Genomic DNA, 72,089 nt, shown 5'->3' with positions numbered 1-72,089 from the left:
ACGTGCCCTTAGTGGGCTACTGGAACCTTATGTATAACGTGCCCTTAGTGGGCTACTGGAACAGTATGAATAACATGCCCTTAGTGGGCTACTGGAACAGTATGAATAACGTGCCCTTAGTGGGCTACTGGAACAGTATGTATAACGTGCCCTTAGTGGGCTACTGGAACAGTATGTATAACGTGCCCTTAGTGGGCTACTGGAACAGTATGTATAACGTGCCCTTAGTGGGCTACTGGAACAGTATGTATAACGTGCCCTTAGTGGGCTACTGGAACAGTATGTATAATGTGCCCTTAGTGGGCTACTGGAACAATATGTATAACGTGCCCTTAGTGGGCTACTGGAACAATATGTATAACGTGCCCTTAGTGGGCTACTGGAACAGTATGTATAACGTGCCCTTAGTGGGCTACTGGAACCTTATGTATAACGTGCCCTTAGTGGGCTACTGGAACAGTATGTATAATGTGCCCTTAGTGGGCTACTGGAACAGTATGTATAACGTGCCCTTAGTGGGCTACTGGAACAGTATGTATAACGTGCCCTTAGTGGGCTACTGGAACAGTATGTATAACGTGCCCTTAGTGGGCTACTGGAACAATATGTATAACGTGCCCTTAGTGGGCTACTGGAACAGTATGAATAACATGCCCTTAGTGGGCTACTGGAACAGTATGAATAACGTGCCCTTAGTGGGCTACTGGAACAGTATGTATAACGTGCCCTTAGTGGGCTACTGGAACAGTATGTATAACGTGCCCTTAGTGGGCTACTGGAACAGTATGTATAACGTGCCCTTAGTGGGCTACTGGAACAATATGTATAACGTGCCCTTAGTGGGCTACTGGAACAATATGTATAACGTGCCCTTAGTGGGCTACTGGAACAATATGTATAACGTGCCCTTAGTGGTGTTAAACAGGGACAGTATAAGTCACTTGTACACACAGGGTACTGGAATGAATACACCTGCTGATGCTGCTGCTGTTATATCATCTATGTCTTAGCACTGAGAAGTGCTTTGGATTCAGAGATTACTTTTTCGCTCGATATTAGCCCTGAAAAGGACTTTTGGGTTTAGTAGTAATCCTGCCTAACCAAACACTACTAAAACCTATCTCTCCCTGCTCCAAGATCTTTCCCTGGCTAGGTTGAAAGCGCATCTGCGGTCGAGCGTCAAGAGCCAAGTATTTAAGATTCGAGGTCATGTGGTTCAGCCATCCAATGAGGGTAGACGCCGTTTCGCGCTGCGTGCGTACTCCCGGGGTCCCTCACGGCCTTCCTGCATGGTGATTGGATTAAAAAAAGCACCAACTGCGATGGGAGGGCTTTCGAATGTTTCCTGTGTATTCGTCACACTACTCGATTGAATTCGAATCTTTTGAATACTGCAATAAACGATCGAATATCATCTCGATCGAATCGTATTCGCTCATCTCTACTTACTATCCATCCTCACTCCTGGCTCTTGTTCATCTTGGAGGTTTGATGAGGAGGGTAAGTGCGCTTATGGGAGTGCCCATCAAGATGAGCACTTGTTTATGGAGCCTATTATATGGATTGGGTATCTCACAGGTAGGGCCAAATGAATATTCATTGGATCATTTGTGCAGCCTTTTACTTCTATCATTTGGGTGATGTGTGGCTGATGAACAATGATTTATTTGAAATACCCTGTGATTAGCCGATGAAAGCTTGCACGTGGCATCATTACCCATAATTCTACAGTACACATAATGCTAGCCTATAGCCCCATTGCCCATAATTCTACAGTACACATAATGCTGGCCTATAGCCCCATTACCCATAATTCTGCTATACTCATAATACAGGCCTATAGCCCCATTGCCCATAATTCTACAGTACACATAATGCTAGCCTATAGCCCCATTACCCATAATTCTACAGTACACATAATGCTGGCCTATAGCCCCATTACCCATAATTCTACAGTACACATAATGCTGGCCTATAGCCCCATTGCCCATAATTCTACAGTACACATAATGCTTGCCTATAGCCCCATTACCCATAATTCTGCTATACTCATAATACAGGCCTATAGCCCCATTACCCATAATTCTACAGTGCAAATAATGCTGGCCTATAGCCCCATTACCCATAATTCTGCAATACACATAATGCTGGCCTATAGATCCATTACCCATAATTCTACAGTACACATAGTGCTGGCCTATAGCCCCATTACCCATAATTATACAGTGCACACAATGCTGGCCTATAGCCCCATTACCCATAATTATACAGTACACATAATGCTGGCCTATAGCCCCATTACCCATAATTATACAGCACACATAATGCTGGCCTATAGTCCCATTACTCATAATTCTACAGTGCACACAATGCTGGCCTATAGCTCCATTACCCATAATTCTACAGTACACATAATGCTAGCCTATAGCTCCATTACCCATAATTCTACAGTACACATAATGCTGGCCTATAGCTCCATTACCCATAATTCTACAGTACACATAATGCTAGCCTATAGCCCCATTGCCCATAATTCTACAGTACACATAATGCTGGCCTATAGCCCCATTACCCATAATTCTACAGTGCAAATAATGCTGGCCTATAGCCCCATTACCCATAATTCTGCAATACACATAATGCTGGCCTATAGCCCCATTACCCATAATTATACAGTGCACACAATGCTGGCCTATAGCCCCATTACCCATAATTCTACAGTGCACACAATGCTGGCCTATAGCTCCATTACCCATAATTCTACAGTACACATAATGCTAGCCTATAGCCCCATTGCCCATAATTCTACAGTACACATAATGCTGGCCTATAGCCCCATTACCCATAATTCTACAGTACACATAATGCTAGCCTATAGCCCCATTGCCCATAATTCTACAGTACACATAATGCTGGCCTATAGCCCCATTACCCATAATTCTGCTATACTCATAATACAGGCCTATAGCCCCATTACCCATAATTCTACAGTGCAAATAATGCTGGCCTATAGCCCCATTACCCATAATTCTGCAATACACATAATGCTGGCCTATAGCCCCATTACCCATAATTATACAGTGCACACAATGCTGGCCTATAGCCCCATTACCCATAATTCTACAGTGCACACAATGCTGGCCTATAGCTCCATTACCCATAATTCTACAGTACACATAATGCTAGCCTATAGCCCCATTGCCCATAATTCTACAGTACACATAATGCTGGCCTATAGCCCCATTACCCATAATTCTACAGTACACATAATGCTTGCCTATAGCCCTATTACCCATAATTCTACAGTACACATAATGCTTGCCTATAGCCCCATTGCCCATAATTCTACAGTGCAAATAATGCTGGCCTATAGCCCCATTACCCATAATTCTGCAATACACATAACGCTGGCCTATAGCCCCATTACCCATAATTATACAGTGCACACAATGCTGGCCTATAGCCCCATTATTCATAATTATACAGTACACATAATGCTGGCCTATAGCCCCATTATCCATAATTCTACAGTGCACACAATGCTGGCCTATAGCTCCATTACCCATAATTCTACAGTACACATAATGCTGAGCAAAAGCCCTATTACCCATAATTCTACAGTACACACAGTGCTGGCCTATAGATCCATTGCCCAGAATTGTACTACACCCATAATGCTGGCCTATAGCCCCATTACCCATAATTCAACAGTACACATAATGTTGACCTATAGCCCTATTACCCATAATTCTACAGTACACATAATGCTGGCCTATAGCTCCATTACCTATAATTCTACAGTACACATAATGCTGAGCAAAAGCCCCATTACCCATAATTCTACAGTGCAAATAATGCTGGCCTATAGCCTCATTACCCATAATTCTACAGTACACATAATGCTGAGCAAAAGCCCCATTACCCATAATTCTACAGTACACATAATGCTAGCCAATAGCCCCATTACCCATAATTCTACAGTGCACACAATGCTGGCCTACAGCCCTATTACCTATAATTCTACAGTACACATAATGCTAGCCAATAGCCCCATTAACCATAATTCTACAGTACACATAATGCTGGCCAATAGCTCCATTACCCAGAATTCTATAGTAGACATAATGCTGGCCTATAGCCTCACAACTGTTCATGACATGTGCGTCTTGGTCTCCGCCAGCCATACTTACGTTGCAGATACATCTTCTTTGGCTCACTTAGGATCTTGAAATAAGCCTCACATGTGAACTCCATCTTGTCCATCTCCTTGGTGACTCCCACTTTACACATCTTGCTGGTATAATGGACGTTGTTGGAACAATTTGCTGCCGTCTCCTGACAATCTGTTAATGTTTTGTTGCCTCTTATCTCCAAGTTGACTTGTAGACAGTCTGGGGTTTCTAATGTACATGTGATTTCTGTTTCTTCATCCTCATAGATCGCATCCTGAAAATGTAATTTAGGGACAGGTAGAAGAGCTGGAATGAGAGGAAGAGATAAAGGTCAGATGATAAAGTGTGAGAATGATCAGATCTGGTTTATTCGTTTTTGTTCCCATACTAAGTTGCAGAATGTGGTACACCCCAAATGTTTAGGTGTGAAAAAACCTTGGCACCAATAAGGCTGATGAGAATACTGTAGAGGCAGACTAGTATCAAATAATCACTGTTGTCTCAGTACATAAATAGTACAATCGACTTACTGAGGGATCAAGTTAACTGCTGCCCATAAAAGTCTATGGAAAGTGAAAAGAAGAAGAGGGAGAAGAGGGGAGAGCAGATGGACTGCAGATAGACTAGAGGAGTTTATAGTATCAGATCTCAGCACTGTGCTAACAGCTTACACTGCCCAATACTGCTCTATATTCTCCTCCAAGCTACTTCTGCTTCTAAAGCATGCTATAGAGATATAGGGGAGCAGGATCTCCTCTTCTGTATGCATGCAGTACATGGAACTAGTCAGGGAGGTTAGTCTCAGTACACTAACCCATGGACAATGAAAAATTAGAGACGATCTGGTAAAAATCTGCTAAAAAGATGTGATCTACAAGACATATATATAATGGCCATAGATAGTTATGTACGCACAACAGCTTATCCAGAAAAGTGCAGGTATGCTTAAATGATATACTAAGTTATAGCACTGATTGCTATTATGCTGCACACAAGGCTATCGGGATATTGTCTTGTATTTAGAAATACAATACAAGTAGGGAGGAGGGGAAAGGGGACAAAGCCCCCATAACACTATCATCAACAGCCTATGACATATGTTATAGGCTGTTGATGATAGTGTTATGGGGGCTTTGTCCCCTTTTCCCTCCTCCCTACTTGTAATGTATTTCTGAATACAAGATAATATCCTGATAGCCTTGTGTGCAGCATAATAGCAATTAGAGAGTTATCATACAGGCATGCACATTCAGCATATCCCTGACAGATGAAGTGCCTCAATTACTATGCCCCCACGATAGTGTAAATGACCTGCAACCCAATACAGGCAGTACCTTTATAACACAGTACACCTCATATTACAGTCAGCCAGAGCAGTTTCAGATGCCCATAGCAAAGACAGCCCCTCTATGGCAACTATGGAAATGTGACTCCCTCTGTCATCCCATCACCAGTGTCCCACAAAGAACGAGCCTCCATAACAGTAGAAAGAACAAAAATCACAGCTCTCGGAGTCAACGCTTTAACAGAGATTTCTACCCGCACTTAGACTTAGTCCTTAAAATGTTAATTCTATCTGTCTTTCATTTCCTGAATAATATTACAGATTGGTTGTTCCTTCATGACAGGAAGCTGATAACATTCACACTCAGCAACTAGTTTCTTATAAATTATTTTAGCCAGGATTACATAGCTTTTCTATTATTCTACTATCTATATTTCGACCCTTTTAATTTTTTTTTATTTTTTCATGTGTTTGGCTGTTTTAGGCCTCGTTTTTTGTACTGTTAGGATGGGTTTACACTACATTTTTGCAATCTGTTTTTTTCAACCATTTAAAAAAAAAAACGGATAAAAAATTTGTGTGCATCCGTTTTGATCTGTTTTTCCATTGTAAAAAAAAAACAAAAACAAAAAAAACAGATCAAAACAGATCCGTTTTTTCACCCCTTAAACTCCGGACAAATTTCCATTTTTGCGCTTTCGTTTTTTCCTCCTTATGCTTAAAAGGCCATAGCACTTGCATTTTTTCACCTAGAAACCCACATGAGCCCTTATATTTTGCACCACTAATTGTACTTTGCAATGACAGGCTGAATTTTTGCATAAAGTACACTGTGAAATCAGAAAAAAATTAAATGTGTGGTGAAATTGAAAAAAACAAAACAACACATTTTATTAATTTGGGGAGGTTTCGTGTTTACGCGTTTGACCTGGGGTAGAACTGACTTGTTATGCATGTTCCTCAAGTCGTTACAATTACAACGATATGTAACATGTATAACTTTTCTTTTATCTGATGGCTTTTAAAAAATGAAAACCTTTTTTAAAAAATATGTTCCTTAAAATCGCTAAATTCCCAGGCGCTTTTATCCTTTGGCCTATGGGGCTGTGTGACATGTCATTTTTTGCGCCATGATGTGTTCTTTCTATCGGTACCTTGATTGCGCATATGCGACTTTTTGATCACTTTTTATTAGAATTTTTCTGGATTTGATGCGACCAAAAATGCGCAACTTTGCACTGTAAAATTTTTTCGTGCTTACGCCGTTTAAGTTGCAAGATCAGGAATGTGATGTAATTAAATAGTTCAGGCGATTACGCACACAGCAATGCAAAACATGTTTATTTATTTTTATTTATTAAAAGGGAAAAGGGGGGTGATTCAAACTTTTATTAGGGGAGGGGATTATTTATTAATAAAACATTTTCTTCTTTTTTTTTTTACACACATACTAGAAACCCCCCTGGGGTTAGGGTTATTCCCCCTGGGGTTAGGGTTATTCCCCCTGGGGTTAGGGTTATTCACCCCTGGGGTTAGGGTTATTCCCCTTGGGTTATGTTTATTCCCCCTGGGGTTAGGGTTATTCCCCCCCCCCCCCGGGGTTAGGGTTATTCCCCCCTGGGGTTAGTGTTATTCCCCCCTGGGGTTAGGGTTGTTCCCCCTGGGGTTAGGGTTATTCCCCCCCTGGGGTGAGGGTTATTCCCCCTGGGGTTAGGGTTATTCCCCCCCTGGGGTTAGGGTTATTCCCCCCCTGGGGTTAGGGTTATTCCCCCTGGGGTTAGTGTTATTCCCCCTTGGGGTTAGGGTTATTCCCCCTGGGGTTAGGGTTATTCCCCCTGGGGGACTTCTAGTATGACTACTCTGATCTCTCATTGAGATCTATGCAGTATAGATATACTGCATAGATCAATGAGATAGGCACTCTATTGCTTTTGGCTGCTGCAGCCGAAAGCAATAGAATGCCGACCCGGGATCAGCACCATTACGGCGCACACCCCGGCCCCGCTTAGATGCAGGGATCACTCCTCCGCGACCTTGCGATCCCCCCCACTAGACCACCAGGTGCTGGAGAAACAGATTTTTAAATGCAGCTGTCAAATTTGACAGCTGAATTTAAAAAGCTAATTAGCGGGTAGGGCGATCGAACCATGCCCGTTAATAGCTGTGGTCCGGGGATGCAAAAAGCACCCGGGATCGGGGCGGTTCAGAGCGGGGCATCCTTCTGAACTCCCTTAACGAACTCAAGGCATATATTTACTCCTGTAGTCGTTAAGGGGTTAATTGATACAAAAATGATGTAGACTACGTTTTTGTGTCCGTTAAAAGAACAAGATTCAGCATTTGAATACCTGTGGTTGAAGAAGTTGGATGCAGCATTAGGGAGTCCAAGAAAACATGGATACAGCTTATGGCCCATGACTATTTTCCAGGACTCCCTATGGCTGCATCCAACTTCTTCAGCCTCCAGTAATCAAATGCTAATCGATGGGACTCGCGCATGCTCCAGTTGCTCTTATCTCTAGATATGTTTGAAAATCAGCTCTCTAAATGTGCACCATGTAGGTTAAGAGTTTGTAGAATTTCAAATATTTATGTTTTGTTTATTAACCCATAGCTGCACCAGGACGTTATTGAACGTCCTCGTGCCGCTATGGGAGTTCAGAGGGGGGTCGCGCGGCGACCCCCCTCTGAACTGCCGCAATCCCGGGTGCCGCATGTAGCCCGGGATCGCGGCTATTAGCGGGCACGGTCCGATCGCCGTGCCCGCTAATTAAGTACTTAGAAGCAGCTGTCAAAGTTGACAGCTGCTTCTAAATACTTGCTCAAATGCATACCTGGTGGTCTAGTGGGGGGATCGCCCCCCTGCGGCGCGATTGCGGGGGGGGGGGGGGGGGGGCGATCCCCGCATCCATCCCGGGCCGGGGTCTGCTCCGTAATGGCGCTGATCCCGGCTCGGCATTCTATTGCTTTTGGCTGCAGCAGCCAAAAGTAATAGAACACCGATCTCATGGATTCATGCAGTATAACTATACTGCATGGATCTCTATGAGAGATCAGTGTGCATATACTAGAAGTCCCCCAGGGGGAATAACCCTAACCCCAGGAGGAATAACCCTAACCCCAGGGGGGCTTCTACTATATGTGTAAAGTAAAAGAAAAAAGTATTTTTAATAACACAAAATCCCCTCCCCTAATAAAAGTCTGAATCACCCCCCTTTCCCCATTTTATAAATAAAAATAAATAAATAAATTAATAAACAAACATGTTTGCTATCGCCGCGTGCGTAATCGCCCGAACTATTAATTAATCACATTCCTGATCTCACACGGTAAACGGCGGCAGCGCAAAAAAATCCCAAAGTGCAAAATTGCGCATTTTTGGTCGCATCAAATCCAGAATAATTGTAATAAAAAGCGATCAAAAAGTCATATATGCGCAATCAAGGTACCGATAGAAAGATCACATCATGGCGCAAAAAATGACACCTCACACAGACCCATAGACCAAAGGATAAAAGCGCTATAAGCCTGGGAATGGAGCGATTTTAAGGAACATATATTTTCTTTAAAAGGTTTTAATTTTTTACAAGCCATCAAATCAAATAAAAGTTATACATGTTACATATCGTTGTAATCGTAACAACTTAAGGAACATATATAACGAGTCAGTTTTACCCCAGGGCGAACATAGTAAAAACAACCCCCCCCCCCCCAAATAAAAAAAAAACATTTTTTTTTTCAATTTCACCACACATATAATTTTTTTCTGGTTTCCCGGCACATTTTAGGCAAAAATTACATCTGCCATAGCAAAGTACAATTAGTTGCGCAAAAAATAAGGGCTCATTTGGGTCTCTAGGTGGAAAAATGCAGGCGCTATGGCCTTATATACACGAGGAGGGGAAAACGAAAACGCAAAAATGAAAACTGGCTGTGTCCCTAATTGGAAAAATAGGTAAAATCTTTTAATTACTATATTTTTTAAGCCCTCGAGGGGACTATATATAAGCAGTTATCTGATTACTTTCATACTGACCAATGCTATGTTACTGCACTAAGATCACTTTCTGGCAGCTTCCCATAACAGCCAGTGTGGAGCATGACATCATCAGAAGCTGTGAGGCAGCAAGGGGGGTAAGTTTTGGTTCTTTTATTGTTTTCTGGCACGGGGAGGCAGTAAGGAAATTTTGTTTTTTTTTTCCTGGAAAACCCCTTAAAGCCCCGTACTGACACAAACAGAAACTAGGAATAGATGCAGTTTCATTTTCTCATAGACTGACGATTATCTGAAATTGCTGTAACACAATACTCTGTAAACCGTGCATGAAAGTTCAACTTTACCAACAGTGTTAAAATCTCAATCCACTACTTAAAGATATCTATATTAGACAAACAGTGGTACCTTGGTTTAAGAGTAACTTGGATTAAGAGCGTTTTGGTTTAAGAGCTCACAGTTTTTCAAAATTGTGACTTGGTTTAAGAGCATTGCTTTGGTATAAGAGCTCCCTATACTGGGTGGAAGCGCGAGTGGAGAAGGAGCATGGTCTGCATAGCGGGGTCTACAGCACTGTACTCTGACCCAGGAAGTCTCCCTCACCTTCCAAACCATAGCAGATCCACTTCAGGCTGGGGCTTACATCAGGGGACAGGACTGTGGGGGTAATCTCTCCATAGCTGTAACCCCTCTCTCCCCGGACAGAGAGTGCTGCATGTATGTTCCCACATCTGTCCTGCTCATTCCTTCATGCTCCCTGCAGTCTCTGAAACCCTTGTGTTTCCCATCCTCTCCATTACTGTACAGTAACTTATAATATCACAGATTCTGCTGTTTCTCATTGTTTGTTTCATCTGTTTTACCTGTTATTCAGAATAATAAATCATTATTTTTGGGGTGTGGAACCAATTTTCTGTGATTTCTTATGGGAAAATTTGCTTTGGTGTAAGAGTGGATTTGGATTACAAACGCAGTCCCGGAACGTATTATACTCGTAATCCAAGGCACCAGTGTACAGGTGTTCTGGAAGCTGAGATATGGGGTGTTGTTTGACATTGATTTTACATAGTACAGCTAATGGGAGTCACAATCTACAGGGAATTGAAGATCAGCATCTGCCAGGAAAATAAAAAGGGGTAGCCGCCAACTCATCAGCATCTTGTCAAACAGCACCTCGTATCTCAGCTTCATAGACTCCCACATGACTCATTTGCATTCATTGCTGCTATAGTGAGAATAAAGTTGTAGAGTGAAGGATAAACCTACCTTTACACTTATCGAAGAGCAGTATAAGGAGGGGGCAGAGTAGATAGAGATTCATTGGAGAGCGGTGTGGATCTCAGCGCAGGTGACAACGTTTCTGCAGCTTTCTCTCTTCTTTGATGGAGACAGTAGATGGAAGGAAGTCGTCTGGTGTCAGGGATGGCTTCTGTCTCTGAGAAAGTTTTATTGCAAAACACAATGTGATAAACATCTAACAGTCAGAAGTTGGGTGTACAAGAGGGCGGTATTATAGGAGGCGGAGCAAGGAAGAAAGATGATCTTATTGTTAGCAGGGAAGCAGAGTCCACTTAAAGGGTGTGTCCACTTCTGCATCCAGTATTTTTATTACTCCAGTGTTGTCTGCAATGCAAAATAAGAAACTTTACAAATAGTCTATAACTAGATCTAATGTCAAATATTTCTATTAGAATTTTTTTTTCCATTGGCTCTGCTCTTGGTTTTGTTTTCCAAAAAGTTTTGTTAGTTTTTTTTTTTTTTTTCAAATAACTAGCTAATGCAGTAAAAGGATCCATTGTTTCAAAAAGCCGGGCCGGCAACATTAGCCCAAACACAAATGTGCAAACATAACACGGATAAAACTTGTTGATACCTTATACAATCCGAGTCACTCATTACTGATATTAAACCTAGTTGCCCTCCTAACAGCTGCCCATATTAAAGGGGTACTCCACTAAAAACCATTTACCCACATTTCTATTCCTTTCCCCAACATATACATTACTTACAAAGGGATGCTTAAAGTGACTCTGTACCCACAATCTGTCCCCCCCCCCACTTGTACTGTCAGATAGCTGCTTTTAATCCAAGATCTGTCCTGCGGTCCGTTTGGCAAGTGATGTAGTTATTGTCCTAAAAAACTACTTTTAAATTTGCAGCCCTGTGTCAAACTGGCGTGGCCTAGAGTGTATATGCATTAGGCTGGCACAAACTCTCTGTCCCTCCTCCTCGCCCGTTAGGAATGCCCCACGCAGATTTTCTCCTATTCATCAGCTGTGAGAACACGGCACATGGGCTGGATCATTAAGGCACCTGTGCAGTTTTCACTGCAGAAGAATAGGAAAAATCCTGCCAGTGGCATTCCTAATGATGAAGACGGCGGGGAGGAGAGACGGAGGGGTGGTGCAAGGTTAGGGCACAGACACTCTAGGCCACGGCAGTTTGACACAGGGCTACAAGTTTAAAAGTAGTTTTTTAGGACAATAACTGCATCACCTGCTGAGCAGACCCCAGGACACATCTTGGATTAAAAGCAGCAATCCGAAGGTACAAGCGGTTTGGGGGGGGGGGGGGGGGTCAGATTGTGGGTACGGAGTCGCTTTAATCTGTTTTGCTTTTCAGCCACTTCTGTTCTGCTCTCGGCTGCTGCCCAGGAAGTTCTGTAGTTGCTATTTTTTCTATTACTGTTCACCCCTCTTATCTCTAGCTGCCGCCATTTTGTGTCAGCCTGTCAGTGTGCCGCCATTTTGTGTCAGCCTGTCAGTGTGCCGCCATTTTGTGTCAGCCTGTAAGTGTGCCGCCATTTTGTGTCAGCCTGTCAGTGTGCCGCCATTTTGTGTCAGCCTGTCAGTGTGCAGCCATTTTGTGTCAGCCTGTCAGTGGGCTGGGGATTCTCTGTCCTGGCTTGTAAACCATCCCCCTTCCTCATGGCTAATTTGCATCAGTTGTGTCCTGTCACTTCCAATTGGCCTGTTAGTCACATGGTGCTTGCTGGCCAATAACCAGGCAGGCTGGGATACTAATCACACCTCATGCTGAGGTAATCTCTCTGTCCCACTCGTTGCGAGTATTGGAACATAGACAGGGAAAGGGGCCACCCTGTTGTTTCCCTGTCTATGTTCCAATACTCGCAACCGAGTGGGACTTAAGGGGTTATTTATCAAGGTGGTGTGGTGCTCTCCCCATCATGGAGGCACCCCGTTGGCAACAGGCTAGAGATATCTGGCTATCCCGTGTTTTGAGACTCGTAGCTGAGGCTCCACGGACTCTTGTTTTGCATATTTAAATTTTTGGGGGCATCAGTGGAGACTCTTGATTGAGTACTTCATTGGAATTTTTTTCGCTGTTCTCCTTGAGTTCAGTGATTACTGTGTTTTGTTGGTTGATTTTTTATTGCCCCAACTAGCCAGAATCCTACCCCACACTGACGAGGGGCAAAAACCCCGAAACGGCTGTCTGTGGGTGGAAGCCTGCCTTTGCAAGCCCTTGTCATGATCGCAATACTCGCACCTTGAGTTAGACATTGACAAAAGGGGCCACCCTGTTGTTTCCCTGTCTATGTTCCAATACTCGCAACCGAGTGGGACTTAAGGGGTTATTTATCAGGGTGGTGTGGTGCTCTCCCCATCATGGAGGCACCCCGTTGGCAACAGGCTAGAGATATCTGGCTATCCCGTGTTTTGAGACTCGTAACTGAGGCTCCACGGACTCTTGTTTTGCATATTTAAATTTTTGGGGGCATCAGTGGAGACTCTTGATTGAGTACTTCATTGGAATTTTTTTCGCTGTTCTCCTTGAGTTCAGTGATTACTGTGTTTTGTTGGTTTACTTTCTAAGCTTGGTTTATCAGCATCTGGGAAGGTTGGGTGGTTGTTATCAAGAAGTGCATTATTATCTCTCTCTTTATATTTGCATCCCTCTCTCTGTCTATTCTCTACCTTTACCTTTTCACCTCACTCTCTCTCACACTTCACCCTCCTCCTTCTCTGTCTCTCCATTTCCTGCTATCTCTGTATCTTTCTTTCTCCATGCTGTTATAAGATCACAATTATCCAGCTGTGATGAAAGCCTGTGCAGAAATAACATATACACTTATGACCTTAGTTTGATTCACACAGGCAGGCACCCAGCTTTCCCAGATGCTGATAAGTCACTGTGTGATGGTTACATTTGTGGTGTCCCAATAGGGGTGTTACTATTATTCACACCCTTCGTAAAAGTCTGTACTTTTTGTGGTCTTATTGCAGCTGAAGTATTACTAAAGATGACCACTATATGTTGCTGTATTGTATAACTGAAGTATGGAAGCTGCACAGCTGAAGTGTCTCAAAGGGTTATTGTATTGGTGTGTACCAGATTCTGTGAGCCAGTAGGATCTTTCCTTTCTTCTGTCCTATCACCTCTTCCCTTTCTACTCTTCTGTTACACTCTTTCCACCCAACCACAGCGCACCTTAGACGCTAGGCAGGAAGAGGAGGGGTTTTTAGTTCTAGTCGCAGTCTTAGTCAGTACCCCGCATGGGTAGGACGCAGGACAGTCTCCTCTTACAAACTCCTTTCCTGAAGCACCCTCACGCTGAGTGATGCAGTGCTAAACCCTTCAGGAGAGGACTAGCCAAGAGATCATCTCAACCCAGGCCGAGGACTAGGAGTAACCCCATTGCAGGACAGTATCCAATAAAGAGCCAAAGAGCTAGGAACTGATCCGGGTGGAGCAAAGTTACTGGAAAGTCTATGAACTCCATCTCACAATGCGAGTGTCAGCAGGAAACCCTCAGCACTCTGCTCATCCCAGGTAATAAGGTCTGGGGCCTGTAAACGTGTATCCAACATTAACATGGACTCAAAGCCACCCATTTCTTTTTAGAGTTGAATAACTGGACCCATGATTGAATTTTTTATATTTAATTATTTCACCTAAAGACAAGAGCTATGACAATGAGGGCAACATGTGCTTCCTTATATGCCAAGGCTTCTAAAAGCTTGAGGTCATCTTGTGGTATCCCACCACTGGTGTTCATTATATGGCACCTGTCGCAAAGTTATCCCTTTAGTGGTGATGATGGTAGCACTCTTTAGTTTCACCACTAGATGTCATTGTTCCTTTTAAACCTTGATATATGTGTTGCACAGTTGCAGTAAGTAAAGGGTTACTGTTTACCACATGATCTGTGCTGTCCAATGGGATATACTCTCTCTTCTCTTTCCTATCCCTGTTCTTCATACACACATAGCCCCTGGGGAAGTAGTTAGTTAGCCCCCTTGTGAAGAGGAAGAAGTGTAGTGTGATATAGTGGAAGGAGAGTAAAGACACACATGTATGGAGAACCCAGAGACCTCCACATCCTCAGCTCTAACTATATGCAGCATGTAGTGCTAGACCCCAACATAAGGATAATTTGGAGATCATCACAGCCCACGCCGTGAAACTCTCTAAACAGTGCAGGGCAGTCTCCTAGCTACAGAGGAACTGACCCGGATAGAGCAAAGCAACTGTATCAAAGGTCTACGTAATCTATCTCACAGTGCAGGTGACACTGGATAATTTTGGACATTTAGCTACTCTCAGGTTACCAAGACTGGGGCTTGGGTCACCCTGATAGGACGGGTACCCCGACACTGCAGGGCAGAAGGTCGTTAAATGAAACACGGACACAAGTATTCTTCTCTTAAGTATCTCTCTCTCTCAATGTGCTTCTTAACCAAAGGAAAGCGGTGATGTCATCTCTGGGATGAGAATTTTTGATGACATCATTGTTTGTATTCTCCCTTATGAAATCCCCAGCAGAGCAGGCTAGGAATACATGGGAAGTTCCAGCATATTCCTGCTCTCCCCTTAAGAACCTCTTATTTACTGTGACATCTTTCTTCACATCAGAGGAGGCCTGGACTGAGACTTCGCACGTCTTATTAAAACCTCCAGGTTTCTTCTTATTAAACTGCTTATTAGCGGAAAATGCAAAAACAGGAAATCATTCATGTTGTGTGTACAGCTTCCTCTATGAACCTGGTTATAATAATGATGTTATTACGTTATAGACCATAATGCCGCTAACTGAATGCAGCTGTGTGTTCTGAAGGTGGAAAGGTTCAGGAAAACCTGGGCATGTGTCAGGTTGGTCAAGCAAACTGTGTGGCCGACATAAGCTCAGGGGCTGACCCATAAAATTAACGGGGGACGGGGGTAAAGTTGATCTGGACACTTCATAGGAAAATCTCATGAAAGACACTAGGTCAAAAACTCTCACCAATAAATAAAAAATCTGTGTGTATACGCTCCGGCCAGGATCCCATAGACAGCAAGGTAACATATATTTTCGTAATAATTACGGCTGTTGTAGAACACCCATGGTTTTACAAAAATATACGTTTTGTGAACATAGCCTAAAGGGGTATTCAAAGCTTAGTTAAAGATTATTACATGGGATTGGGCACTTATGGTTCTTTTCTTTAGCTCTAAGATAGCTGGCCAAATAATAATGGCGGCCACAACCAGGCTAGGAGGAGGAGTGCAGCAATATGGTGGACTTCAGAGCTGACTCTGGGTAGTGCTACTGGACCAACAACTGATTTGGAAGAAGGGATAGAAAATGGGAGGGAGGAAGGAAGCCGATAGAGGGGGAACCGCGTGGTGAGTATATGACCCCTGCCTTGTGGGGAGTCTATGACCCCTGCCTCATGGACAGTCTGCGACCCCTGCCGCGTGATGAGTGTACGACCCCTGCCGCACAGTGAGTGTAGGACCCCTGCCGCACAGTGAGTGTAGGACCCCTGCTGTGTGGGGAGTGTAGGACCCCTGCTGCACAGTGAGTGTAGGACCCCTGCTGTGTGGGGAGTGTGGGACCCCTGCTGTGTGGGGAGTGTAGGACCCCTGCCGCACGGTGAGTGTAGGACCCCTGCTGTGTGGTGAGTGTAGGACCCCTGCCGCGTGGTGAGTGTACGACCCCTGCCGCGCGGTGAGTGTACGACCCCTGCTGCAGTTTGGATCTCTTTAGATTCTCTTTATCATTGTAGCCCCCTCAGCCTGGACACTTGCTTTGGGGACTGTGATTTAATTCCCCTGTAACTCTGTAATGATGCATAATGCAGAAAGCTTGAAGTGAGCAACTTCCACTGCTCACATTACATTGTGCATCTGGATCTGGTTTTGAAGAAGTGTTTTTGTAGAAAATAGTTTTTGCCTGTTAACCTGTTCCTGACCCTGCACCCCAAGTGACCTTTAAGAACATAGTATAAAAGAGACATCAATATGTGGACTGTGTTGTTCTCTATAGTAGCTGCACCAGAGTGGGGAGTGCTGCCCAGTGTAGCACCTAAAATCTTTTCCTTTTGGGTTCTCAGTTCTGTACTTCCTGGTTAAGCAGTTGCTCAGTACTACAATTCCCAGAATGCATTGCTTTCCTTCAGCTCCTTCACAGCCCTCTCAACCTACCTAATCCTATCACACAGCCCTCCTGCCAGACCTCCACTCAGACATCACAGGATGATAGAGAGAGGAAGGAGCTGGAGACAACACACATTATGTAGTTCTTCTATTTTTAACTTCCTGCGAGAGGTGAGTCATACAGATTCATGTTGAAGCCAGTACTATAAGTGATAACACATTAGTAGTATCTTATATGCCTTGGGGAGATAGTCTTATTGAAATACAATTTTTCGATACCGGAAAACGTTTAACCCCTTAAGGACGGGGCCTGAAATGGCCTTAAGGACCGGAGCAAATTTTATGAATTTGACCAGTGTCACTTTATTCATTAATAACTTCGGGATGCTTTTACCTATCCGGCTGATTCTGAGATTGTTTTCTCGTGACATATTGTACTTCACATTTCTGGTAAATTGGAGTCGATACTTATAACGAATCTTTATGAAAAAAACCAAAATAGCGTGAAAAATTGTGAAAAAATGCATTTTTCCAACTTTAAAACTTTTCTGCTTATACAGAAAATGGTTATACCACATAAATTATATATTAAATAGCATTAGCAACATGTCTACTTTATGTTGGCGGCATTTATTAAACTATCTTTCATTTTTTTTAGACAATAGGAAGCTTAAAACATTAGCAGCAAATTTCCAAATTTTCAGTAAAATTTCAAAATCAGATATTTTTAGGGAACTGTTCAGGTTTAAAGTGTATTTGAGGGGACTGTGTGTTAGAAAGCCTCACGAAGCACCCCATTTCAGAAACTGCACCCCCTAAACTCTGCAAAAGCACATCCAGAAAGTTTTTTTAACCCTTTAGGGGAGTCACAGAAATAAAAGCTAAGTGTGTAAGAAATTTGAAAATTTTAATTTTCTGTGCAGAGATTTTATTGTAATCCAATATTTTTCATAATTATAAGCTTATTACCAGAGAAATGCACCCCAATATTGATTGCCCCGTTTCTGCAGTTTATAGAAATACCCCATATGTGGCCCTATTGCGCTATTTGACGCAACCACAAGCCTCAGATATAAGGGAGCGCCTAGTGAATTTCAATGGCTCCGTTATTTTTGGTCATTTTTGACTGTACCACTTCAGGTTGGCAGAGGCTCTGGGGTGCCAAAACCTAAAAAACACCCCTAAAGGGACACCATTCAGAAAACTACACCCCTCAAGGAATGTAACAAGGGGTGCGGTGAGCATCTGGACCCCACAGGTGCTTCACAGATTTTCCAAACAATATGGCTTGAAAAAAGACTAAAGTATTTTTTACACTAAAATGTTGTTCTAGCCTTCAATTTTTCATTTTCACAAAGGGATAAAAGGAAAAAAAAAACACAAAACATGTAGCGCAGTTTCTCCCGAGTACGGAAATACCCCACATGTGGACATAAAGTGCCAAGTGGGCGCAGGACGAGCCTCCAAAGGGAAGGAGCGCCAATTGGCTTTTGGAAGCTGGATTTCACTGGAATGGATTTCAAGGGCCATGTCGCATTTACAGAGCTCTCGTGCTGCCAAGACACTGGAAACCCCCCACAAGTGACCCCATTCTGGAAACTACACCCCTCAAGGAATCTAACAAGGGGTGCAGTGAGCATATGGACCCCACTGGTGACGGGCACAAATGTGGAAAAATGTGACGTGAAAGTGAAAATTTTCATTTTTTCACTTTCATGGCACAAATGTGCCCGTCATCCAGGGGTCCATATCCTCACTGCACCCCTTGTTAGATTCCTTGAGGGGTGTAGTTTCCAGAATGGGGTCACTTGTGGGGGGTTTACAGTGTTTTGGCAGCACAAGGGCTCTGTAAATGCGACATGGCGTTCATCATCCATTCTAGCCAAATCCAACCTCTAAAATCCAAATGGCGCTCCTTCCCTTCGGAGGCTTGCCCTGCGCCCACATGGCGCTTTATGTCCAGATGTGGGGTATTTACGGACTCGGGGGAAATTGCTCTACACATTTTGTGTTTTTTTTTCTCTTTTAACCCCTTGTGAAAATGATAAATTCAAGGCTAGACCAACATTATAGTGTAAAAAATTGAATATTTCATTTTCACGCCACATTGTTCCACATTTGTGCCCGTCACCAGTGGGGTCCATATGCTGACTACACCCCTTGTTACATTCCTTGAGGGGTGTAGTTTCCATAATAGGGTCACTTGTGGGGGGTTTAACTGTCTTGGCAACAGAGGGGCCTTTTGAATGCAACATGGCCCCTCGAAATCCATTCCATCCAAATCCAGCCTTCAAAAACCAAATGGCGCACCTTCCCTTTGGAGGCTTACCCTGCACCCGCATGGCGCTTTATGTCCACATGTGGGGTATTTCCGTACTCAGGGGAAATTGCTCTACACATTGTGTTTTTTTTTATCTTTTAACCCCTTGTGAAAATGAAAAAATCAAGACAAGATCAATGATTTAGAGTAAAAATTTTAAAAAAATTACACTAAATGTTGGTCTAGCCTTGATTTTTTTCCATTTCCACAAGGGGTTAAAAAAGAAAATGAACACAAAACGTGTAGGGTAGTTTCCCCTGAGTACGAAAATACCCCACATGTGGGCATAATTTGCCATATGGGCACAGGGCAAGTCACCAAAAGGACAGAGCGCCATTTAGAGGCTGGAATGGGGGATGGAGGCCATGTCGCAATTACAAAGCTCCTGTGCTGCCAGAACAGTAGAAACCCCCGACAAGTGACCCCATTCTGGAAATTACACCCCATAAGGAATCTAACAAGGGGTGCAGTGAGCATATGGACCCCACTAGTGATGGGCACATGTGTAGAACATGTGCCGTGAAAATAAAAAATACCATTTTTTTCATTTTCACGTCCCAAATGTGTCCCAAATGTGGATTCGGGTGTCCCTTCCTTCATACACTCTAAGGGTACGTGCACACTGCGGAATCGCGAAGGATAACCCTTTGTGCATTCCGCAGCTGGCACCCGCCGGCGGACTGATGCAGGTGCACGTCTCCGTCCGTGTCGTAGACTCCATTCTATGCACGGGCGGATTCCGCTCTGCGTCCAACGTGTTGATGGAATGACGGATGATGGAATCCGCCCATGCATAGGATAGAGTCTATGACACGGGCGGAGACGCGCCCCTGCATCAGTCCGCCGGCGGGTGCCAGCTGCGGAATGCACGAAGGGTTATCCTTTGCCATTCCGCAGTGTGCACGTACCCTAAATCTGTAAGTGTACCCTGAGGTACTCTCACAGAGTTTGTAGAATTTCACGCCATACTGTCATCTCTTATTGGGACGGTACTGGCGGAAAAGACGTGTCTGGGGGGCAGCGTACGCTAAGCTACCCCCAGACACGTCACTGGATGATGAGGAGGATGAGGATGAATGGAGGAAAGAAGGATCCCCCATTCATCCTCACTGGCTGTTTCGGTGTCGGAGGCAATAATAATGTATGCGTCCGATACCGAAAACACCCTGGGGGCCATCTTTATATGGGGATTGGTATATGGGGTATGTAGTGGTGTAGTGTAAAACTTTATTCAATGTAGTGTGGTGTAATGTAGTGTTTTTTACGTGTTTTTTACAGTAAGTATACAAAAAAAACCTACGCCAAAAATGGTGTTGCTGATAAATGCCGCACTTATGTTCGGCACTTATCAGCAGACCGTGGCAGTAGGATATAAAAAAAAACACCCTACGCCAAAAAGGAGGAGTTTCTGATTAGCAGCGCACTTTTGTGCGATGCTGATCAACACTCAGCGGCGATAGGGTGCGGAAAATAGAAAAAAAAAATTGGGAAAAATTTTTTTTTTTTTACTACATTCTGAACATCCCTGTAGTGGCTGATACGTGTATTACACTTATCAGCCGCTAGGGGGCAGCAGAGCGCAAGATCCGAAAATAGACGACGCTGGAGCCAGAAAAATACGAAAAAAGACGACGCTGGAGCCGGAAAAAGCCGATCGGGACTCACGGAAGAAGCCGAAGATGAAGAGGACGCCGGGAACCCGGAAGACGCCGATCAGGACCCCGGGACAGGTGAGTAATGTACAAATACCTGCTCCGGACCCCTCAGCTACCTAGCTGAGGGGTCCGGAGCAGGTATTTATTACTTGTGGGGACTTTGATCGCCGTGAACGGCCGGCTGGCTGGCCGGCCGTTCACGGCGATCGGGACGGTGGTACCGTGACCACCATTACTTTTTACAGTAATGGCGGTCGGTGCCGTCCTCGGACAGCACCGACCGCCATTTTTTTCCGGGTCATTGGGCCACCGATGGCCCGGAAAGGTTCTGATCGCCGCTATGGGCTTATCAGCCAATAGCGGCGATCGTTGGCATGGGGGGGGGTTAACAACCCTCCATGCCGACAGGGAGAGATGGCCTGCTATGTATTATAGCAGGCTATCTCCCCCGATCGGGACCCGGCCGGCCGCGGCGCCCGTTTAAAGGGATGACGTACCGGTACGTCATGGGTCCTTAAGTGACAGTGATCCATGACGTGCCGGTACGTCATGGGTCCTTAAGAGGTTAAAGGACAATTCCGGCCAAAACTATTTTTTAATATGTTATTACTTACGGAAAGTTAGACAAATTTCTAATGTACATTAATTATGGGAAATGCACATATAGGGCTATTTCCCTTAATTTAGTAGATCAGGGAAACTTCAGATTCTCTAAAAAGAGATGACGTCATGAATCGGGGGTGTAATTACAATGGAGTGTCCAGCAGGGGCGCACCATATATAGAAGTCAATGAGTACCATTGACTTCTATATATAGTGTGCCCCTGCTGGACACTCCATTGTAATTACAATGGATGTGTATGTAAATGTAATACAGTATACAGTGTTTTTTATTGAATACATTTATGGAATACTTTGGGGAGCAAGTGTCCTTGCTCCCCAAAGTATTCCATAAATGTAATCAATCAGTACATCACAGTAATCCCGCTGAAGCATCCGCCTGCCGCTACTGAACACCCGCCGCTACCGAACGCCGGCCGCTCTTGACTAGACTCAACTACTACTCTCATGGTGATGGGAGAGTAGTAGTTGGGTTATATCGCCGCCGCCGCTGATGCTGCTGCTGATGGGCGCAGGGGAAGCCGCTCATCACTGTGCAGCTATCATCTCCTCCTCCGTTCAAACTTTACACTGACTATGTGATGGCTGACTCCCCGTCCGGCCACCGCTCTCCGATAACACATGCCGGCTCCCGATGCTTCCTGGTGTCCCCGGCTGGCATGTGTGATCGTAGAGCGGCGCCGGACGGGGAGTCAGCCATCACATAGTGTAAAGTTTGCCCGGAGGAGGAGGGGGGAGCGGAGGGGGATGATAGCTGCTGCACAGTGATGAGCGGCTCCCCCTGCGCCCATCAGCAGCAGCATCAGCGGCGGCGATATAACCCAGCTACTACTCTCCCATCACCATGAGAGTAGTAGTTGAGTCTAGTCCAGAGCGGTGGGCGTTCGGCAGCGGCCGGCGTTTGGTGGCGGGCAGCGGTTCGGCGGGTTACTGTACTGATTGTACTGATTAATTATATTTATGGAATACTTTGGGGAGCAAGGACACTTGCTCCCCAAAGTATTCCATGAATGTATTCAATCAAAAACATTGTATACTGTATTACATTTACATGCACATCCATTGTAATTACAATGGAGTGTCCAGCAGGGGGCACACTATATATAGAAGTCAATGGTACTTATTGACTTCTATATATAGTGCGCCCCTGCTGGCGATCCATTGTAATTACACCCCCGGTTTGTGACGTCATCTTTTATTTAGAGAATCTGAAGTCTCCATGATCTACTAAATTAAGGGAAATAGCCCTATATGTGCATTTCCCATAATTAATGTACATTAGAAATTTGTCTAACTTTCCGTAAGTAATAACATTAAAAAATAGTTTTGGCCGGACTTCTCCTTTAAAGAGTTAAAAATTTTGTATTTAAAGACTTTTCAATCATGTAGTGCTACCAAGTGTGTACTGCAACCACTACACATACTGTGCCTTATGAAAGAGACTGTAAACTCCAAGAGCTGTTGTGCCGCTCGTGATGGAAAAAGGGAAGTACGTTTTTCTAGTCACCAGATGTGGACTGTGATGGTTTCTTTAAAGGGAAACCCATCCTCCTTCATCCTCCTCTTACAGATATATTCCCACATTGACTTTCATGATTTCTCAGAAATGGTTGGTTTCACTTCATGGAAGAGTTTTGTTTATTGAACGTAGAAACCACAACACCGAGGAATCTCAATGTCACAAGATTCTACCAAGGTTTTATGGTGTTGAATTTAAACACAAGATTTAAAGGGGCATTTCAGAGAAAAAAAAAATCAACTGGCACCAGAAGCTTTTATACAGATTTGCATATTTTTGAATAAAAAAAAAATAATTCAAGCCTTTCAGTACTTATCAGCTGCTGCATGACTGAAAGGAAGTGGTGTATTCTTTCTAATCCAACATGGCCCTCCCTGCTGCCACCAATCAGTAACTGCCCAGAGCAGGAGAGGATTGCTCTGGGGGTTTGTGCCTTCTCTGGATAGTTCCTAACACGGACAGAGGTGGCAGTAGGGAGCACCGTGTCAGATTGCAATGAACTACATTACTTCCTCGGGCATATACTGCAGCTGTACTAGAAGCTTGAACTGTTAAATAAAGGCGATTTACACATCTTAATACTTTGATTTAATTAAAAAATGTTTGTTGGAAGGTGGTTTCCTTGACTGGAGACCCCTCTTGGCTTGGTTTTTCCCTCCTGGTCTGGCTAGATCACTGGTGTTAAGAAACACGTGATCTGCAGTATTTTTGGATCACTTTCATAATCTGACATGAGATGTTTAGCATCCCCATCTTCTATGATGATTCTCCTCTTCTTCCCCATGTGAGTCCTCCCTACCTACCATCCTCTGGTTGCATTCTGTATATGGTGAAGCCCCCTACTGGTAACTGATGTTATTTCAGTCACACTAGCTGATATTCTGGCATTAGGACTATTTTAGACTACAGTCATGGCCAAAAGTTTTGAGAATGATACAAATATTAATATTTACAAAGTCTACTGCTTCAGTTTTTAAAATGGCAATTTGCATATACTCCAGAATGTTATAAAGAGTGATCAGCTTAACAGCAATTACTTGCAAAGTCAATATTTGCCTAGAAAATGAACTTTATCCCCCAAAACACATTTCAACATCATTGCAGCCCTGCCTTAAAAGGACCAGCTAACAACGTTTCAGTGATTGCTCCATTAAAACAGGTGTGGGTGTTGATAAGGACAGGGCTGGAGATCAATCTGTCATGATTAAGTAAGAATGACACCACTGGACACTTTAAAAGGAGACTGGTGCATGGCATCATTGTTTCTCTTCTGTTAACCATGGTTATCTCTAAAGAAACACGTGCAGTAATCATTGCACTGCACAAAAATGGCCTAACAGGGAAGAGTATCGCATCTAGAAACATTGCACCTCAGTCAACAATCTATCGCATCATCAAGAACTTCAAGGAGAGAGGTTCCATTGTTGCCAAAAAGGCTCCATGGCGCCTAAGAAAGACCAGCAAGCGCCAGGACCGTCTCTTAAAAGTGTTTCAGCTGCGGGATGGGGCTACCAGCAGTGCAGAGCTTGCTCAGGAATGGCAGCAGGCAGGTGTGAGGGCATCTGCACTGTGCACTGTGAGGGAGACTTTTGGAGCAAGGCCTGGTCTCAAGGAGGGCAGCAAAGAAGCCACTTCTCTCCAGAAAAAACATCAGGAACAGACTGATATTCTGCAAAAGGTACAGGGAGTGGACTGCTGAGGACTGGGGTAAAGTCACTTTCTCTGATGAATCCCCTTTCCGATTGTTTGGGACATCTGGAAAACAGCTTATTCGGAGAAGACGAGGTGAGCGCTACCACCAGTCTTGTCTCATGCCAACTGTAAAGCATCCTGAAACCATTCATGTGTGGGGTTGCTTCCCAGCCAAGGGAATCGTCTCTCTTACAGTCTTGCCTAAAAACACAGCCATGAATAAAGAATGGTACCAGAATGTCCTCCAAGAGCAACTTCTCCCAAACGTCCAAGAGCAGTTTGGCGATCAACAATGCCTTTTCCAGCATGATGGAGCACCTTGCCATAAAGCAAATGTGATAACTAAATGGCTCAGGGAACAAAACAGAGAGATTTTGGGTCCATGGCCTGGAAACTCCCCAGATCTTAATCCCATTGAGAACTTGTGGTCAATCCTCAAGAGACGGGTGGACAAACAAAAACCAACAAATTCTGACAAAATGCAAGCATTGATTGTGCAAGAATGGATTGCTATCAGTCAGGATTGTGTCCAGAAGTTGATTGAGAGCAGCCAGGGAGAACTGCAGAGGTCCTGAAGAAGAAGGGTCAACACTGCAAATACTGACTTGCTGCATTAACTTATTCTAACTGTCAATATAAGCTTTTATTACTCATAATATGATTGCAATTATATTTCTGTATGTGATAAAAACATCTGACAAACACACATAAAAACCAGAGGGTAGCAGATCATGTGAAAATATAATATTTGTGTCATTCTCAAAACTTTTGGCCATGACTGTATAATCCAATTACAGATAATCAATAATTTAGTCTCTAGATTGAACAACATAAGCTAGACAGATGGATGGGTGCGCCGATCGGAATAGGTACTTTTGATTGGACCTCCACAATTCAACATGGATAGGATGTTAAAGGGAACCTGTCACCCCCCGTGCTGGGGTGACAGGCTCCCGACCCCCCCCCCCCCCGCTACAGCCCCCTATACTCACCTGATCCCGCCGGGTCCCGCTTCTGGATCCGGTCGGGTCACGGAGATATCAGCCACTGCAGCCCGGCGCGCGCTGAGAGATGAGTCCAGCGCTCCGTCATTCTCTATGAGCGTTGGACTCATCTCTCAGCGCGCGTGCCGGGCTGCAGCGGCTGATATCTCCGTGACTCGACCGGATCCAGAAGCGGGACCCGGCTGGATCAGGTGAGTATAGGGGGCTGTAGCGGGGGGTCGGGAGCCTGTCACCCCGGCACGGGGGGTGACAGGTTCCCTTTAAAGTCCTGGAGCCCCTTTAAATACATATGACTGGATAGATATGAGATAGGGAGTTAAAGTCTTACTGTCATTTAGCCAAACTTGTCACAGAGACGTGAAAAGTTTGATTGGTTGGGGTGTGGGTCTTCAGACCATCTGATCACAACGCACCATTGTCCATGAAGCTGCTGAAAACAGTAGAGTACAGTGCTCATGTACCTTCGGCCTCTCACATAGAGAATGAATGGAGTGGTGCGTGTGCCGATTCAGCACTCCATTTAAAACAAAGGAATTGGACTCTGTTCTAGAGATTGCAGAGGTGGGCCCAGCAGCGAGTCCCCATGTGATCCCCTTCCCATAACCTGTGGATAGGGGTAAGTTAATTTAAGTCAAAATACCAAATATTAAAAAATAAGGTTCATAATGGCGCAAAAATGATGGCAGATGGACACAGTGAGTAAGATACAGGAATGGAAAACCTTTATTGAACACTCCAAAAGACATAGATGTGCGTGTTTGCAAAGTCTCTCCATAGGAGGGCACTAATCACTTAAATATTTGTAAGCATGCTCTGTGACCTGTGCAGATTATCCTTCAGAGGAAGGGGAGGCTAAGCTCTGATTGTCTTCCCTATATACCATTGTCACCTGTCGCTGTAATCCTGTAAAGATCACTTTACAGCAGTCTCCTCCTTATCATCACACACAGAACAGGAAGTCTCACCCTAATTTCAGATTTGGGGCTGGGTTCACACTACGTATATTTCAGTCAGTATTGTGGTCCTCATATTGCAACCAAAACCAGGAGTGAAAAATCAGCACAGTATAGTCTCAGTAGCCAAACCGACCAGAAAAAGAACAATAGACCAAGTAATAATCAAACTGAGCACAGATAGGTCTCTACTAATAAATAAAACGTAACTTTTAATAGATATACTAAAACAAATCAAAACAGAAAGCCTTAGTGTACCAACACACCTCCACCATCTAAAATCAGGCCTATAGACCCAAACAATATTGCATGCCAATAGAACAGGATACACACCGCTATGTAAACAATGTCGTCAAATGTGCAGTGTGTATCGTCTCATCGAGCAGGTATACAATACCAATAATGTCCTTGGGAGCACCTGACCCTATAGGTCCCTATTGGGTGCACCACAACTACCCCTGCTCGCTCAGGGACTGTCGGAGTTATCGCCCTAGAAAGGGCGGCCCCTGCCCCGTACTAATCTATACCAATAACCCTACAAAACCCCTACCTACGCTCCCGACACCGTGTTTCATTCCGATAATCATCAGGGGAGGATCACATTAAGTTAGGGTAAACGAATACACAATACCACTAACACATACGATACAGCGGCGGTATTGTCACAAAAGCGTCCTGAGAGTGCTCAGAGACGCTAACTCACGTGGACCTCAGGTCGTCCATTGCATGCGGGCTTGAGCGTATGGCTTCCAGCCTACAGTAGTTATGATGGAGATTTAAAAAGCCGCCGTCACTCGTGCCCTTGCGTGGCTCCTCCCCATTTCCGTCCCGTGGAACGCATCAAAACCAGGAGTGGATTAAAAACACAGAAAGGATCTGTTCACACAATGTTGAAATTGAGTGGATGGCCGCCATTTAATGGCAAATATTTGCTGTTATTTTAAAACAAAGGCTGTTATATTGAAATAATGGCCGTTATTTACTGTTATATGGCGGCCATCCACTCAATTTCAACATTGTATGCACAGAGCCTTTCTGTGTTTTTAATCCACTCCTGGTTTTGGTTGCAATATGAGGACCACAATACTGACTGAAACATACGTAGTGTGAACCCAGCTATCAAAATGGATTTCAGGATTTCAAAAAAATATATCAAAATAGTAAACTTTTTTTTTAAAATTATTTTAAAATATGTTTTTTTGTTAAAAAATGATATAAACAGTTGTACAGTACTACATAGACGAAGGGGGGGGGGGGGTAATGACACATCACAGACAGATCAAAGACGATGCAGGATACAGAAGTTTATAACATGGTCTGTTTTTATAAATGACGTCTCTAAAAAGTCTACATTTATTACAGGGGAATGATCAGCAGATTAGACGAATATAACCTGCTGATAGCCCCTTATATCATCAGGGACGCTGAGGAGGAAGGTATGTGTATTACCTTCCTGCCCCGTGCTGGTCCTGGGCTCTTAGTCGGGGTAAACTGCGGTCCGGAGCATTGTTAAGAGCACTGCTACATCATTCAGCCCACCCCTTCTAATGATAATCATAGCGGTGATAATGATAATAATGATAACGGTGCTCCGGAGCAGAGTTCACCCCTACTAACAGCATGGGACTGGCGCAGAGGAAGAAGGTAAGACACATATCTTCATCCTCAGCGTCCCCAGCGCTATAGGGGGCTATTAGCAGGTTAGATTCGTCTAACCTGCTAGTAGTTCCCCTTTACAGTCTCCAATGTAAGATGGGTAACAATTTGATGGTGCGCCCCCTTGTGGCTGTGTGACCTTTACACACAGAAATATCCAGCCGGTGTATGAGATTTGGTGTTGGATAAGATCTCGGAATATTTCCAGACAGAACTCTCCCGGACACTACACTGACTGTAATTTGTAAATCCCCGGAATTCCATGTATTACTAGGAAGCCATCCTCTTCTTGCCTCTCTTACACTGATATGGTTGTGTAAGCTGTGATGTCTGAAAAAAATGGAAGATTGGCCGATTTCCCTGGGGACATACGAGGGGTCTTAGAAGTTCCTGGCTTTGCAGAGAAGGAATGGGATCAGAGTTTATTCCCCATATTCCCCCCTCGGGCTGATGTACCTGTTACATCGCTGTTGCAGCTTTTCTAGTCCATTCAAAAAGAAACCAACATGTCTGACGTCAGCAATGTTATTAAAATGGCGACACTTTAGGTGTTTCTTGAAGTTAGGAAACAGATATTAGTCAGAAGGGGCCAGGTCAGGTGAATACAGGGGATGGTGGACCAATGGGAAACCCAGTGTCTTCACTTTGGAGGTGTGTGAAGGCGCATTGTTCACTGTTCAAAAATGTTGGCACGCACCTCGCTGGAGATGTCTAATATCTAGGCAACCTTTTTGGCGGACATTCGCCGATCCTCAAGAATCAGTTTATGGTCACAGCCTGAGATGTCAGATTCCATCAGGAGTTTCACTCAGTCTCAATATTAAACACTGGTTGTGTTGTTCAGCAGTCTCTGTGTTGCCGTGTCACCATCCGGTCCTGTCACGTCGTAAGATCCCGTTTTTTTTTCCCAGTGACACCAGTATGCAACTACAATGGCTAGTATGACCAGCATGACTACACCGGCCACTATACCAATAATCCAACACATATTCCCAGCTGTAAATGAAAGTGAAAATACAAGTCAATTATCAACAATACTAATATGATCTTCTATGTGACTGAGAAGTCTAGATATGTTCATCCAGGGCTTCCTTGTTCATGAATAAAATGGAAACTGACATCTAATCAAGCGACACAGTAGAAGCAATGAAATAACAGGAACATGTGACTCTGCTGAACAATTCCTTTAAAAGGGTGCGCCAAGAAAAGTTTACCCTGTTGAATCCCCACCCATAATCTAAGCTTGTGTGTAATAGGTTTCTAGTACATGAACTGGACCGTTTGTCTGCAGCACATCTTTGATCGCAGAGCAGAGACGGACAGGAAATCCCATTGAAGCAACAGAACAGGCAGAATCTCAAGCGGAATCCGCTGCGCGGACACCACTTTTCAATTCCGCCTCTTTCACTTAGTGTGCACAGGCCCTAAAGCCGAATCAGATTGGGCCAGTGATGGGCAAGGCAGATACTACTAGATGAGGTGGATACTTGTCAGTTGGCTCTAAGGTGCAATGCATGCTGGGAGACGTAGTTTCCCGGACAGCGCCATCTTGGATATAGACTGTTTTTTAGAAAAACTTGTAGCTCAGGAACGGTGGCAGCTAGAAAGTCAGGACATGGTTTTAAATACTCAAGGGGACTTGATGAGTAAAATGAGCTAGGTTTGGGAGCATTTCATTTTTTAGCTATTTACCCTCTAATCCCCTGACATAGTTACTCACCAGACACAACCGTCACCTCCTGTTTTTCAGACTCTCCTCCATGTACGTTCCTGGCCACACATGTGTATGTACCACTGTGGGACGATGTTGCTGTGTGGATGATGACTGTGCTGTTATCTGGGGAGTATGTGACCCCAGCATTATTGGGGATCTGCCAGCTGTATGTTGGAGCTGGCGACCCATCCGACCTGCATGTTATATTTAGTGGATTTCCTTTTGTAATTGTTGCATTGGACGAAACAGTCAGGATTGGCTTCACTGGTTCATCTGAGAAAAAGACATATATGTATTAGAAATGCAGAAGATGGTGGAGCTAAGAAATAGGGGGCAGGTGATGTGGCGGATAGGAGCAGATATTGTCCATTTCCAGGAGCATGTTCTAATAATTCCTCCTATAGTGACCTCTGCTGGGGATATGTGGTATTACATGTTACACGTACTAGGGCCCTAAGGATCATAGAGCAGCAGACGTACATTGCACAGTAACATTGATATCCTTCTGAGCTTGTCCTTTTTGGTTTGTTGCCTCACACTTATAAATCCCGGACATGTCTCTGGTCACTGTCACCATGTCATTTATATAACTTCCATTGGCGCTGCATTCTACTGTCGGCTCTGGATTTCCATCACCATCACATGAAAAATGTGTTTTTCTTTCTATCAGAACTAAAGTTGAAGGGCACAAATTTTCTGTGAACTCCGGGAGGTCTGAAATGGAAATATAAACATTAAATAACACATTATTGATGGACAATATGTATCATCTATCTATCTATCTATCTATCTATCTATCTATCTATCTATCTATCTATCTATCTCTCTCTATCTATCTATCTATCTATCTATCTATCTATCTATCTATCTATCTATCTATCATATATCTATCTATCTATCTATCTATCTATCACCTATCTATCTATCTCCTATCTATCTATCTATCTATCTATCTATCTATCTATCTATCTATCACCTATCTATCTATCTATCTATCTATCTATCTATCTATCTATTTATCATCTATTATCTATCTGTCTATCTATCTATCATCTATCTATCTACTATCTATCTATCTCCTATCTATATCCTATATATATCCTATCTATCTATCTATCTATCTATCTATCTATCTATCTATCTATTTATCATCTATTATCTATCTGTCTATCTATCTATCATCTATCTATCTTCTATCTATCTATCTCCTATCTATATCCTATATATATCCTATCTATCTATCTATCTATCTATCTATCTATCTATCTATCTATCTATCTATCCTTTAGTTTTCACTCTCTCGCTCTAGCAATCTTAGCTCCCATTTGATTTGATGGGTCGCCACATAGACTAAAGTCTCCTATATCCCTTAGTAGTCATTACAGGTGACATAATCTCACACTATAATGATACTAGCGGGTTGCTAAATTTTTACAATGCTCCCCCCACTCCCAAGACTCCCCCAAGTCTTCATGGAAGAACAGGAAAGTAAGACCAACTGTAGTCCAACACCAAATACAAACAAGCTCCTATCAAGTCAGCAATAATGGCAACCCACTCTTCATAATGATGACTAGTGACTATCACCAGAATGATGGAGGAAGATAGGAGCAGTAGTATCTGCAGGATACAACCTAACATGGCTGGCTGCAGCAAAGAGCAAAAAAAGTGTCCGGGACCACCGCGGCCTGTGATTGGCTGAGTGGCCTGTCAGCTGACAGGCCATTCTGAAGCTAGAGCGCGCGGGACTCTGGGAGGAAGACAGAGCAGAGGAGAAGCCCTGCAGGTAATGTATGCTGCAAGGGCTGCATGGACATCAGTAACTATGTCCCTGCAGCCCTCGCTCAACATTCATCGGGCCGTGGAAAAGGCCCATTGAACCTTCATTTAAACCACTTACAAGAACCTCATACGCTGGTCAACCCAATTATAATGAAACTGAACACTGGCAAAGACAGTCCTTTAATGAAATTTGGGAAGGAAAAAGCCAAACCAGCCGCTAGATACAACTAAAATCCGGCATTGATCCAGTCCTCCGGCATCAAACCCAAACCTATGAAATAGATAATAACATGGCAGTGTCAATCCTCCATGTATAACACAAGGAATGGATGGTGTCTGCCACCTCATCGGATGCCAATAAGTATCTCACTTACAATGTACTTGTAGGGTCTGTGTTGAAGATCGGGATAGGCTGGAATTTCCAATAACATAAGCCGTGCAGGTGATGTCAAGGTGCGGAGTTCTCCTGCTTGCAGTGAATGTGTGGTTCAGTGTAAACATCGTCCCATTCTGTTCTTCTTGTCCGTCCACAATAATAGACAGACCATAAGCCCCGGGATGTTTGTTAGCGATATCACAAGTAGCAGTCACATCCTCACCCAGGTCTATGATGTTTCTGGATAGAGCTAGACTCATGGTAGGAAGCTCTGGAAAAGAGGATTGAGAAGTTGTTGCTATGAGAGAAGACGGGACGTAACGTCTACCATCATCTGTAGCATGATCAGGCTAGGTGGTGACCAGATGGCCCAACTACTACAGCTAAGTCTATGGAAAATCCACCTACATGAGAAACCCCATATATAGACTGAAAAGATGCATCCATGACTGGAGCCATGCTGTATAATAAGCAAGTGATGAAATGTGATGTCACTATTTATTAGGGGGTCCATAGACTGGTAGTGGTCATAGGTAGGATAAGGAAAGGTGGTTTGTGATGACATCACTGGGTCACATACTGACGTGTTCTGACCTGGTGTGACCAAATAGATCTCAGCATGGCCGGACCCCAACAACTTACCATAAATCTTTACAGTCACCGCAGTCTCCCTGGATGAAGTAAATAATTCAGATTTACAGCGGATGGTTCTCAGTCCTGGACGTGGATAAGAAGCGTTCCCATAGGCCGTGCCCTTTACTGTTTCTTCATCTGTCACCACAGGAATGACATGTAATGGGGTGTCATCAATGAATAGGCTCAATCTGACATCTCGTGGGGGAAATCCATTGGTGACCAGACACTCAGCTGTAAAGGAGGTCCCGATTTCTATCCATTCCTGCACCGATATAACAGGAGCGTACGGCAGGGCTGATATTACAAGAAAAAGATCAATGTAACATAGTGAAACTTTTAATGGAGTCTTACAAGAGTGATGTAAGATTCGTTAAGATGAAGTCCAGTCCAAAAATAATGCAGATTTACTATTGGAATATGGATTAGAGGGGAGATTTATCAAACATGGTGTAAAGTGAAACTGGCTCAGTTGCCCCCTAGCAACCAATCAGATTCCACCTTTCATTTTCCAAAGAGTCTGCGAGGAATGAAAGGTGGAATCTGATTGGTTGCCGGGGGCGACTGAGCCAGTTTCACTTTACACCATGTTTGATAAATCTCCTCCAATATGTTTAGTAAAAGAAGCGCCAGATATATGTCTTACATGACCTGCATTACAGGTGCTTTGTGTTTTATATGCCTTTTAGTCATTTTTGAGCCCCACTTAAAGGGAACCTGTCACCCCCCGTGCCGGGGTGACAGGCTCCCGACCCCCCGTTAGAGCCCCATATACTTACCTAATCCCGCCGGGTCCCGCTTCTGAAGGTGGTCGGGTGATGAAGATCTCAGCCGCTGCAGCCCTGAGAGATGAGTCCAACACCCATAGAGAATGACAGGAGAGTCCAGCGCTCCGTCATTCTCTATGAGCGTTGGACTCATCTCTCAGCGCGCGCGCCGGGCTGCAGCGGCTGAGATCTTAATCACCCGACCACCTCCAGAAGCGGGACCCGGCGGGATTAGGTAAGTATAGGGGGCTCAAACGGGGGGTCGGGAGCCTGTCACCCCGGCACGGGGGGTGACAGGTTCCCTTTAACAAGGGGACATGGTTTAGCGTTAAGGGGCTGTGACTTTTGTATGAAATTGAAATTCCTATGCACCTCTGCATATTGTGCCAAGGTTTTGGTATACAACTGTAGCTCAAAGTAAGGCAACTAATCAGTGTTCTAAACACAGAATAAACAGTCTAGACAAGGGGTGGTGAAGACAAGGGGTTGAGAACATGTGGGATTGGTTTCCAAACAAAGGGAGAATTACTGAAGTGTAGGAGGGCTTCCCAGGGCCAGTATACGAATGGTGCACAGGAGCATCAGGTCCTTCCCATGTGATACGTGGTGTACGCTGCGTTCCACCCACCTGTGTGTACACTGGCATAGTGGAAACCGTCCATCCACCTTGTGTGCGCTTCAGCATGCTACAATACCCACCATACATTTCTTTAATGTTTGGTCTGCCATAAAGGCAGACCACACCACTGCTATGGGGCCCAGGCACTAGGGGGCCCGCAGGCCCCTGTCCCTTTAACTGTGTATTAAATGTTGCAGCGCTCTGACTGACAGAGCAAGAAGCCATTGGCTTCCTGCCCTGCCAGTCTCTCCTGTGGCCTGGCACAGTCCCCCGTTGTTCATTTTCTATGCTCTCTGGCACACAAATGACTGCACTGGGTTAGGTGAGAAAGTGGGAGTGGGGGATTCATGGGGCCCAGTACAGTTTTATGTTATGGAGCCTCCAGCAGCTGCCAATAAAAGCCACCTGGAGTGACTGGTGTTGGGGTTTTCCTCCTAGCCCTCTAAAAGCCTAAATTCTTTCATTCTTCCATCTACAGAGCCATGTGATGGCTTGTTTTTTGCGGGACCAATTGTAATGATAAATATTTTCATATTTCCATGAAAGGTAAACATTGATGTGAAAGTGGCCTCATATTCTTTCAGTAGTATTACAAAAAATATTAAAAACATTAAACATCCCTATCTAGGGTGAAGAAGGAGTTAATATTTATCTAGATTATACATGGTGGTTGTAAATTGCATCTTAACATCCTGGGAGGACGGGGGTTACACTGGTATTGGAATGATATAATATTGTACAGTTTGGGATGGAGCAGGACATGGGCCTATAATGTAATATTACGGATAAGGTCTATGGCCCATACTTCACTTACTGGAGAAGACAGAAATGCCAGACATGATCCAACTTACTGTAGGTCTGTGCTGTTATCTCGGAGGACGTGACTGTGTGACGTTCTGATCCGAATTGCAGGACGGCCTCACAGGAGAAGTTCTTGAGGTTGTCACTTCGACTAGCGATGAATGTATATGAGTGCCTCACAGTCTGTCTATCCCTCACATGGGGTCCGGTATAGGAATTGTTTCTAATGACCTCCCCTCCTCTGGTGATGAATATGGATACTACCTCCAAAAGGACAACTTCATGAACCGAACAGCTGATTGTATATTCTTTTCCTTCTTCTAGCTGGGGCTTCAGGTCTATAGTGATGTCAGGAGTCAGAGCTGCAATAAAGAGTATATACATATAATAGGTGTGTTATAATTGTATCCAGTGTAGACAATCCTCTATAATATAAATAGACTGAGGACTGATACATTGTAGCAAACCATCAGGGCAGGGGAAAGTTTATAGCTGCGTTTTACTTTTCTTTGTTCTATGTGGGCTTATAATTTGACAGTTCAGTTAGTAGTCAGATGGGTGTGAACTTAATTTTAATAATGGGAGTGACTAACAGGTGATGGGTGTGATATGTGAAAAGTGAAAACACATATTAGAATGGGGTTGAAGGTTGAATCTCAGTTACTAGAGGGATTCCCAAATCCTAGTACCTCTCTATTATACAGAGAGGATATTGTTCTACGAAAAGAACCTCTCTCTCTGGAGGACCTGGCAAGTGTAATGCTTAATATCTCCTGTGGTGGTGCTGTAGAGAAACAATATACACTCCCAGGTTCTCTTCTAGTATAAAGCTGATCACTGGAGGTCAGGGCCAAACTTTGACTAAAACTCAGCACTGGCATTGCAGAGAACATAGGCCCCCTTGTTGTAGGGCACTCGCCCGGGAATCTTGGACATGTGTCTTTATATCCTTAGATGACCCTGGAGCGCTACACAGTCCGATACTAGCCCTCCGAGGGCGGCCCTGTCTTCCTCCTGGCCCGGCGACTTCTTCCCCCTAAGCTAGGGGAAGAAAGTCGCCAGGCCAGGAGAAAGACTGGACCAACCCACGGCACTGGCCCATCTGGCATTTGCCCGAAATACCGTATGGCCAGTCCAGCCCTGCTGGAGGTCCTAACAGAGAGGAGAGAGGGGCTGCAATCTTCTTATGATATTAAGATAAATCTGTATATTTCCATCTGTTATGAAGCTACAAATTTCAGCGTGCTGTCAAAGTTAAGAGCTGGAAGAGTGGAGAACCACAGGAGACAGAGCATTGTATTATGTCTCATATTAAGTATGAAGTGGAGATCACAGAGAGCAGCAGACTTACATTGCACCATAACATTGACCTCCTTTGTTGCATTTCCTTTCTGGTTTGTAGCTATACACGTATAACTCCCGGACATGTCTTTGGTCACTGTCACCATGTCATTTATATAACTTCCATTGTTGCTGCATTCTACTGTCGGCTCTGGATTCCCATCAGCCTGGCACGAAAACTGTGTTTTTCCTTCTACCAAAGTTAAAGTTGAGGGGCACAAATCCTCAGTAAACTCTGGGGGGTCTGAAATGGAAACCCAAACATTATGTATTACATATAATTGATGGACATCTGTCTATCTCTATTTCTTTATCTTTCTCTATTACGCCATCATGACCTTTGATGGGTCTACACATAGACTTAAGGGGGGAGATTTATCAAACATGGTGTTAAGTGTAACTGGCTCAGTTGCCCCTAGCAACCAATCAGATTCCACCTTTCATTCCTCACAGATTTTTTTGGAAAATGAAAGGTGGAATCTGATTGGTTGCTAGGGGCAACTGAGCCAGTTTCACTTTACACCATGTTTGATAAATCTCCCCCAAGGTCTCTACACATAATACTTATGTAGGCCGAAACTGCTGCTCGCGCATAAGCTGTATGGGGGTGACATCACCGACAGATGATGTAAGTGGACATAGGGTACAAGCATGATGGAAAATCACTGCCCAACCACTTTGTACTTAGAGAGCTAAGCCGCTGCCAGAGCAGTCTGGCTGGAGCTTACCTTTCCCCATAGAAAAAACAGGCCGTGCTAAACATTCCTGTATATGGTGAACACAGGAGGGATAAATGTTGGAGAAATGATCGTTTGGCCAACAGTTATGGAAGATGTATGGCAACCTTACGGTATTTTGGTGTTCCCGATAAGGTTACATCTCTTGGGTGGTGTCCTCCACCTTGTTTGCCAAAGAGTATCTCAAACATGGCCACAAAGCACTTACAATGTACTTGTAGGGTCTGTGTTGCAGATCGGGATAAGCTGGAATTTCCAATAACATAAGCCGTGCAGGTGATGTCAAGGTGCGGAGTTCTCCTGCTTGCAGTGAGTGTGCGGGTCAGTGTAAACATCGTCCCATTCTGTTCTTCTTTACCGTCCACAATAATAGACAGACCATAAGCCCCGGGATGTTTGTTATCGATATCACAAATAGCAGTCACATCCTCACCCAGGTCTGTGATGTTTCTGGATAGCGATAAACTCACGGTAGGAAGCTCTGGAAAAGAGGATTGAGAAGTTATTGCTATGAGAGAAGATGGAACATAATGTCTACCATCATCTGTAGCATGATCAGGCTAGGTGGTAAGCAGACAGTGCTACTATTACAGTCTATGGAAAATCCACCCACATGAGAAACCCCAGATATAGACTGAAAAGATGCATCCATGACTTAAGCCATCACTGAGCAATTCTCAGCTGGTGTCAGGGCCCACTAGGTTTTCAAGGATTCATCTGGTTAAACTTGTTCTATTCTGGACAAGCCAAAAGTGGGGTGGATATAAGGCCTACTGTGACTTAAGAGCACATATATACCTGGCACTAGATCTGAAAGCATCATTGATACTGTATATCAAGTTTCCCTCATATGTGACAAACACAATATGACTCTGCTGTTCACTGCATTAGGCCGGGTTCATACTACATATAATACCTGAAGATCATCCCTGCAGTACTGGCCAGATGATCTTCACTTCTGGTGAATTCGGATGCGGGCCCATGTGCGCCCGCATCCTTAATCACCAATGGAAACAATGGAGCATGCGGCCGGAGCCGCACGCTCCATTCTCTGAACTGACATGTCTTGTGCGGCCGCTATTCAATGAATAGCAGCCGCAGAAAACTGACATTTTCAGTTTTTCATGCGGCCGGATGGAGTCCCGGCCGGAACGTATACTAAGGGGGAGATTTATCAGACATGGTGTAAAGTGAAACTGGCTCAGTTGCCCCTAGCAACCAATCAGATTCCAACCTTTCATTTTCCAAAGAGTCTGTGAGGAATGAAAGGTGGAATCTGATTGGTTGCTAGGGGCAACTGAGCCAGTTTCACTTTACACCATGTTTGATAAATCTCCCCCTATGTGTATACGCTCCGGCCGGGATTCCATTCATTCCAATACAACGTATGTTGATTTATGCAAAACATACTTTCTGTGAACATAGCCTTAGGGTGCGTTCACATGTATGGCATCCGCAGTGGATTTCACGATGTAAGTCCTGCAGTAGAATCTGCTGCAGTATACGGTACAGTTATTCTCTACGGCCTCTCTGCTTTATTAACTAATTGTCCGGAAGACTTACCATAAATCGTTACATTCATTGCAGTTTCTGTGGACAAAATGTGTAAGTGAGATTTACAGCGGATGGTTCTCAGTCCTGGACGTGGATAAGAAGCATTCCCATAGGCCGTGCCCTTGACGGTTCCATCATCTGTCACCACAGGAATGACTCGTAATGGGGTGTCATCAATGAATACACTCAATCTGACATCTCTTGGGGGAAAGCCATTGGTGACCAGACACTCGGCTGTAAATGAGGTCCCGATTTCTATCCATTCCTGCACCGATATAACAGGAGGGTCCGGCAGGGCTGATATTACAGGAATAAGATATATTAATGGATGATATTGAACATTACCAATATCTACCTGCATTGCGTAGTGACAGATCTGTGTATATGAGTGAACATTGATGTGGAAGCAGTTATACTCAGGCTTTCAGATCATATGTTAGCATAGATATAAGGCCCAGTAAACATCCTTAGCTAGTGATCTAGGGTGAAGAAAGGGTTAATATCCTTCTAGATTATACATGGAGGTTGTATCTTAATATCCTGGGAGGGCGATGGGTAACACTCATATTAGAATGGTATAATATTGTACAGTTTGGGATGGGGCAAGACATGGGCCTATAATGTAATATAAGGATAGGGACTATGGGCCATACAGTACTTCACTTATTGTAGGAGAAGACAGAAATGCCGGACATGATCCAACTTACTGTAGGTCCATACAGGTATCTCGGAGGACATGACTGTGCGACGTTCTGATCCAAGTTGCAGGACGGCCTCACAGGAAAAGTTCATGAGGTTGTCACTACGACTAGCGGTGAATGTGTATGAGTGACTCACATTCTTTCTATCCCTCACATGTGGTCCTGCATAGGATTTGTTGCTGATGACCTCCCCTCCTCTGGTGATGTATACGGTAAGATACTCTAAAGGAGCAACTTTATGAACCGTACAAGTGATTTTATATTCCTTTCCTTCTTCTAGCTTGGGCTCCATTTCTATACTAACGTTGGAAGGCAGAGCTGCAATGACACGAAGAGTATATACATTTATTATAATAGGTTTGTTACCATTGTATTCAATGTAGACAATCCTCTCTAATACAAATAGTCTGGAATCAGGACTGATACACTTTACCTGCACTGATACATTGTAGCAAACAGTCAGGGCACATGTGATGTGACCAAAAAATTAGCAGTTTTTTTTTTTTTTTTCATTTATGTGGTTCACTCTGTAGGATCAATTACATTATATTTTATTAGTTTTTCTAGTACTACATATGTTACTTTTTTTCCGTAATTCTTGTTAATGAAAATTGGAGGTCTGACAGGGTGGGCCACTGTCAGACCCCTAAGTGCTACAATTGATGGTGTTGAATGGCTGGCATCAGCGTGATCACTGATGTCAGTCATAAATGCCGATGTCAGCTCCAGATAGTTTAGCTCCTGTGCCTACTGCATACTCCCCCACACAACCACTGACTCATATAGCCGAATACCATGTGTAAAGGGGTTCATGGATATATAAATTGGTGCTGGGTCCTGACACAACAAGGACTCCGGAGAAATACTGACACTATACTCTTTGACTGTCTTAGCTGTGCCACTTGAAAAGAAGAAAGTTATAAGATCTGTCTGTACCAGTCACTCTCATTCTCAGAGCCCAAGATGGTAGAGGTAGGTAATATTTGGTGGCCAATAAATCTCAGTTACTAGAGGGAAGTTCCAAATCCAAGACCCTCTCTATTATGCAGAGGGGAGATTGGATACAAGAAGTATGGGTGGTATTACACAGGCCGAGCAGGGCCCGATAATACCTGTAAACGAGCAGCGATCTGCTAGATCGTTGCTCGTTTACTGGACCTATTACACGGCCCGATAATCGTTTGACAAGAGCTGCAAGGACATCGGTAACGATGTCCTTGCAGCCCTTGCTAAACTGGCATACATTACCCATCCACGTTCCAGGGCTGCTCTTGCGTCAGCTTCTCCCGGGGGTCCCGCGCGCTCTCTAGCGTCACAGTAGCCTGTCAGCTGGTAGGCCGCTCAGCCAATCACAGGCCGGGACCGCCGCGGCCTGTGATTGGCTGAGCGGCCTATTAGCTGACAGGCCTCTGTGACGCTAGAGCGCGCGCGGGACGCAGGGAGAAGCGGACGGCAGGAGCAGCCCTGGAACGTGGATGGGTAATGTATATTGTTAGTCGCCGGCCACGCACCGCTATTACACGCAGCGGTGCGCGGTCGGCGCCCGACGAAAATAGGTTCTAACCTATATCAACGATCAGCCGATGATCGTTGTCATCGGCTGATCGTTGCATTTATTACACGGAGCGATAATCGGCCGAATCGGGCCAATTCGGCCGATTATCGTTCCGTGTAATACCACCCTATCTCTCACTCTGGAGGACCTGACAAGTGTAATGCTACATATCTCCTGTGGTGGTGCTGTGGAGAAACAGAATATACGCTGTATGTAGCAGAATATGGCTCATCACTGTAGGTTCTAGGACAAGGGCACTCTGCTTATCATCAGGAGTGAATGTAGAAAATCCCTTTAACATAGTGTCTCCCTGTTTGTGGCTTTTGATATACAAACTACTACTCACCATACGCCACGGTGTCATGTTTCATGATTTCTTTGCCATTAGTCATACAATATGATGTGGAGATCTCCCAGTCATCAACAAGGACTTCAACTGCTGACCAGTTGGGCCCCTTCGTGTTATTTCGCTTCTTTAATCTGGATTCAAGATGTGTGTCATCCGGATCGGGTGTAGAGCAGTTCAGCCACACAGTCTCTTCAAATGGGGCGAACACCTGAGAACTTGGGATTTTGTCCTCAGACCGAACTGCAAAAGTAACCACAAGGCAATGTTATATAGCGGAATAACATCTCACTGTTACATAGTAATTAGAGATAAACAAATTTACAGTAATAATAATAGTTAGCTCAGCGATCTGCTTATCAGCCGGCTGCCTTTGAAGTCTGTGCTTCTGCACCCCTGGTGCCTGGAAAAGTTGGATCCAGTCCTTGGAGAAGATTCCCAAGACTGGATCCAACTTTTCCAGGCACCCAGAGTGGAGCGGCACAGATTTAGGCAGCAGGCAGATAAGCGGATAGCCGAGCTAACGAAGAGATTCCCTTCATTATTACTGTAAATTTGCTCATCTCTAATTGGGATCATCTTTTCATACACTATCTCATGTTATAACAAATAATAGTAGAGATGAGCGAGCCGAGCCTCCTGAACCTAGATTTGTTACGAACTCTGCAAAACTTTTTGCAAAGTTTGGAAAGGTTCGGGAAGATGGCGGATACTCATCTAAAAAACAAACAAAAAAACATTCTCACATGTCCGCGCTCCCCCAGTGTCCTCTTGTGGCTCTCTGGTGTCAGCCTTTCCCAGTAGGCCTGTGATTGGCTGAGCGGACCATCACTCTTGTTCCAGGAGTGAAAGCTTGCTTAGCCAATCACAGGTTGACTGGGACATGACAGCACCATGGCCAATAACTGGCTGAGCGGGCTGTAGCCAAATTGCTACAATGGTCCACCATATTGCTACAAGGGTCCACCATATTGCTACAATGGTCTTGCCATATTGCTTCAATGGTCCTGCCATATTACTATAATGGTCCTGCCATATTGCTACAATGGTCCTGCCATATTGCTACAATTGTCTCGCCATAACCAGAATGTGTCATGCTCTCACAACAGGCACAACACTACAGTGGGTCTTACAGAACATAAATATTGATCCAAGGTGCTGCTGTGCAGGTGCTTGGTAAAACACTGGTGTCCATCCCACAGGTCATTTTGCTTCAAAATGGTATAAAGAAAAACAACCACAGAGGCCTCCCAATACACCTCGACGCTGAACCCATACATGCTCATGGCAAACTTGGAACAACTCCACTGTCTAGGATTTAATATATGTGGTGTGTGCACGACCGGTCACTTGCTAGATGGTACTGTGTGACGCCACTACTGTGGTTGTTGGTCGGTGGAGTATAGCTCATCCAGATGGTAAGTTGTTGTGACGCCAGTGCTGAATCAGCACACAGGTATGGAGGCACCCCTGCCTTTAGTTTTCTTTTTGTGGATGGCTATACCCCTTTCCCAATGGTCGGTGACCTGCCAGGTTGTTATGGGTCCCTTTGGTGGTCCAGAGTGGAGCTATGACCCACCCGGACTGTCGGCACTGCCACCCACAGAAAGGGGAGATGACCCAAGGACGGTGTAACTGCTGTGTAGGTGCTAGTGCAATGTAGTACTCTGCTCTGACGGAACTTTAGAAGAAGTAAAAGAATACTTGAGAATACTTGAGAGAAGAAGAATACTTGTGCCGTGTTTCGACCTTTGTCGCTACACCACATTTTGCCCTGCAGTGTTGGGTTACCCGTCCTAACAAGGTGAAACAAGCCCCAGTCTTTGTTACCTGAGTTGAGTGAAGTGTCCGAGCGCTTCCCGGTGTCACCTGCGTTACCCTCCCCATGTGACAACTTCTTACAGGGTGTGTAACAGCTTCTGCCAGTGGTGGAGAAGAGAGTACAAAGAGAGAAGAGAATAGAGATGGGTGAAAGGGAAGAATAGCTCTCATTGGTGCGCAGATCACAATTAATAAGCCCTTGTTCACTGCAGCTGTGCAATATATAGATACAAATACAGATTTACATACTAGCGACACCCAGTGCCAAAACTGAGAAATGACTCAATTACCACTTGACTTTGAGTACAGGCTTTTGCGAGGGGTGTCCAAAGTAGCAACCCCTGTACATATATACAACGTGTTTCGGTGCTAAACTAACACCTTCCTCAGTCAAACTATATGTATGTATATATATATATATATATATATATATATATATATATATATATATATGTGTGTGTATGTGTTTGTATATATGACCCACGAGTCATGCTCTGCTCACTCTGATGACGTGAGTCCATCTGATCATCCCAGTGCCAGATCACCAGGGTACCATGGAGATGACCCAAACCACTAATCTTTATAGAACTCCCATATCTATCTTAGCCGCCAATAGTTTTGATCATTTATAAACATTCAAGTGGTGGCAACATTAGCCGTCACCACCAAACAGTCCGTACCCCGCCTATCAGTGACAGATGAGCCGTCCTGTAAGTAGCCTTATCAATCCGTTTTGCCCAGACAACCCCTTTAATAAGCAATGGTTTACACTCTCTGCTGCCACATCTGGTGGATTGTATGTAGGCATGCCGCTGTGGCTAGGTCACTTGCTAGATGGTGAGGTGTGACGCCAACTCTATGGTGGTTGGCCGAGATATAGCCGGGCCCAAAGATGCTATGTCATGACACCAGTGCCGTTTGGGCACACAGGTATGGGGGCACACCTGCTTTTATTTTAAAGGGCCAGTTATACCTTATAATCAGTGACCTGCCGGGCTGTTACGGGGTCCCTTGGGTTGTAGTCACGGTGGTCCGGAGTGGAGCAATAACCCACCAGGACTATTGCCACTGCCAGCCACAAAAAGGGGAGATGACCCAAGGAGTGTTGGTGTACTGTGTTGGTGCGGGCTAAGAAACCACAGAGTCTCTTTAGCATAAATAATGTCTGCTTTACTTGAAGAATGCGTATGTGCAGCAGGTCATACAGCTTTAGGCTAGGTTCACACTATGTATCTGTGCGGCTGTATTGCGGGCTGTAAATCATCGGCGGTATTTTTCCGGTTTATGCGTACGCTGGAAAGTATACGATATACGGCTGCACAGTGCACACTATGTATGAGCCTACGGCCCGATCGTAAACGGACCCGTAAAAAATGAACAAGACCATTGTTTGCGGCTGGAACTGTGCAAATTCACGGCCGTGGATTGACACGCGGTCTGTACGGAGTACTTCAAAAATAGCCGGCAATAATGCCGAATGCAGATGCCTCTAATAGTTAATATATTAAATTAATAGAACACATTTTCTTTGTAATAAAGTACTTTCGTTGTTCAATAATTTAATTCTAACGAATCCATCATTGTGCAACTAAATATACTGTACCCAAATAAATATATATATAAATAAATGTATATTTATATATATATATTTATTTTTTGACAGTATATTTAATTGCATAATGATGGATTCGTTAGAATTAAATTATTGAACAACAAAACTGATTTTATTACAACAAAAATGTGTTTTATTAATTAAATATTAATTAGTACAGGAAGCTCCATTAAGCCGTTAATTCATATTGCCGGCAAAAGAGCATTCTGTACTAATCATCACTTTACTTTAATGAAAACATCAAATGTTGCTTCTAATTATGTTACCACAATAGCATTATTAGAAGAAACATTTTGAATTATATGTGCGCTCAGCTGATTGGCTGATCGGCTGAGCGCACATATAAAGAGCCGGTCCGCAGTACAGTGACTTCATTGTGCTGCGGACCAGCGAAGAGGACACATTGGGGTGAGTATAAAGCTCTCCCCACCCCCTCCCCGGCACTGCACCCATCCCAGCAAGGAAGGGGGGTCACTTAACCCCTTCCTTGCTGGGATGAGTGCAGTCTGACATCAGTCTGGCCCCCAAGGGGTTAAGGGGGATGCAATACATCCTCCCTTAACCCCTTGGGGGCCAGACTGTAAGCAGCGATCTGTAAATATGCTGCATACTGTAAGGAGCACAACACCGCTCATAATGTGCTCCTGTTTGTGTGTTTTTCGTGTGTTTCTCCCTTTTTGTTTTTCAGATATCGGTATCCTGTGGATTACGTCGGATTCCATGGACTACGTCGATGACCAGCGGTTGTTTGGTGTGTTTTTTTTTAATAAAATGGTCAATGAGGGGTGTGGGGGTGTTTTTATTTGACTAAAAAAATTTTTTCACTTGTGTGTTGTCTTTATTTCTTTACTTTATAGACTTAGTAGTGAAAGCCGTCTAATAGACGGAATCCATTACTAAGTCGGGGCCTAGTGTTAGCCGGTATAAAATGGCTAACACTAACCCCCTATTATTACCCCAGTACCCAATGCCACCAGGGGTACTGGGAAGAGCCGGGTGCCAGTGGTCCCGGAGCGTCAAAATTGGCGCTCCTGGAGTGGGGCGGCAGCAGGCTGGTAAGATTTAGGCTGGGGAGGGCCTAAAACAATGGCTCTTCCCACCCTGGTGTTACCAGGCTGCTGTTGCTTGGTTTTTAACCCGGCTGGTTATAAAAATAGGGGGGACCCTATGCGTTTTTTTAAAATTATTTATTTATTTAAAAAAAACGCATAGGGTCCCCCCTATTTTTATAACCAGCCGGGTTAAAAACCAAACGACAGCAGCCTGGTAACACCAGGGTGGGAAGAGCCATTGGTTTAGGCCCTCCCCAGCCTAAATCTTACCAGCCTGCTGCCGCCCGGTCCAGGAGCACCAATTTTGACGCTTCGGGACCACTGGCACCCGGCTCTTCCCAGTACCCCTGGTGGCATTGGGTACTGGGGTAATAATAGGGGGTTAGTGTTAGCCATTTTATACCGGCTAACACTAGGCCCCGACTTAGTAATGGATGCCGTCTATTAGACGGCTTCCACTACTAAGTCTATAAAGTAAAGAAATAAAGACAACACAGAAGTGAAAATTTTTTTTTATTCAAATAAAAACACCCCCACACCCCTCATTGACCATTTTATTAAAAAAAACACCAAACAACCGCTGGTCATCGACGTAGTCCATGAAATCCGACGTAATCCACAGGATACCGATATCTGAAAAACAAAAAGGGAGAAACACACAAAAAAACACACAAACAGGAGCACAACACCCATCATTGTGAGCGGTGTTGTGCTCCTTACAGTATGCAGCATCTTTACAGATCGCTGCTTACAGTCTGACCCCCAAGGGGTTAAGGGAGGATGTATTGCATCCCCCTTAACCCCTTGGGGGCCAGACTGATGTCAGACTGCACCCATCCCAGCAAGGAAGGGGTTAAGTGACCCCCCTTCCTTGCTGGGATGGGTGCAGTGCTGGGGAGGGGGTGGGGAGAGCTTTATACTCACCCCGATGTGTCCTCTTCGCTGGTTCGCAGCACAATGAAGTCACTGTGCTGCGGACCGGCTAATTATATGTGCGCTCAGCCGAACAGCCAATCAGCTGAGCGCACATATAATTCAAAATGTTTCTTCTAATAATGCTATTCTGATAACATAATTAGAAGAAACATTTGATGTTTTCATTAAAGTAAAGTGTTGATTAGTACAGAATGCTCTATTACCGGGAATATGAATTAACGGCTTACTGGAGCTTCCTGTACTAATTAATATTTAATTAATAAAACACATTTTTGTTCCAATAAAATCAGTTTCGTTGTTCAATTATTTAATTTAAACGAATCCATCATTGTGCATTTAAATATACTGTCAAAAAATAAATATATATATATAAATATACATTTATATATATATATATACATATATATATTTTAACAGTATATTTAATTGCAAAATGATGGATTCGTTTAAATTTAATTATTGAACAACGAAAGGGACTTTATTACAACGAAAATGTGTTTTATTAATTCAATATATTAACCATGAGAGGCATCGGCATTACTGCAGAGGATCGCAAACCCCGGTAATAGCGATTCATGTAAACTGTTTCCCTGCTTTCCCAGATGCATCCAGAGGTGTTTGCATCACTTTCTAAAGATTTTATTTGTTATTTTTAGTTGAACCAGATTTCCAAGTAAATGACCGTATGTTTTCAGCCACATGTCTATTTTTTCCCACGGCCGGAGTTTCAGCCGCACATTTCCAGCCGCATAAAAAATAGAGCCGCACAGATACATAGTGTGAACATAGCCTTACCTTGGAACAACACTTCATACTTGATAAGACACTTGATAAGTTAGGGTCCAGATCCGTAGTGAGTGAAGAAGATGGAGCCCAGTCGTGTGGACTAAGTTGCATGCTGAGAATATAGAGTCAGAGGAGTAGAGAGGAAGATGTTGTGAGAGTCCCAACCCAATTAGTACTGTGCTCTGCCGGGATGTTGGAGGATGAGGTGGAAGAATACTTGAAAAAGAGAATACTTGTGCCTGTGTTTTGACCTTTGAGTCTTCGCACCACCTAATGCCCTACCAGTGTCGGGGGACCCGTCCTAGTGGATGTCACAAGCCCCAGACCTTGTTACCTGGGATGAGCAGAATGCTGAGGGTTCCCTGCTGACACCCACACTGCGACATAGAGTTCATAGGCTTCTAGCAACTTTGCTCTATCCGGATCAGTTCCTAGCCTTCTGCTTTTGTGGATACTGTCCTGCACTTTGACTCTCCTAGTCCACAGCGTGGGTTGAGATGATCTCTGACTTGTCCCCTCTAAGGAAGGGTTTAACACTGCATAGTGTCGAGTGGAGTTACTTGAGGAGAAAATGTTAACTGTATCTTGTCTCCACAGACTCTAGTGACAAAAGTACACAATAAAGAAGAAAAAATAACGCACAGCCTGGCTCGCCACTGTCCGGTCCTGGACGGCCGTATCCACCAGCTACTCTGTGGTGCTCTGTCCCAGAAATAACACATATCTCAAATAGTCCAAGAAGAAGTATAGGACGGCACTCACCGATGTAGTGAACAATCTAGTGACAAAAGACCTCTTCTGGACTGGTTCTTCTGTCCCTGAGAGGGGACCAGCAGAGGGCCAGGGCCCAACTAGGCTGCTACAGAGAGTGTACTGGCTTCTGTCCTTCTCTATAGAGCCCAGTGACCAAAGACCACTACACTTCCTCTACCAATGTGACTTCCTATCTACAGCCCCCTATAAGGTGTGCTGTGAATAGGTGAAGAGTGCATAAAGAAGAAGTAAAGAGAGAAGTGATAGGACAGAAGAAGAGAACACACCCATTGGTCTACAGATCCATGTGACATACCAACAAACAATAACCCTTGAGAGTTCCGCAGCTGTGCATCAACCAAGCATATACACTTATAACAGCGACATCTTGTGGTGAAACTTTAACACTGCTTCATCACCACTGATACACAAAAAGTACAGGGTGTAACTACGAGAAACACCCGTAATGGGACACCACACCGTGATCAACACTCTATTACAAGCCTCTTTAACATAGGCCTATCCATCAAAGAAAGGTTATGATCATTCCTGCAGGACATACAGCAACTGATAAGTACTGGAAAAATTCAGATTGTTTTTTTTTTTTTTTTTAAAGAGAAGTAATCCAGCCTTGTTTTTTGCCTCCCCTGCCACATCTGCGATACCAGTAATTGCCAGGATGCATAGGGGCATCAATGGGTGTACAGTCATGGACGAAAGTTTTGAGAATGGTACAAATATTAATTTTTACAAAGTCCACTTCTTCAGTTTTTAAAATGGCAATTTGCATATACTCCAGAATGTTATAAAGAGTAATCAGCTTAACAGCAATTACTTGCAAAGTCAATATTTGCCTAGAAAATACACTTTATCCCCCAAAACACATTTAAACATCATTGCACCCCTGCCTTAAAAGGACCAGCTAACATCGTTTCAGTGATTGCTCCATTAACACAGGTGTGGGTGTTGATGAGGACAGGGCTGGAGATCAATCTGTCATGATTAAGTAAGAATGACACCACTGGACACTTTAAAGGGGTAGTGAGGCGGTAAAGAATTATTGACAGAATAACACACATTACAAAGTTATACAACTTTGTAATGTATGTCATGTCTGTGAATGGCCCCCTTTCCCGTGTCCCACCACCCCCACCCGTCTACCCGGAAGTGTGGTGCGCTATACATACCTGTCACGTGCCGACTCGTCTCCGATCTTCAGTCTGCGATGCCTCTTCAGCGTCATCAGATGTTCAGCCGCGACTGTTATGCTCAGCCGATGACGCTGAAGAGGGCGGCCGGAACTCAGGCCGCTCGGAGGGATTCGGCCCGGCCGCCCGAAGACGACATCGCAGACTGAAGATCGGAGACGAGTCGGCACGTGACAGGTATGTATAGCGCACCACACTTCCGGGTACACGGGTGGGGGTGGTGGGACACGGGAAAGGGGGCCATTCACAGACATGACATACATTACAAAGTTGTATAACTTTGTAATGTGTGTTATTCTGTCAATAATTCTTTACCGCCGCACTACCCCTTTAAAAGAAGGCTGGTGCTTGGCATCATTGTTTCTCTTCTGTTAACCATGGTTATCTCTAAAGAAACACGTGCAGTCATCATTGCACTGCACAAAAATGGCCTAACAGGGAAGAGTATCGCAGCTAGAGAGATTGCACTTCAGTCAACAATCTATCGCATCATCAAGAACTTCAAGGAGAGAGGTTCCATTGTTGCCAAAAAGGCTCCAGGGTGCCCATGAAAGACCAGCAAGCGCCAGGACCGTCTCTTAAAAGTGTTTCAGCTGCGGGATGGGGCTACCAGCAGTGCAGAGCTTGCTCAGGAATGGCAGCAGGCAGGTGTGAATGCATCTGCACGCACTGTGAGGCCGAGACTCTTGGAGCAAGGCCTGGTCTCAAGGAGGGCAGCAAAGAAGCCACTTCTCTCCAGAAAAAACATCAGGGACAGACTGATATTCTGCAAACGGTACAAGGAGTGGACTGCTGAGGACTGGGGTAAAGTCATTTTCTCTGATGAATTCCCTTTCCGATTGTTTGGGACATCTGGAAAACAGCTTATTCGGAGAAGACGAGGTGAGCGCTACCACCAGTCTTGTCTCATGCCAACTGTAAAGCATCCTGAAACCATTCATGTGTGGGGTTGCTTCTCAGCCAAGGGAATCGGCTCTCTCACAGTCTTGCCTAAAAACACAGCCATGAATAAAGAATGGTACCAGAATGTCCTCCAAGAGCAACTTCTCCCAACCGTCCAAGAGCAGTTTGGCCATCAACAATGCCTTTTCCAGCATGATGGAGCACCTTGCCATAAAGCAATTGTGATAACTAAGTGGCTCAGGGAACAAAACATAGAGATTTTGGGTCCATGGCCTGGAAACTCCCCAGATCTTAATCCCATTGAGAACTTGTGGTCAATCATCAAGAGACGGGTGGACAAACAAAAACCAACAAATTCTGACAAAATGCAAGCATTGATTGTGCAAGAATGGACTGCTATCAGTAAGGATTGTGTCCAGAAGTTGTTAAGAGCATGCCAGGGAGAATTGCAGAGGTCCTGAAGAAGAAGGGTCAACACTGCAAATATTGACTTGCTGCATTAACTTATTCTAACTGTCACTATAAGCTTTTGTTACTCATAATATGATTGCAATTATATTTCTGTATGTGATAAAAACATCTGACAAACACACATAAAAACCAGAGGGCAGCAGATCATGTGAAAATATAATATTTGTGTCATTCTCAAAACTTTTGGACATGACTGTACACAGCTTGAGAAGAGGGGTAACCAGCTGCAGATATATGATGCTCTGCAGGAGGTGATGTACAAATACAACATGTTATCATTGTGAAAGTTAATATATATAGCTTCTACTCTACAGGTTTCTATGTGGTTTCCTGTAGCCTGATTATACGCAGACAAGCAATTCTAGTAAAGAGCTCCTGGTATCATCGCCAACTGCAGCTTACAGCTGCTTAAGTGACAATTCCATAGAGAAAGCAATGGTGCTTGTGTAAAATCAGAGCAATTTCCATCCCAACCAACACTACATCAGTGTGTTCTGGGGGACCTAAAGGGGAACTATCAGCAGGTTAGAGCAATCTAACCTGCTGATAGCTCTGTATTGCCCAGGATTAAGGTATGTCTCTTGCCTTCAACCTCAGCTTTGTTCCTGTGCACTTAGTGGTTTACTCCGCGGTCCGGTGAGACCGTTAGCGCAGATCTGCCCCTGGCCAGCCCATCCCTTCTATAGATAATTAATACAGCGGGCCGGCCAGGGGCGGACTGGAACGTTGCTATAAGGGCGGCAATGCTCCTAGCGGTCTTGTGGTGTGCAGTACCAGTGATGGTATTGTCGTGACATCAGTACTAGTCCAGCACACAGGTGTGGTGTTGATACCTGTTTTATGTAAAGCCGGTTTGTGCTGTTCCAGAATGGTCGATGACTTGCCGGTCTTTGATGGGTCCCTTGGGCTTCTGTCACAGTAGTCCTGTGTGGAAAAATTACCCACCCGGACTATCGGTACCACCACCCGCTTAAAGGGGAAAATGACATAAGGAGTGTAGCAGATATGTCTAGGTGCTGGTGTAATGATGACTGAGTCCCAGTACAATAAATATAATGGCTTTACTGAACAGTCTCTTAGGATACAGAACTTTTGGCAGCAAATGAGTTATCTAGATACAGGCTTGTGTTCACTGGATCTGTGCTGGGAGATACTTGTACGTGCTGAGATAATAGAGGTAGATGTAGCAGTACTTGTCAAAGGAGTCTCAACCCAAGGTAGTTGTGTGCTCTGCTGGAACTTTAGAGAGAATACTTGACAGATACTTGTGCCTGTGTTTAGACTATGTCTGACCACCTTTTGCCCTACAGTGTCGGGGTACCCGTCCTATTAGGGTGACGCAAGCCCCAGCCTTGGTTACGTGGGTGTAGCTAAGTGTCAGAAATTATCCACTGTCACCCACGCTGCGAGATAGAGTACGTAAACCTTCGTTGCGGCTGCTTTGCTCTATCCGGGTCAGTTCCTCTGTAGCTAGGATACTGCCCTGCACTTTTCAGAGATGTTCTCGGCGTGGGCTGGGTGATTCCCTGACTTGTCCTCCTGGTAGCGTCTAGCACTGCATGTTAAGAATAGTTGATAGACTGAAGAAGTGGAGAGCCTTTGGTTGCTCTATACACGTGTGTCTTGACTCTCTAACACAACTGGACTTCCCGGACAGGCCCAGGCCCTGGCTTAACCACAGCAGGGATGCCTACTCTGTGTGTATCCTCCTTCTATGAGAATCAAGGGGAAACATGCTACACTTCCTCCCACCGAGTGACTACTTCCTACAAGGGTGTGTAAGGGCCTCTCTGAGTGGTGGAGAAGAATGTGTGCAGAGAAAAAAGAATAGGGATAGGCAGAAGGAAAAGAAATATCTCCATTGGACAGTAAATAAATCATATACAGAAAGAGCAGTAACCCTTTGTTCACTTCAGCTGTGCAATATATACAGTTACACATACAAAACACTGACATCTGGTTGTGAAACCAATAAATACCTTCATCACCACCTAACTTTTAAGTGGAGGGCTTTTACGACAGGTGTCGTACAAGAAACACCTGTGGTGGGACACCACAGTCTCACCAGGCCGTGGAGCAAACAACAAAGTGCACAGAAATGGCGCGGAGGATGAAGGTAAGAAACATATCTTGCGCAGATTTGTCTAACCTGCTAATAGTTCCCCTTACAGGGGTATTCTGGGGAAAAGTAGGAGATCGCAGGGGGTCCAACCCCTAAACCCCCCGGTGATCTCCATATCTGACCCTGTCCGTCTCTGTTACGAATAGAGCCGTGGGTCCGGCACGTTACCCGTGGCTCTATTCATTCCTGTGGAGTGTCGATAAGACCCTATACGCCGGGAGAGCGCCGTACTTGGCTCTTTCTGACGCTCCATAGTAATGAATAGAGCTGAGGTTCACGTGCCGGACCTGCGGCTCTATTCATAACAGAACCAGCCTGATATTCACCCTTAATCCCATGCTCTATGGGCTAGACCAATGTGGTGGAAGCTGCAGATATTATAGTGACTTAAAGGGGTACTCTGGGGAAAATTCACTTTTTTACTATGCACAGGATAGGGGAAAAGTAGGGCCCACAGGCTCTGTCTCTTGGCTATGTTCTGTCTGGACTGCACACCACAGATCTGCCATACGCTCCCCCTGTAACCCTACAACAACCAATATGTCAGATTAGGGGTAGCCTGTTGGAAAGAGTACTGTACTAGTGCCACATGTCATTGATACTGTTGCCCCAGGGCCTGAATATCAGTGCTAGCCCTACACCAACATTTGCAATGAATACAAATTTGGAAGCCAAGTGGTGATTTTTCTGCTCATTGATCTCCCTATACCAAAAGAGGAACTCTTCTGTCCATTCGATAGATGGTGTAGAAAGCAGTTTGTTACCACATCCTGAATGTGAGGTTTTGTCGGCAACTTTGAAAATATTACGTCTCTAACAAAAAGATATGTAGGGTCACACAGGAAAGAATCGAAGCTAGAAGCACAACGCCTTTTTCAAAAGCTTGAAAGAACGGACTATAGTTACAATTAGAACTTTACTCCATCCTACAGAGTCTAGCTGGTATACCCATTCAGAAATCTAGAACACATAGTAGTTGGGCAACAGTTAAAAGAGTCAAACATTTTTTTTTAGTCAACCATAAATCTGGGTGGTCTGACAATGGATGGCCCCGCTGCCACTGGAGACTCCATTAACAGTGCCAGATAAGTAACCTCAGGAACAGTGTCAGACGTGTCCCTATACAGTGCCATTCATACCTCCATTCATGTTTCCACCATTAATAGACCCTCAATGAAAAATAAAATCTGCCCTAAGTTCTACCATTCTTCTTGCCCCATGGTCCATAGTTGCAAAAAAGTGGTTCCTCCCTGACACAGACCACTGCCTGACTGCACCAGCCAAACACAATCGTCTTGGAGGACTTGCCAGCCTCTCTGGAAGTCTTTGTTTTTCCATGCTTAATCTAGGAAGCAAGTATGTAATATATTGTCTATGGGTATGTACACTTGTGGCATACTCAACATGTGGTGGAGCAGCGGGACAGGCACATGGAGTAGGTAAGCATGTGGATGTGTGTGGCACCAGGGCTGGTATTTCCCAGTATAGGGGAAGGGTTAAATTTCATATTTCAAGAATTTCAAGCCTTAGACATCTTTACCTTTCTCATACGACTTATAAAGATAAAAAATCTACTTAAAGCGATTCTTCACCAAAAAAAAAGTGGTGTATTCTTTCCAGTCTGGAGAGCAGGAGAGGTTTTCTATGGGGATTTCCTACTGCTCTGGGCACTTCCTGACATGGACAGAGGTGGCAGCAGAGAGCACTGTGTCGGACTGGAAAGAATACACCACTTCCTGCAGGACATACAGCAGTTGATAAGTACTGGAAGACCTTGAGATTTTTTTTTTTAAATAGAAGTAAATTACAAATGTCTGGCACTTTCTGGCACGTTGTGATTCAGTTTGTCCACTGTAGTCCAGAAATATAGACGATAGATGAATAAATCGAATACACAAGGGTTATAAGCTGCTTTCTTTTCCTTTTATCGATCTATAAAGACTAAGGATCTAGAGTGGTAAAAGACTTTCAGTATAACATTAATAAATGATTGGTCCTACCTTGGTAAACCAGCATAACCATAAAAAGTGGAAATAAAATCTGGCAGGTCTTCATGGTGAGATGTGCGGCAGCAGCATGGGGAGATCTCCAGAGGGCAGGTACAGAGATGAGAAGGATCTGAATTTAGTAGTCTTGTTATATCCCAGGGATGGACTTCTTATCTTCTAATAGTTTCCTTCTATTTTAGTTACCTTCCTATCTGGTCCAGTTTTCCCCACTGTCTCTGTGGCAGTCCCCAGTAGTGAACGCCGGGCAGGAGGTGTTATAGGGGAGGATAGATGTAGAAAGGAAGTCACAGCGGTACCCTGTAACAAGTACTCACTTCCTGCACTCTATGGACTCATTTAGTATTGCTGTTTCTCTATGTACAGTATATACTATACAGTTTTGTATGCGGTGCAGATTCTAGACTAGTCCCAACAAATGCTGTCCCTTCAGTCCCCATTCCAGACATAAGGATATTCAGCTTCCAACTTCTAGCAGAAAAGTATTGGCAGAATCTCTTTCTTTGTTATCACATATACACATCACATATCTTAGTGGAGTAGAGCCAAAATGACAATGTTGTTAAAGGAGAAGTCCGACGAAATTATTATTAAAGTATTGTATTGCCCCCCCCCCCCCCCCCCAAAGCTATATAAATTACCAATATACACTTATTATGGGAAATGCTTACAAAGTGCTTTTTTTCCTGCACTTATTACTGAATCAAGGCTTCACTTTCTGGATTACATGGTAATGTCACTTCCTGAATAACATGGTGATGTCACTTCCTGGATAACATGGTGATGTCACTTCCTGGATAACATGGTGATGTCACTTCCTGGATAAAATGGGGAAGTCACTTCCTGGATAAAATGGTGATGTCACTTCCTGGATAACATGGTGATGTCACTTCCTGGATAAAATGGGAAAGTCACTTCCTGGATAAAATGGTGAATTCACGACCCAACTCCCAGAGCTGTGTGGGCTGTGGCTGCTGGAGAGGATGATGGCAGAGGGATGCTCAGTGTCCCTCCAGTGTCCTGTGTCCCTCAGTGTCCCTCTGCCATCATCCTCTCCAGCAGCCACAGCCACACAGCTCTGGGAGTCGGGTCATGACATCACCATGTTATCCAGGAAGTGACTTCCCCATTTTATCCAGGAAGTGACTTGATAAGCATTTCCTGTAATAAGTGTATATTGGTAATTTATATAACTTTTAGGGGGCAATACAATACTTTAATAAAAATGTTTGCCAGATTTTAATGGAATCTTGTGTCCGGTCACTTCCTCTTAAGACTCCATTACCAGCTGGACCTCACCTATTTAACACTGGGTCAGCCATTGCTTACCTGAGGCTTCTTAGGGACTGGTCATCCACCCATTGGCTGATTTACCATGTAGTATATGCCTGTTCCCCATGGGCCACCAGACACCACCGTACGATTTTAAGCTCCATAATTTTTCCTTGGACATGGACAATACTTTAAAAATATTACCCCCCCCCCCTTAAAATTAATGTATATAGATGGTTGACTTTACAAAATAACACAGACTAAGCCTTGGCTTTGTCTTCCCCTCTTCTTCCCCTTAGGCCATGCCTATGTGCCTACCTCTTACTGGCCAGTTAACTGCTTCAGACATCCCATCTTGTATAAGCCCCTCACTTCTGATCCTTTGTTGCTCAGCCCCCTAACCAAATGATCCAATGGGTAACCCATTCAATACCATTAGGATTGCAAAAAAGGGCACAGAGGGGAGACGCTGGAGACTTGGACTCATCCATCATCTGTGGTTGCGGCATATCCAGTCAGCCCACAGGGACATTGTTCTCCCATTGAAGCTCGACAACTTTCTCTCGTCTGAGCTGAGCGCTAAAGGACTAACCAACCTCTCACACATATTCCTGGGCCGATGCACCATGATTCAAAGTGAAGCGTTTCACGACAGTTGGTGCTGGAAGCTACCGATCTAGTTTTGGAAGATAGTCACGATGTAAGACCACTGGTCTGGCCAGGAAACGATTTTGCTAGCCAAGAATGGAAGCCGACATTGATGGTTATTGAAAGTCCTTCCCATGGTGCATCCTTTGGAAAACTCCACCTAATTCATCAGCCCCTTTTGTTAACATCACCAGTAGTGGCCGACTTGAGCTACTGTGTAATGATTTCCTCTCTTATAAATCTGATGAGGCCAATGTCAGCAATGTACTAGTGGCCACTGACCATTTTACTTATACCCAAACCTATTAAAAGATGGTTAAAGTGACTCATCACCATGAAAACCCTACCTAAGTTATCAACATCACATTATAGAGCAGTAGAAGCTGAGCAGATTGATATATAACTTTATAGGAAAATATTTAGTATAACTTGTAATTTATTGATTGAACTCTCTCATGTTTTGATGCTAAAGAGTCCAGTCTATTGAGTGACACCGCCCACTGGACTCCTTATCACAGAATGATCAGGGATTTCAATTATTCCAAGTTATATATCAATCTGCTCAGCACTTCCTGCTCTACAACATAATGGTGATAGATTAGATAGCAATGTCTTGGTGACAGGTTCCCTTTAAGGAGAGATTTCTGATCTGCAGGATCAAGAAGCTCCGTATTACTGCCTGCCTTATATCCTTCTTTATTACCTTCATGTCATCTTGTTACATTTTGCCGATTTGAATCTTGGTATAGCATAATCCCCTTTTATGGTTCTCTTGTTTTTGTGATGGTTCCTCAAGTATTCTTGATTTTTTTGTGATACATTTGGTCTTATTTGGGCCTTTGCTACATCTCTATGGTTGTGATTATTGCACTTCATACCCCTGTAGTTTGTATGTGTTTTTGTGATGCTCAAAGTGATGTAAATACTCAATAAAGTGACATTTTGTGTAATTTTTGGGTGGTACATGTGTTAATGTTTCCTCTTTGTGCATTTCCTGTTCGCTTCACAGATATCTGCCCCCCTTGGGCCTATTTTAAGGTAGTGGGTTATCAAGCATGTATCAGTGCTAAAAATGTGTAAACACACCCTATGAGCAGGCGTGACTGTGCAACCTGTGAATCTAAAACCATAGATTGGCTTTTAATTTACTATTCCTTATGGACTTCACTGTCTTGTTGCTTGTTGCTCTTTCTGGTAGGAGGAAGATGGAAGAATGATGGGGGGTGGGGAAAATTCCACATCAGAAAAATCTAAATTCCCCAAATAGGTTCAAAGCATCATAGATTATTAGAGGGATAGATTACTCTGCTAGGTGGATAACCTGTCTAGCCAGATGAAACAAACAGTTGTATTAGTATATAATGTCTCTCTGTTTGCTGGCCCTCTTCCTATGTTATGTGATGGTCAGGGGCGTAACTAGAAATGGCTGGGCCCCATAGCAAACTTTTGATTAGGGCCCCAACACCCTCAATCGACCACTACGCCATAAACACACTCAGCTCTACACAGGTTCTGTACACCATATAAATTACAGCACAGTTATATTAAGTGACTCACAGGGGACGTCTTCTCTGATCGGAGTTCTTTCCTTTTCATCTTCTCCATCCGTCCTGGGCCATTATGAGAACTTCTCCGAGCCACGAATCCACAGAATCTGCCAGACAGACATATTAGACTCCTCACTCTGGCACCATCCTCATCTCTATACACACTGCACATCTGTACTGTCCCCTTTACACCCTCATTTAGTGGGTAGCCCTGACTCTATGTGACCCCCTAATAATATATGCCCCCCTCTGTGTATTCCCTCTCCCCCTATGTTGCCCCCCCAAATAGATGGCCCCTCTCCCACCATGTTGCCCTCCTTATAGATGGCCCCCTCTCCCCCCACCCTCCCTTATATATGGCCTCCTCTCCCCCTCCATATAGATGGCCTCCTCTACCCCCTCCCTTATAGATGGCCCCCTCTCCCCCCACCCTCCCTTATAGATGGCCTCCTCTCCCCCTCCATATAGATGGCCTCCTCTACCCCCTCCCTTATAGATGGCCTCCTCTACCCCCTCCCTTATAGATGGCCTCCTCTCCCCCCTCCTTATAGATGGCCCCCTTTCCCCCCACCCTCCCTTATGGATGGTCCCCTCTCCCCCCACCCTCCCTTATAGATGGCCCCCTTCCCCCTCCCTTATAGATGGTCCCCTTCCCCCCTCCCTCATAGATGCCCCCCTCTTCCTCCCCACCCTCCCTTATAGATGGCCCCCTCTCCCCCCACCCTCCCTTATAGATGGCCCCCTTCCCCCTCCCTTATAGATGGTCCCCTTCCCCCCTCCCTCATAGATGCCCCCCTCTTCCTCCCCACCCTCATAGATGCCCCCTCTTTCCCCCTACCCTCATAGATGCCACCCTCCTTCCCCCCACCCTCATAGATGCCCCCTCTTTCCCCCTACCCTCATAGATGCCCCCCTCCTTCCCCCCACCCTCATAGATGCCCCCTCTTTCCCCCCACCCTCATAGATGCCCCCCTCCTTCCCCCCACCCTCATAGATGCCCCCTCTTTCCCCCCCACCCTCATAGATGCCCCCCTCTTTCCCCCCCCCCCACCCTCATAGATGCCCCCATCCTTCCCCCCCACCCTGCAGGCTGATAAAAAACAAAACTTAACTCACCTGACAACACGCTCCCACGTCGATCCTCACTTCTCCTGGTCTGTCCCCGGTAATCTGTCCCCGGCTGCTGCGCGGCTGCCGGGGGTCTCGCGTCTTATCCCCGGCAGCGCTTGCATCCCAGAGCTCCCTGCGCGCCGGAACCGGAAGTCAGGGCCCAAGGCGCGCAGGGAGTTCTGGGATGCGCGGCTGCCGGGGATAAGACGCGACACCCCCGGCAGCCGCGCAGCAGCCGGGGGAAGACGGAGCCCGACTCTTGTGACCGCAAGCAAAACAATGCTTGCGGTCACAAGAGTGATTGATCGGGAGGGCCCCACGGGCCCCCCTTCGTGGCCACTGCCTGGACCCCAAACAGCTGTAGCACCCGGGAGGCCTGCTCGGCCGCCGGGTGCTACAGGCTGTGTGAGCTCCGGGGGCCCGCGCCACGGGCCCTCGATACGGCGGGGCCCCGTAGCAGCCGCTACGGCTGCTACGGCGGTAGTTCCGCCAGTGGTAATGGTATATATGCAAGTGGACTGTCAAGCAGTCCAAAAGCGTTCCTCTGCCCTGTTTGAATCCACGCAGCTTCTTGACAAAGAGGGGCGTATCCCTCGAAACATGTCGAAGGTTGTTTGACCATTCCAGGCTTCCTTAGGAGACGTGACGTCACGTTGGAATCTGAAGGACTCTGTTCAAAGTTCTGCAGTGGGAGAGAGGAGCGTTACCGGCCGGAACGTGACCCCCCCCCCCCATACTATATTTTCGAGGACTCAGACAGGCGAATACTATTTGGATATCCGGGAGCTGATTTCACCCAATGTGGAGAACATTAAGACAAACCACACTGCAGGGTGAGTGATATCCATATATCGTATTATTTTTAAACATTGACCATCACTGCATGGATACAAACAGGGCAGAGGAACGTTTTTGGACTGCTTGACAGTCCACTTGCATATATACCATCACATAACATAGGAAGAGGGCCAGCAAACATAGAGAGACATTAGTGTATACTAATACAACTGTTTGTTTCATCCGGCTAGACAGGGTATCCATCTAGCAAGGTAATCTATTCCTCTAGTTGCTGCACTCATACAGGAGCGCGATCAGCCACATTTTTACACAGATTATCTCCAATTTACTGATTACAGGTAACAGTAATCTGACACGCAGCTACCAGTCCTCCTAAACCAATATATAACAAGACCAGATTCCTAAATAAATATGGACCCACAACAGAGCGCCAATACAAATACAGGTCCAAGTCCAGACTCCCCTTACCAAACTATCCATAAATAAACATAGCCTCTCATCAAGACTCTCTCTATTGGCAAGCATCTTCCTCTTATATCTTTTCACCCCAATGTTCTGTAGCTGTAATTTTATAGCACAGTACCCTTATTTATATGATTTTTTTCCTGATTTTTGGAGGGATTTGAATATTGTCCTATTAGCGGACTTTTACATACAGTGGCACACCTTCCATGAGGCAAGTTGAGCCTCAGGAGGTAATACGTAAGCATCCAGAACTGCACATCCCTACAGTAGCTGCTGGTATATTGTAATTCTAGAGATTACTGTACGTCTCTGAAGGCTTAGTTCTGAGATGTAGATTCACCAAAAGTGGGCACCAGGGAACAGAAGACTTCAGCCAGAGTTCACTTCTGACATAACATACCCATTTCTGGCATAATTTATAAAGGTTCCAGGCCGTGGGAGACCACACCCCTAAGCTTAGTCCCACCCACTTCAAAAAGTGGCTTCTATGTGGTGCAGAAAGGCAAACTTGTCCTGTCTCCACATTTTGGAGAAAAACTTTCCCAAGTTCCTAACATGCTGTAAGCTCTAATGCCTCCTTGCTCCCCGTCCCATCTCTGCTTAATTGACAGCTTCACTTTTAAACTGAGCCCTAAGCAGGGTCAGGGATGGGAGGGGGAGCGAGGAGGTTTTCCAGCACTTCAGGAGCTTGGGAACGCCTCTTTGACACTTTGCACAGAAAAATAGAATCATTTTTCTATGGTATGGAATATTCACTCTAAATACCCTCGATAGTTATAGAATCATAATCTAGTTTACTTCTAAAGTCATCAACAAAGCAAAATATAGTAATAACACATTGTAATAACCTAAGGGCCAGTTCTCATGGCGTAAAAGAGGCGAAATTCCACGACGTAACTCTCCCACGCAGAATCCCGTCAGCCTCAGTATCATACAGTCTGTGTATATGGGAGGGCTCGCTCCTCACTTAAAGGACAACTCCCACAAAAATTTTTTTTTGCTCATTTAACACACATTACAAAGTTATATAACTTTGTAATGTGGTTAAATACCCGGTCTTTCCCCCTTCCCCCACTTTCGGACCCCCGACCACCCACCCCGGAAGTTAAGGAATGTATACATTACCTATTACGATCGTCACGGTCCTCTTCTCCGGGGCGGCATCTGGTGACGACGACGTCAGAGCCGAGGGGCGGTCCGGGTCTTCTTCCTCCTCGGCGTCTTCATGCAAAGTGAATGGGGATGAAAAGGCTGCTGGTGCACATGCGCACCAGCAGCCTTTTCATTGGCTGGAGCGCATCACATGGCTTCCAGCTTGCTCAGCCCTGATTGGCTGAGCTTGCTGGAAGCCATGTGATGCGCTCCAGCCAATGAAAAGGCTGCCGGTGCGCAAGCGCACTGGCAGCCTTTTCCATCCCCTGGACCCGGAAGTCGGAGACATCGCTGGATGGCGGACGGCGGCGACGGAGAGGCGGACGGCGGGCGAATCGAGTGGCGATCGTCACCGGAGAGATGGTGAGTATGGTGTCTGTGTGTGTCTGTGTTTTGTTTTTTTTTGGGGTCCCGCGGGAGTTGTCCTTTAACCATGTAGGACTCTCTAAAGTTTAACTATGGTAGCCTCTATGTTAAAGGAGTTAATTGCTATGTTGCTGAGACTGTTAAAAAATTATCCCTACCCCGTTCCCCACTGTCTAGTTTAAGTTTACACTTTCTATAAGTTGGCTCCGTTTTTGGAGAATATTTGGCACATTTAAGTCATGCCCCTTTCACCAAAAATGGTGAAATTATTTGAAAATTTGTCTAAAACACATTAAAATTCTTTTTTTTTTGGTGCAAATTGCACCAGATTTTGGTGTAGCTTTATTTATTCCCTTTAGTGATTCTCACTTGTCACTTGACAAATTCTAGTGCAGTCTGAAGGGATTTTTCTTTTTTGCCATGAGTAGCAGCAATAAAGGGTGACATGGGCCCTCTGCTGCCACCAGTGGCTGTGTCGGGAACTTTAAGGGCTCTAATACACTGCGATTATCGTGCAAAAAATCGTTATATCATTTGAATTTAAACGATAATCGTTCTGTGTAATTGCAGGCAACATTAGAAAAATCGTTCATATGTCATTGATTGTTGATTTAGATCTGAACCTAAAATTATCGTTAATCGTTCACTGTAATTCCACATTCTTTCGCTCAAGTTCCAAGTTTTTTTACTAATTGTTCAGTGTAATTGCACATTGTTTATTGTTTTGCTGGGATCAGATGGAGGAAACGATCATAGTAACAATCGCAATAACGATCATAGTAACAATCTTAATTAACGACCATCGTTCTGTGTAATATGGTGAACAATTTCAGTTTACGTTTATCGTTTACGTTTATCGTTAAAAATCACTCCGTGTAATAGGACCCTAAGGCTGTTAGGACCCTAAGTCCTGGTCTGCTGCATGTATATAAAAACACTTGAGACAGTCTCTTATACACTTTTGAGGGGTTCCACTTTGCAAAAACAGATGTATCCTGTCCGTGACGCCACATGAAGCCTTTGGGCTCTGGTGTTTTGGGGCAACTTGTCACTGTGGCCAGGAGTGATAATATAATAATACCCACCCCTGACACACAGGCACCGGACTTTTGGTAGAACTAGTTTGAGGTGCAAGGTGCGGCAACAGAGAGGCCAGAGTCCAACTTTAACTATGCATAAACTTTACTTAAAAAGCTTCAGTGCGGTACAAAAGGTATAAAAGTGCTTTCGGTACTCATTAAATAAATGAAACAATGTTACAGCAACTTCACGTGGTGTGCTCAGCTTAACAAGTATATTTCTTATTCTGACAACAAGCAGAAAGGAGAAACAGCGGCACTCACCACTTAGTAGCAAAAATCCTGCAATGATGTGGCTTTTTCAATAAAAGAACATGGATTTTTTGCACAAGGCCGCAACAAAATGTAAAAAAATAAATAAATAAAAAGTAAAATGATCTGAAAACTTACAGAATGCATTGTATCTGTCACTAACCAATGGCTTTATTCATTGGCTATTTCAGAAAATGCAGCAAGATTCACCGTCAGTGTCGGACTGGGGTATCTGGGGCCCACCAGTGAAAATGATCCTGGGGGCCCACCAATGAAGAACCAGTGAGAAACAACATGTCAGTAAGTGTTTGTGCAGGTTCTAAAGCTGGGGGCCTACCGAAGGATCCTCTGGTACTCTGGTGGGCCAGTCCAACACTGTTCACCGATAAAGCAATCTTTTTTTATTTAATACAAGCCATGGCATATATATAATAAAATATAAAAATATATAAGGCAAACCCCCCCCCCCCCCCAAACTTAAGCTACCAATCGGATTGATTGGGGTCCAAGTGTGGGAACTCTGAAGAGAGAAAAAATACTGTGCAGGGATCCACAACCCAGACATCACCTGGGACCAGGGGCAGATTAACCTTACCATAGGCCCTGGGCTGTTCACCAAGCCTGGGCCCCCCCACCCCACTGTAACTATGGCAGCACTAGCCTGGCATTCATAGTACAGTATAGATAATGTCATGATGTCCTGATTTGTGCAAAATTGCCATAAAAAAACTGTGATTTTTGCAAATCATGGCGGAAGTATAGCCAGGAGACAATACACCACTGAAAGTATAAGTCTTTTTGGGTGGTCATGGGCCCCCCAGGAGCTCAGGGCCCCGGATTTTGAGCTTGATCACCTTGTCGTAAATAACATTCTTTGGTAAATTTACTCGAAGACTTCATACAGTTCACCAACATCACAGTAAACACAAATATTACAAAAATAACTGGTTAAAAAAGCAAAAAAAAAAAAATCTCTGTGAACGTTTATGGGAGGGGAGCCATGTATAAAGAAGAGTTCTGTTGCCTTGACAACAGAAGCTTAACGTATTTTAAACTGACAGCTGGGATCTGATTGGTTGCTGTGGGAAACTGAAATCAACCAATTACAACGCCGCCTTTTTCTGTTCACCAGCATTCTTTTCAATGTCGAGAATAGAGTAAAATGATTGTGGTTTCCATGTTGACCATCTGACGTTGTATTTGACCACAGAGACCACAACATGGCGGTTCACATAGGAGTCCATATTCACATTACTGAAGCTCACTACTTGGGTTCTGAGGTTCCAGACGGAATTTCACTCATAGTCTGCAAATCTGACTGTATTGTTATAGTAGCTTTTCCCTTTCGACCCTTTTTCCACCAAAAATAGCCTACTAGGGCTCCAAGAAATATTAGGCACATCACGCCGATCACTATCCCAATAACCAGTCCAACATAACCATCTGTGAAGGAAAGGAGAGACACAGAACAATTATTATTAAAAAGATCTCCAATATAATTGAACATTTTTTTTATGTTTGTTCAGAACTACAGTGAAGACTGACACCTAGCCAAATTGTAATTTGTAATGACGCTCATCATATTTCCATAAAATACATGTGTTAACATGAATGTGAACGTGTCATCATATTTTCTCAGTAATACAGTGCTGATATGTCCTTATTACACAGGAGGCATCGAGGAGGAAGGTATGTCTCTTACCTACCTCCTTGGCGCTGTTCCAGTGCATTTAGTCTTTTGCTCCGTGGTCTGGTTAGACCGTTAGGAGCACTGGGACACCCCTTAGGAGCACTGCCCCACCCCCATTATGCCAATTCAGTCGGTCCCTGGCGGCCCACTCCATTCATTAACATTAGAAAGGGGCCGCTGGCCGGGGACAGATCGACGCTATGGGGGCGGTTCAGTGCCCCTAGCAGGTGCCCCAGTGCTCCTAACGGTCGCACCGGAACGGCGCCAAGAAGAGATAAGAGACATACCTTCCTCCTCAGCGCCTCTTGTTCTGTAGGGGCATATTATCAGGATAGATTTGTCTACCCTGCTGATAGTTCCCCTTTAAAAAACAATGTAAACTTACCAGTCCTCATGCCTCCATAGCACCACACGGCCATTTTCATCTGAAATCCAGGTACATCACGTACCCGGCTCTTCCAGCTGCAATGTTGGCCTGATTCAGCTGATTTTTCCTCGGCCCTTCGTAGATTAATATCTTGGGAGGGCAGTGGCTAAATTAGTACTGTTATTGAAAAAAAAAATTCACACGTCACAGAGACAAATCAGACTACGACTGATCAGGAGAATGAGCCTGTGTGCCAGCACAGGGTCATGTGACCTAGACAGACTTCCAATGCAAGACTATGGGGCCGTCTAGGTCTTAGACACAGATGGAGGAGAAGAGCCTCAGGAAGCGCAGTCATCTTCCCACTCATTATCCTGATCGGTCGCGGTCTGAACACTCCGCACTGACTGATATGAACTTTCGATGTGTATCTCCGATATGTCATATGTCTGCACCTATGTGGATGTGTGTCTCCTATTTGTCTTGTATGATGTACTGGTAGATAACTACTACTACCACCATCTGCCCTCATGGACATATTGACACTACACAGCACTACTTCTCTGGCCCATATGCCGGAGGTCAAAGTTAGCACACCAAGGGTTAATCCATGTAAATGATACAAGGCACACAGGAAAGCACAAGAGGAGCCACGGGATTACACATTAAATTGACATCTAAGATTTAAAAAAAAAAACATGTGGACACTTAAATGAAGTTAGAAATTAGGCCACGGCCATCTTTATTGAAGCTTTAAGACTTTGATAAGTTGTAACTAGTCACCATTAATAGAAATATACATAGACTTGCAGCGTCATGCCTGAGCCCCACACCCTGCTAAGTCATCTGCACCCAAAGTTAAGGAGATAACAATGAAGAACACTGAACTCTAGAATGTCTACGTGCCGTGCCTGGAATGGGCTGGTTCTGACATCGCGATATTCAGTCTGATGCTTTACTATCTGGTCTCTTATGTACATGCAAGGTGACATAGAAACTTAGAAGACTGAAGAATATAGGCAGCAAAAGCCCCCCTGGTCCATCTAGTCTGCCCTTATATTATTTCCTTTATTATATTAGGATAGATATATGTTTATCCCAGGCAGGTTTACATTCAGTTATTGTAAATTTACCTACTGCATCTGCTGGAAGTTTATTTCAAGCATCTACTACTCTTTCAGTAAAGTGCTATTTTCTTGTGTTACTTCTGATCTTTCCCAAATAATCTCAGATTGTGGCCCCTTGTTCTTGTGTTCAGTTTATCTCTCTTGAACCTTATTTAGGTTCGGATCATGTCCCCCCCTTCCCTTCTTTCCTCCAGATTATAGAGATGGGAGGGAGGAAAGGGGAATAAGACATCCCCCATGGGCCTTCCCGAAATACTCACCCTTGTGGGCAGGACAGCGGCATGCATAATTGTGTGTCGGGATGTACGGATGTATTATGTGAAGAAGGAACAGTTGTGTTGTCTTAGCAACAGAATCTTTCCAATATTCTATTATAAACTGTCAGCTGGAATCTGATTGGTTGCTCTAGTTAACATATAATGTTCAAATCAAATAATATAAGCGGGGATCTGATTGGCCAAATCCTCCTTTTCCTATTCGCCAGCATTCCCCTATGTGTACAGCGTTCAGTAAAATGATTGATGAGCTTCCAATGGGAATTCCAGTCATAGTATTCATAGTAGATGCTAGCTGTAGTGTTCTCTGACGGGATGTTACCGGTCAGGTGACATTGCCTCTGGTTCCACCATAACAGTCTAGAACATTCCTTTTAGCCTTTTTTTCCACAAACATACTGTACTGCAATCACAATGGCTTGGAGGAACACTATGCCGGCCACTACAACAATCAGTCTAATATAACCAGCATCTGGTAAGAAGAGCAGAAATACAGATCAATGACTACAGATAATATATCTCCTAGATGGCTTGGATATCTAGATGTGTTCATCCTGAGCCTCCCTATTCATATTACCCTGTCTAAAACGTCCAGTAACCACTCATTCATTGGCTGCTTAGATCTTTTGCACCCCCAAAGATCATTGCACATGTCAAAAATAATCCAATCACCCCTAATAATTGGGCTATATTAAGGATTCTGTATATAATCCATAACTTCTTATATTGGGAAGCTATCTGCCTCCGTATAGGGAGTGCGTAGATGTAACTCTGCTGAACCCCTTGACATAGTTACTCACCAGACACAACCGTCACCTCCTGCTTTGCATCCGATCCTCCATGTACGTTCCTGGCCACACATGTGTATGTACCACTGTGGGTCCATGTTGCTTCGTGGATGATGACTGAGCTTTTATCCGGGGAGTATGTGACCCCGGCTTTGTTTGGGATCTGCCAGCTGTATGTGGGAGCTGGCGACCCATCTGATCTGCATGTTATAATCAGTGAATTTCCTTTTAGAATAATTGCATTTGGTGAAACAGTTAGGGATGGGCACGTTGGAGCATCTAAGAAGAAAAAGAAAGGATTTAAAAAAATCATGGGTGTGTGTGTGTATGTGGGGGGGGGGGGGGCGGGGGGTGTTTGAAGCAGATAGGGGGGTGTAGCTGCGTGTATGGGACCCGAATCCGCTGCGGATCCGGTATGTGTGAACTGGGTGGAGGCTATGGACCGGATTTCACTTTGTGGAGAAGACAGAAATGCCAAGTGTGAACCAACTTACTGAAGGTCTTTCCAGGTATCTCTGAGGACTCGACTGTGTGACGTTCTGATCCAAGTTGCAGGACGGCCTCACATGAGTAGTACATGTGGTTGTCACTGCAACTAGCGCTGAATGTATATAAATGATTCACAGTCTGTCTATCCCTCACATGGGGTCCTGCATAGGATTTGCTGCTGATGACCTCCCCTCCTCTGGTGATGTATACGGTAAGATACTCCACAGGAGCAACATCATAGACTGTACAATTGATGGTATATTTTTTTTCTTCTCCTAGTTCAGGTTGCAGGTCTATAGTGACGCTGGATGGCTGATCTGCAATGATATGAAGTGCATGTACCTTTAATAAGTTACAAGCTACAAGAATACAGTTACACAATGGGGTTTCTAGCAGTGGGGCACTCTGCCATCTGCTTATTATCAAGAGACCCTTCCAATGAAATGAAAGCAGAAAACCCCTTTAACATAAAAACACCCTGACTGTGGCTTATGAGGTCCAAACTACTACTCACCATACGCCATGACTTTATACCCTGTTATTTCACTGTAGTCAGTCAGACAAATTATCGTTGAGACCTCCCAGTCATCGACAAGAAGTTCCGCTGCTATCCAGTTTGGCCCCTTCATGTCACGGACCTTTCGTAATCTGCATTCAATGATTGTGTCTTCAGGAGCGGGGGTGGAGCAGTTTACCCATACGGTCTCATCAAATGGGGCGAACAATGGAGGACTTGGGGCATTGTCCTTCGACCTCACTGCAAAAGAAATCATAAGGCATTGGTATATATGGCCTCACACAGGCCTACTACTACCACAGTCATGTATTGCCTCACACAGGCCTACTACTACCACAGTCATGTATGGCCTCACACAGGCCTACTACTACCACAGTCATGTATGGCCTCACACTGGCCTACTACTACCACAGTCATGTATGGCCTCACACAGGCCTACTACTACCACAGTCATGTATGGCCTCACACAGGCCTACTACTACCACAGTCATGTATGGCCTCACACAGGCCTACTACTACCACAGTCATGTATGGCCTCACATAGGCCTACTACTACCACAGTCATGTATGGCCACACACTGGCCTACTACTACCACAGTCATGTATGGCCTCACACAGGCCTACTACTACCACAGTCTTGTATGGCTTCACACTGGCCTACTACTACTACCACAGTCATGTATGGCTTTACACTGGCCTACTACTAATACCACAGTCATGTATGGCTTCACACTGGCCTACCAGTCATATACGGTTTCACACCGTATACTACTACTACAGAGGTTAGACTGACAGTCTCTGGTATCTTTTTTCTCCTATCAGCACCCTAAGGCCTTTACATAGTGGGGAAGCAGGTCATGTGACGGTCTAGGAGTAGAGAGTGAGAGCAGTAGTTGGAGAGTAGTACAGAGAGATTCCAGTCAGTGAGGTGGTGAATTATTTATTCTTAGTGTGATATATACTGTATGTATATTATGCACGGCGCTATATCAGTCTCGCAATTGGTGTGCTGCTTTGGATGCAGGGGGGGGGGGTACCCGTAGTTCCCCGCAAAAAATGGTAAAAAAATGTCAGAAAATTGCATCTAGCGCTACCAAATAGAACTCGTATATGGATCGTTACTCACGCTATCTTTTTCTTCTTCCTGGTGGTAGGTGTTGTAACCTCCAGATTCGGGTTCCAGTAAATGTATGTTATCCGCGCTGGGAGTGCGCCCCGGCCGGTGGCGTAATCTCAACCAGCTAGTGTTCCGGTAAGAGTTCACTGTGACGTCACAGAGTTAGTTACGGAGTGTGGTGAGGACCAAACTTTCTCCAACGTGTTTCAGCGTTACTAACGCCTTCCTCAGGGATGGTGAATAGCTCCTCTCTTACTCCTTTTACGTACACGGAACAGCATTGTTCTTTTCCTATTGGTTCCCGTCCGGATTGTGAATGGATCTTGGGTTATCGTACCTCTCGCGGTAGGTGGTAAATGATCATGCTCTGTTCATGCTGTGGATGTGGTTTCGCTGCAATTGCATGTGTTTGTACTGCTGCAGTTTCGTTACAGTTGCAGCTCCTAAGCATAATTTTCAGTATTTCATATTTATATGTTTGCACAAGTCTAGGTGGATATCTGTAATTGGGCTGTATTCATGCTATCGCTGAAACTTCGCTACAGTTGGATTCATTTTTACTGCTGCAGCTTCGTTACAGTTGCAGCTCCCGATAGTGTTTTTAAACATGATCAGGTTAAGAATCAAGCTTTGTTTATTCTTTGGATGTGGATTCGCTACAGTTGCATTTGTTAGTACTGCTGCAGTTTCGTTACAGTTGCAGCTCCTAAACGTGTTTTTAATATTTTTAAGTGCTTGGATATTTAAATATTTGCTCGAGTCTGGGTGAGTGTCTATAATTAGGCTCTATTCATGCTACTATAAGCGTACTACTACTACTACAAAAAAAGACCATTAAGAAGAATTTTTTTCAACGTCCCATAAGAAAAAATACAAGAGAGGCAATAGGGGAGGGAAACTCACCAAAAGAAAAAAGGCCAAACTAGAAGTGAAAGACACACAAAAAATCTTCAACTTAAGCAGCTATGATCTAAAACCGGGGGAAAAATCATTATTACAAAAAGGTTTAAAATTTGCACCCACGACTCATTTTGATAAGTTTAACGCTTTCATAGGTGTGAAAAAATTCATGAGAAACCTAATGCTAAAAAAATTCTTCATAAAACATCCTACTGATGCTGAAAGTAGCAAAAAAACCTGCAAAGTAGATACACGCTCACAAGAAAACCCACAGACAAGCTACACGCACACTTCACTAAAGAAAAAATCCAAATTCTGCCCCCAGAATGAATACTCTGAACCCTTGAAAGTTATCGAACACATGATAATTAAGGGAATTAGAGAAATGAACAACAAAGAAAAAACGAGATCTAAGAAAGAAAATCTTAGCAAAAAAGAAAATCTTAGCAAATAATGAGAACACCATGGATAAAATAGAAATCCCGATAGTCACCACTTACAATTCACAGAGCCATATATTCAAAAAAATTGTTCATAAACACTGGGACATCATAAAGGGTGACAAACTAATCGGAGACAGGATAACGGAAATGCCTAAGTTCCTTTTAAAAAAAGCCAAAAATATTGGAAATATGATCGCTCCAACAGTACAGAACAATCTAAGTAATAAAAATACAAAGAGACATATTAACAATGATCCTGGCTTCTTCCACTGCAGGGGATGTAAGGGCTGCCGAAAAAGCACTATATGCACCCCCATCACAGAGATTAACCCTTTGAGGACCAGGCCCAAAATGACCCAGTGGACCGTGCAAATTTTGATCTTAGTGTTTCCGTTTTTCCCTCCTCCCCTTCTAAGAGCTCTAGCACTCTCAGTTTTCTATCTACAAGCCATGTAAGTGCTTGTTTTTTACAGGAATAGTTGTACTTTGTAAGGCCCCCTTCACACGTCCGGAAAATCTGTCCGGATTTCCTATCAGGAAATCCGGACGGATTTCCGGACTCATAGACTAACATTAGACACGGACACCCTTCCGGATTTTTCCGGAAGGGTGTCCGTTCCGGAAAATAGGACCGGATTTTTTAGATCCTGTCCTATTTTCGTCCGGAAATCCGGCACGGACGCCCCCATAGAAGTCTATGGGAGCGCCGGAATCACGGGCATTTTCCTGATGTATATCAGGAAAGTGCCCGCGATTCCGGACTGGTAGAGAGCCAGCCCCGGCCACCGTCCGATCACCCGCACACCCCCATCCCCCCCGCACCGCACCGCACACTCT

The 72,089-nt window shown here is 44.5% G+C and overlaps 2 protein-coding genes across 4 annotated transcripts; both read right to left on the bottom strand.

The window, feature by feature from the left end:
* Nucleotides 1-28,041: 28,041 nt before the first annotated feature.
* LOC138768339 (intercellular adhesion molecule 5-like) lies at nucleotides 28,042-55,105 on the bottom strand. Of its 3 annotated transcripts, XM_069946390.1 has the most exons (12): nucleotides 54,845-55,105; nucleotides 41,181-41,423; nucleotides 39,286-39,597; nucleotides 38,588-38,875; nucleotides 37,233-37,505; nucleotides 36,298-36,531; nucleotides 34,997-35,308; nucleotides 32,769-33,056; nucleotides 32,125-32,397; nucleotides 30,449-30,682; nucleotides 29,975-30,241; nucleotides 28,042-29,250 (listed from the first exon to the last, which is right to left on the bottom strand). In XM_069946390.1, the coding sequence occupies exons 1-12, from the start codon at nucleotides 54,897-54,899 to the stop codon at nucleotides 29,075-29,077; spliced, it is 2,955 nt and encodes a 984-aa protein (XP_069802491.1). In that variant the 5' UTR covers nucleotides 54,900-55,105; the 3' UTR covers nucleotides 28,042-29,074. The 3 variants fall into 3 exon arrangements, with proteins under 3 accessions (XP_069802491.1, XP_069802492.1, XP_069802493.1); XM_069946391.1 differs by lacking the exon at nucleotides 38,588-38,875 and having other exon boundaries at nucleotides 28,043-29,250; XM_069946392.1 differs by lacking the exon at nucleotides 38,588-38,875 and having other exon boundaries at nucleotides 28,043-29,250; nucleotides 37,458-37,505.
* Nucleotides 55,106-64,045: 8,940 nt separating this feature from the next.
* On the bottom strand, nucleotides 64,046-68,499 carry LOC138768408 (V-set and immunoglobulin domain-containing protein 1-like). The gene is made up of 3 exons (XM_069946395.1): nucleotides 68,281-68,499; nucleotides 67,799-68,065; nucleotides 64,046-64,982 (listed from the first exon to the last, which is right to left on the bottom strand). The coding sequence occupies exons 1-3, from the start codon at nucleotides 68,363-68,365 to the stop codon at nucleotides 64,804-64,806; spliced, it is 531 nt and encodes a 176-aa protein (XP_069802496.1). The 5' UTR covers nucleotides 68,366-68,499; the 3' UTR covers nucleotides 64,046-64,803.
* Nucleotides 68,500-72,089: the final 3,590 nt, after the last annotated feature.

The sequence above is a fragment of the Dendropsophus ebraccatus genome, chromosome 1, assembly GCF_027789765.1.
Source record: "Dendropsophus ebraccatus isolate aDenEbr1 chromosome 1, aDenEbr1.pat, whole genome shotgun sequence".
Lineage (NCBI taxonomy): Eukaryota > Metazoa > Chordata > Amphibia > Anura > Hylidae > Dendropsophus > Dendropsophus ebraccatus.
This window is presented reverse-complemented; position numbering and strand designations above follow the sequence as displayed.

What these genes read in the sequence shown, in the direction of transcription:
- LOC138768408 (XM_069946395.1), bottom strand. Translation starts at nt 68,365, where the DNA reads ATGTACTACTCATGTGAGGCCGTCCTGCAACTTGGATCAGAACGTCAC. An exon ending in GATACCTGGAAAGACCTTCA is followed by an intron (nt 68,066 to 68,280) that starts GTAAGTTGGTTC and finishes TTTTCTTCTTAG; the next exon opens with ATGCTCCAACGTGCCCATCC. An exon ending in GGAGGTGACGGTTGTGTCTG is followed by an intron (nt 64,983 to 67,798) that starts GTGAGTAACTAT and finishes TTTCCTTCACAG; the next exon opens with ATGGTTATGTTGGACTGGTT.
- LOC138768339 (XM_069946390.1), bottom strand. Translation starts at nt 54,899, where the DNA reads ATGAAGACCTGCCAGATTTTATTTCCACTTTTTATGGTTATGCTGGTT. An exon ending in AATGAATGTAACGATTTATG is followed by an intron (nt 37,506 to 38,587) that starts GTAAGTCTTCCG and finishes CCTCTTTTCCAG; the next exon opens with AGCTTCCTACCGTGAGTTTA. An exon ending in GGAGGTGACGGTTGTGTCTG is followed by an intron (nt 29,251 to 29,974) that starts GTGAGTAACTAT and finishes TTTCATTTACAG; the next exon opens with CTGGGAATATGTGTTGGATT.